This window comes from Triticum aestivum, chromosome 5B (genome assembly GCF_018294505.1).
Source record: "Triticum aestivum cultivar Chinese Spring chromosome 5B, IWGSC CS RefSeq v2.1, whole genome shotgun sequence".
Classification (NCBI taxonomy): domain Eukaryota; kingdom Viridiplantae; phylum Streptophyta; class Magnoliopsida; order Poales; family Poaceae; genus Triticum; species Triticum aestivum.
In genome coordinates this window covers 687,700,964-687,773,052 of record NC_057807.1, presented here as the reverse complement: position 1 = coordinate 687,773,052, position 72,089 = coordinate 687,700,964, and the positions used below count along the sequence as shown (strand labels likewise).

The 72,089-nt window shown below is 45.4% G+C and overlaps 1 protein-coding gene and 1 long non-coding RNA gene across 3 annotated transcripts; both read right to left on the bottom strand.

Moving 5' to 3' along the window:
• Nucleotides 1-35,642: 35,642 nt before the first annotated feature.
• On the bottom strand, nucleotides 35,643-45,239 carry LOC123114243 (LRR receptor-like serine/threonine-protein kinase ERECTA). The gene is made up of 2 exons (XM_044535643.1): nucleotides 44,559-45,239; nucleotides 35,643-36,389 (listed from the first exon to the last, which is right to left on the bottom strand). Exons 1-2 carry the CDS (start codon nucleotides 45,155-45,157, stop codon nucleotides 35,696-35,698), a joined length of 1,293 nt encoding a protein of 430 aa, XP_044391578.1. The 5' UTR covers nucleotides 45,158-45,239; the 3' UTR covers nucleotides 35,643-35,695.
• On the bottom strand, nucleotides 37,147-40,873 carry LOC123114244 (uncharacterized). Of its 2 annotated transcripts, XR_006456455.1 has the most exons (8): nucleotides 40,725-40,873; nucleotides 40,476-40,636; nucleotides 40,304-40,396; nucleotides 38,625-38,705; nucleotides 38,206-38,394; nucleotides 37,940-38,122; nucleotides 37,728-37,853; nucleotides 37,147-37,495 (listed from the first exon to the last, which is right to left on the bottom strand). It is a non-coding gene; the product is annotated as an uncharacterized lncRNA (long non-coding RNA). The 2 variants fall into 2 exon arrangements; XR_006456454.1 differs by having other exon boundaries at nucleotides 38,206-38,705.
• Nucleotides 45,240-72,089: the final 26,850 nt, after the last annotated feature.

Genomic DNA, 72,089 nt, shown 5'->3' with positions numbered 1-72,089 from the left:
GTTTCCCGTTGTTATTTAAATAATATGTCAAAGCGTATGTGTACAAGTTAATGCGACAAGCAAAAATAGTACTATTTGACATGTCCTATCCAAGGGCAGGCTGCATGTGGGTATGTAAAACAGGCATAATGATCGTTAACAAAGACCACCTAAGTATTCCCTTGTGTGCAAAGCCTCTTGCCCCCTTGGTTGTCCCTCCTATGACGAGTCCGATGATTAGGCTCTCTGAAGGGGCTGCCCGAAAGTAGGGTCCTGAAAAAGAAAGAAGGTTATAGAGGTATGCGGGTCTCGTGGCGGTTGAGCCGCATTGTGGACCGCATCATCATCGCGCCTCCGCCTATGCCCGTGGTATTTTGAGTCCGTAATTGTGTACGCGCGACACAAATGCGGCCTGAATGGGACTTGGATGGAGGCCAGATTGCTAGTTGAGCTCTTGGCGTGCCTGCCGATCCTGTTGCAGAGTACTCAGGACTCGCTTGATGGTGTTCGGGGTTGTCATCGCCGAATTGGCGGTCTGCCGAAGAAGGCTGCTTTGTACTTCTGCCGCAAGGGCCGCAGTGTGCTCTTCCGTACAGAGAGAGCGGTCTGTGTTTCCATTGACTGTTATGACCCCTCGAGGTCCTGGCATCTTCATCTTGAGGTATGCGTAGTGTGGTACCACACTGAATCGAGCAAATGCGGTTCGTCCAAGCAGTGCATGATAGCCACTACGTAAAGGGACGATATCAAAGATTAACTCCTCCCTTCGGAAGTTATCTGGAGATCCGAAGACCACTTCCAGTGTTATTGAGCCCGTACAATAGGCCTCTACGCCTGGAATTACACCTTTAAAGGTAGTTTTGGTGGGTTTGATCCTTGAGGGATCAATGCCCATTTTGCACACTGTGTCCTGGTAAAGCAGGTTCAGGCCATGATGGATACTGGTAGGGTGGTCCCTGCGATCGAAAGTGATCGGATAGGATGAACATGGGTTGAACTTTGGGACGACCGGGTCCATCGTGTAAACGTACCTTAGTGCACGCTTTCATTCCCACTTGGGGATGTGGGTGGTATAGATCATATTCACCGTTTTCACTCGGGGAGGAAATTTCTTCTGTCCCCCTGTGTTCGGCCGTTGGGGCTCCTCGTTGTCGTCGCTGTGCAGCCCCTTGTCCTTGTTCTCGGCATTCAACTTGCCGGCCTGTTTGAACACCCAGCAATCTCTGTTAGTATGGTTAGCTGGTTTATCATGGGTGTCGTGAATTTAGCACAAGCGGTCGAGTATGCGGTCCAGACTAGACAATCCCGGATTGTTTCTTTTGAACGGCTTTTTCCGCTAACCGGATTTGGAGCTACTGAATCCGGCATTGACTGTCGTGTCTTCGGTGTTGTCGCCATAGTTCCGACGCTTATGTATGTTGTGCCGAGGCTTGCCGTTACTATCGCGGACATCTGAGGTGCCAGAGTCTCTTGGCGTGGTGCTACTGCGAGCCAGCCAGCTGTCCTCGCCCGCGCAAAAGCGGGTCATGAGTGTCGTGAGGGCCGCCATGGATTTCTGTTTTTCTTAGCCGAGGTGTCGGGCAAGACACTCGTCACGGATATTATTCTTAAAGGCCGGCTACGGCATCCGTACAGTCGTTAATTTTGTTCTTTTTAGTTAGGAACCGAGTCCAGAATTTCCTGGCTGACTCTTCGGGCTGTTGGGTAATGTGACTTAAGTCATCAGCATGTGGTGGTCGCACGTAGGTCCCTTGGAAGTTGTCGAGGAACGCGTCATCCAAATTTTCCCAATTGTCGATGGAGTTCGCCGGCAGGCTATTCAGCCAGTGTCGGGCTGGTCCTTTAAGCTTAAGGGGAAGATACTTGATGGCATGTAGATCATCACCGCGGTCCATGTGAATGTGGAGAAGGAAATCTTCGATCCATACCGCGGGTTCTGTTGTGCCATCGTATGATTCGATGTTTACGGGTTTGAACCCTTCTGGGAATTCATGATCCAATACTTCATCAGTGAAGCAGAGGGGGTGTGCGGCGCCTCTATGCCGGGCTATGTCACGACGCAGTCCAACTAAGTCTGGTCGGTTATGTTCGGCCCGGTCGAACTTATTGTTAGTGTATCCGGCATGACGATCATCGTCATGTGATGTGACGCGCCCCCGCGATCCGTAGATCGATCTTGGTTGTCCTGCATTGTTTTCCAATATGTCGCAGGTCCTGTGTATTGCCCCGGGCCATAGTATATGGGCGTCGGGGTGCGGGTTGGTATTCGGGCTAATACACCCCTTTGTCTCGGCCACGAGGTGGCTGGTCAGCCTCGTCCTGTGCTAGTAGTGTAGGCTCTATGGCCTCCTCCTCGAGTTGAGGTAGCAACTTGTGCTTTGGGTAACCTTTGGTGGGGCGCTCGAGTCCGTTTTCCTCGGCTGCCAGGACCTCATTCCATCTGTCTGTGAGCAGATCTTGATCAACTTGGAGCTGCTGCTGCTTCTTCTTCAGGCTTCTTGCAGTGGCTATAAGCCGGCGCTTGAAGCGCTCCTGCTCTACGGGATCCTCAGGCACGCCGAATTCATCATCGCCTAGGCTCACCCCATCTTCGCAGAGAGGCATATAATTGTCATCCTCCAAGTCTCCGTCCATCGCCTGTTCATCTGGGCTAGCTTTCCCGTCCTCCTGTTCGGTCTGCTCGAAGGTAGGTTGATTGGGATTATATTAATCTTCGGCACCATCCGGATTGTTTTCGTCTCCTGTGCCGGTGTTGCTGTGGCGGGGCTTAGAGCGGCATCGGTGATGCCCATGCTTTGATTGCTTTCCTAAGGGGTTATCCTCTGTTGCCTCATCGCCATTGTTTTCTTTGGGTGTGTCCACCATATATATGTATACTATGAGGAGGTGGCTGTCCAGCGCCCTGTGGGCGGTGGTTCCCGTTCTTCTCCTGCATCGTCGTCCATATCGTTGATGTCTTCGGAGTCGAAGTCGAGCACGTCGGTTAAATCATCGACAGTGGCAATGAAGTGGGTGGTGGGTGGGTGACGAATTTCTTCGTCATCTGCTTCCCACTCGAGCCGGACATAGTTCGGCCAAGAGTCTCCTGACAAAGAGAGAGACCTTAATGAATTCAGCAAATCGCCCAAGGGCGAGTGCTGAAAGATATCCGTGGTGGTGAACTCCATTATCGGAGCCCAATCAAATTCGATAGGCCCGGATGCACGCGATCTGGAACCTGAGGCCGGAGACACGTCCTGGGGTCCGGTGACACAGATTTCCTTAGAGGTGGAGTCTGTGTTCGGCTCTACCGCCGATGAGTATGCGGCCTCCGTGGCGGGGTCCATCCACCCGTCCTCGGACGACGCGATCTGCCTTGGATTTAGGTCCAGAGCCGCTGCAGGTGCGTTATCCCGAATACCGTCCGACAACCGGTCTAAGTCGTTCCCGTCGTGACCGTCCGGCGCTCCTGGAGTAGGCCCGAATCCGTCAAAGATCAAGTCTCCGCGGATGTCGGTCGTGTAATTCAAGTTTCCGAACCTGACCTGATGGCCAGGGGCATAGCTGTCGATCTGCTCCAGATGGCCAAGTGAATTGGCCCGTAGTTCGAAGCCGCTGAACACGAAGATTTGTCCGGGAAGAAAAATCTCACCCTAGACCGCGTCCTTGTTGATGATTGAAGGAGCCATCGAGCCTTACAGCGACGACACAGAGGAACTCTCAATGAAAGCACCAATGTCAGTGTCAAAACCGGCGGATCTCGGGTAGGGGGTCCCAAACTATGCGTCTAAGGACAATGGTAACAGGAGGCTGGGGACACGATGTTTACCCAAGTTTGGGCCCTCTCGATGGAGGTAATACAAGAGTTGACCTACCACGAGATCGTAGAGGCTAAACCCTAGAAGCTAGCCTATGATTATGATTGTTCTTGTCCTACAGACTAAAACACTCCGGTTTATATAGACACCGGAGGAGGCTAGGGTTACACAAAGTCGGTTACAGAGAATGAGATCTAACATCTGAATCGCCAAGCTTGCCTTCCACGCAAAGGAGAGTCCCATCCGGACACGGGACAAAGTCTTCAATCTTGTATCTTCATAGTCCAACAGTCCGGCCAAAGTATATAGTCCGGCTGTCCGAATACCCCCTAATCTAGGACTCCCTCAATGACGAAACCCCCAGTCCAGCCGAGGTGACGTGCTATGTCAGTACGCCGAGGAGATAACACTGCCCGACCCGAATCATTTACGTGTGCACAGAAAATAGTGCAAACCGGAGATAATAGTAGTAATAATAAATAAATAATTAATTAATAATTTATGCAAAGTGAGTAATAAAAGAAATATGGCTCGTGTGTGGAACAGTCGATGAGGTAGGGCTCTCTCAGCGATGCCGAAGTCCCCAAAGCGACCGAGCATGTCGGTATGGCAATTCGACAAACAAGGTAATCACGCGAGCTGATTTAAGCCGATTGGGACGACGGCGTCGGCTTGTCAAAGTGACCAAGTGACGCAGTCGAAGTCGATTACATGTACAAGTAAAATAGTGCAGGCCGACAATAATAATATAAAAATCCTCGCGTAATTAATTTACGCAAGATAATTTATTTAAAAATATGTGTCATAGCGCCGAAGTCAATGTCGATGCCAGACAACAACGTGATGTGGTAAAGGCGTGGCAAAGCCTGAATTCAAAGGTCAGTCCGAGTTCCGGATGCGGCGTTCGCCAAACTATGTACGGAAACTGACCGAACCACCACGCGACCGTTGTTAATGTGGCTGCCATTTGATAGGCCTGTGTACAGATGATGGAACGAAGCAGAATAATAATTTCTTGAGAAAAATAAAACCCAAATAAGCAAAAATTGCTAGGATTAATAGCACCTGGTTTATTTGTTGTAGCAGTCCGAAGAAAAGTGACTCCCAAAATTGAGAATTGATCCGCACACCCATTGCCTAATGGCGGTGAAGTGACGGCATGGTGATGCTGGTAAGGGTTGGCTCACCGAGGCAAAGCCCCGGTCTAGATAACGTGACTAAGCTAGTCGGTTGACGACGCCGAAGTCTCCGAAGTAGGTTGAAGAAGGGATGGCGAAGCCCCCGGTCTAGCCGAGGTGACGGAGCAGGTCGGTAAGGAGACATTGCAGCTGCCGTGTCAGCCGAGGTATTGAAGCAGTTCAGCGTGATGGACATCGGCTTGAAGAACCAACAATGCCGCCACATGACGGTGCAGGTCATAACTTATGACGCGGTAAATGCCAGCTCGATGAAGTGACCGTGCGGCGATGCCGGTGTGCCCGCTCCGTATGATCCGTGGGGCGGCGATGTTGGTGGTGATCTATCCTTCACGGTGCCGAACACTTGTCCGGCTTGCTGAGATGATGATCCGAAGAAGTTGAGATCGGCTCAACAAAGGGACGACTTGTTTAACGCAGGTCGGCAGCCGTGGAGTAACGTTGTCAGGCTGGTTTGACACCGGTGCATTGAAGACCATATTGGGAAAGACTTTAAAATTTGTGGGATGTGTTTGGGAACAAAACACAATACCCCATACAGAACTTCCTTCAAAAAGGATGTCCGAAATCCCGTTCATAAAAAAGATGAACTAGGCTCGGATTTGTTCTCGCGAAGAAAAAACATGAGAAAATTGGTCCACTCATCGGAACGTTCCTGGAGTTTCAACCGTCAGATCGAGCTGAAAGTTTGAGGGGTGGTAGATATGAGAATTCCGCAGCGGAGGAACGGTTGGATCTTCCAAAGGACCTCCGAGCGAGCTTGGATCTGGAGACCACGCCCTAAAATCGTCCAGATTCTTGTCCAAATTTGACAAGGCTCTGGTATATCGTAGATTGCCGGAGATTCCTCCATCGGAACTCGCGAAATTTTGCATGGTTGTTATAGACATAATTCCACACAATTCCATCGAAGGAATCATCAAAGCGATGCTCGAGGAGGTGGTGGCAGGGGATACAAGTTTGTTCTCCGGGAAAATAGCTCGGTCGCCTGAGGGCAGTGTTGACGTTGAGCCCCCGAGCTCCAAGGATAATTCCTCCATGATCATGATCGAGATCGGAGTTGATGTTAATGAAGGCACTCGTTCGAACATGACTATCGGAGGTAGGGCACAGTCCTCGGTCAAGCCGAGTTGACCAGTCGAGCTGATGACAAAGATGCTGACGTCGCAGTTAATCTGCAGACGAGCCATCGATCCTTTACCGATCACACAATGGAACTCTCAATGAAAGCACCAATGTCGGTGTCAAAACCGGTGGATCTCAGGTAGGGGGTCCCGAACTGTGCGTCTAATGTCGATGGTAACAGTAAACAGGGGACACGATGTTTACCCAGGTTCGGGTCCTCTCTATGGAGGTAATACCCTACTTCCTGCTTGATTGATCTTGATGAATATGAGTATTACAAGAGTTGATCTACCACAAGATTGTAATGGCTAAACCCTAGAAGTCTAGCTTGTATGATTTTCATAATGATCTATCGACTAGCCTAGCCTTGGCTTATATAATGCACCAGAGGCCTAGGATAACAAGAGTCCTAGCCGAATACGTTGGTGGATAGGAGTCCTTGTCTTGATCACCAAGTCTTGTGGAATAATCCTTGTATGCGACATGGGCTGCCTGAAGTGGCCCATGAGTGAACCGCCATGGGGGTTGTCGTGGAATTATCATGTCAGATGTCCTAGTGAAAGGACTTAGTCGTGGAGCCATCGCGACGGGTTAGCTTAATGGGGTTAAACCGGACAAAGGACACGGGGAGTTTATCCTGGTTCGGCCCCTTGCGGTGAAGGTAAAAGCCTACGATCCAGTTGGGGTGTTTTTGATGTGGTCTCGGTTACCAGGGAGCAAACACGCTATGCCTGGCTTTATAGTTGTTGTTTCTTGTCCCTGAACCGCCGCCTGGTCGTCCCTTTATATACACAGGTTGACGCTCGGCCGGTTTACATAATCCCGAGGCCGGCTCATACAAGTGTCCAGCTCGGTTTCTCCTTTCCTTGACTTACAACAGAAGTTACACATCTATGGTGGTTTACCATTATGGGCCCTAATCCGCCATCGGGCTCTGGGACTCTAAGTCTTCATGGTTAAAGCGCCATAGCCTTCATCTTCATGGGCTCTTGTACAGGAATCCTTGTGAGTTAATCCGGCCCTTTCCTGGGCGGTTTAACTCAGTAGTCATATCCCCAACATTAGGCCCCAGATTGATTTGAACTTGTTCATGTCAATCTTCCACTTAAAGAAACTCTGATTTGAACATCTCCATGTTGTCCTTGTAAACTGTCGTGACGTCATCTTCGGGAATCACATTAAACCGATGTGACGTCATCTGCGTAAAAAACTCATAAAGATTTCTTTTTATTAATTGATCTCCGAAGATCGAGGCAACAGTTGTGCCCCATTCATTTTCGGGCTCCTCGATTCATGCGCTTGCCTTACTTATCCATTCGCCTTATAAATAGGCCCAGGGGTCCTTTCCTTTTTCCCCCTTGCCTCTTCTTCTTCCTCGCGACTCCGAAGAGCTCAAGCATCACCGGCGCCGTCGACTTTTGCATCTGCACCAACAAGGCCACTGCATCAACCTGTTCTTGACCAGAAACACTGCGACGCTCTTCCGCTGCCCCGCAGCCCCAGTAAGTTCTCCTGTTCCCAACTTATCAGATCTGTATTAGGATTTTGGTGTTCGTCCGTGTTCATCAGTGTTCATCCTCGTTCGTCTCTTTGCCCTTATTGTATCATCGAATCTATATAAACTTGATATCCTCCTTTTGCGGCCGAAGCTGTAGCTTTAGTTTGCTTCACCATAGTATCTCTTCGTTCCTGGATAAATCCCATCTAGATCTTCGCTGTTCTGATGTCTCCATTCTAGGGTTCAGAAATTTTTGTTTACTGAACCGCAGTAGATCCAAAATTATAACACCATCCTGTGAAACATGTTTCTACAGTACTTAGTGAAATGTTCGGATCTACTTCCTCCACTATAGGCGGTTTAACCTTTAGAAAATGACAATCCGCCAGGCACCATTAGCCCTCACTTAAACCGCCAACTTAACCTAAACATAAGAATTCGGTTTGACGTGCACATATGCTCTGACTAAATCCTCCGGTTTGACCCCAGTTTATACATATCAATATTGAACCGTGAACCGGCATTTTGAACTTCTTTTACAGTTGTCATCAACAATGGCCAAGCAGTTCTCTACTTGCAATTGGGTCCGTTCCCGGGTCACTAAAGAACAACTGACTGAGTACGTTGTGACTGGCAATTTAGCAAAAGAGGAAATTATTCATTGGAGTGTCCCAGGTACTGAATGTCCTCCTGAACCTCAAGACAGAGAGGTGATTGTGTCTGTACATCATCTGGACCAGGGGTTTAGCCCTCCTGGATCAAAAAATTTCTGTGATGTACTTGCCAGCCTTCAACTCCACCCTCAAGACATTGGACCAAACTCTATGTCCAACCTTTGCAACTTTCAACTGTTTTGTGAGGTTTATCTGCAAGAGGAACCAACCGTTGAGCTATTTAGAGGTTTCTTTCACTTGAACCGCGATACTGAATTCATCGATGGCCCCAATACTGAACTTGGCGGGGTGTCAATACAGAAGAGGAAAGAAGTTAGTTTTCCTCATGCCAAACATCATAGCCACCCCAAGGATTGGAACCAAACCTGGTTTTACTGCCGGAACATTGCCCCTGAAGATGAAAACCCTCTGCCGGGTTATTGTGCTCACCGGCTTAGTAATGAACATCCACTGCCTCAATGTCTGACTGCTAAGGAGCGAATGAAATATGCCACACAGATCTCTAAGGTCCGGGCTTTTATGGCAAACGGTTTGACCGGTATCGATCTTGTCCGTTGCTGGGTCTCATGGAGTATCTTGCCTTTAAGTCGTCGTTCCGGTTTAATGTGCGAGTATACAGGAGATGTGAAAGATGCTCAACATTATATTGACATTCAATTGACTGATGACGTGATTACTGAATTTGTCAAGCGGATGCTGGATGAACTGGTAGCTGAATGCAGCAAAACTGGGCTGCGTCCATTATGTGCTCTCCATAAACCGCCAGCTGTAAGAATTGCATTTTTCCTATTTTACTCCGCCCTTTTTGACACTTTCTGACAGCCCTTCTGTTTACCTTTGCAGAGCAATGATCCATTTTGGAAGAGGAAAACGCTGGTCAAACCGGCCAAAGCTCAAGACAAACCGGTGAGAGCGCCTCAGGCTAAGTCCAAGGTTACCAAGAAGTCTGCTAAGAAGAGAACCGCCGAATCCTCTGATCCGGCCGAAGATGTTGATGACTCAGACACGGAGGTAGAAATTGATTCACTTGGTTCACTTTTCATGCACCTTATTGACAATAATCATTATCGGGATGATGTGGAGGCAAGTCGTGCTGACCATGTAGAGGTAATTTCCCTTTCCTCTGATTCAGATCATGTGCCGGTACAGAAACTCCATCGCGCAGTCCGGAAAGTAAAACATTCACATCCTCTTGCTCATTTGGATCCGCACTTTTCTTTGAAGACACATCAACATGAGGCTCGTCGCACAACTCGTCACAGTGGTCAACAGGTTACATCCTCTGGTTTACCGGATACTCCGATTCGCAAACGCCGACCAGAGGTCTCTTGTACTTCCAATACATCTTATCCCAAGGCGGGTTGCTTTCGATATCCTCTTAATTCGTCTGATTCAAATTATCAGGGAGCTTCCAATTCATCCTCTGGCGATTCATTGACCACACAGATGCCTCCACTCAAGACCGTCCCTGGGTAAGTGCAGTATACTTACTTTATATGTTGCTCCGGTTTACTGTACTAATGCCTGTACTTTACTCTTCTCAGTGCTAAAGGCAGGCTTAGCAAGAAAGCCAAATTCACTGTTCCAATTGATGATAATCATACCCTTGAATCGGAGAAGACCCTTGAACCTCATGACCTGGATACCGATGTTGTTCAGGAAGATCCAGTACCTCCGGTTCAAGATACTTTTGTTGAACCGGATGAGAGTAATGTTATGAACCATCCTACTGATCCGCCAAGTCCAGCCAAGGATGAAGACCATCCGCCAAGTCCAACCAGGAATACTGATATTCCGCCAAGCACAACCAAAGATGGTGATGACGACGTTGTCATTACTGGTACTGGTCATACTATTCCTGGTAACCCGGTTGCTCTAGCGAAGCATACTGCCAAGGAAGAAGTTGCTGCTATGGGCAAAGGCAAGTGGAAGACTGATTTAGCCAGTTGTGCTAACCTCACTGCTCAGGAACTCCACTCTGGATTTCTAAACCGCCTATACACAAGTTGTGACTATGAAGCCGGTTTAGTCAACTTGATGAAGGAGCGCTATGAGGTAATTATTGCTCGAACCATTTCATAAAACTATTCTTTTGCTTCATGTCTACTCCAGTGTAGCCCCCAAGGGCCGGTTTATCTTCTTGAAGAAGAACCGGTACTTCAATATGAAAAACTTCAACTGTGTAGCCCCCAAGGGCTGGTTTATCTTCTTGAAGATGAACCGGTACTTTATGTTGCAAGGCTTATCCTTGTTGAGTTCCTTCATATCCAGTTTATATGATCAAATAAGCATTAGCCCCTAAGTGCCAAGATGAATACTTGTATTGAGCCTTGGGACTTTAAAATATCAGCTTGAGAGAAACAATCCGCATTAGCCCCCAAGTGCCAAGTGTATAACTTGTTATGTGCTTGGGACTATGAAAAAAGTATTACCATCTTAATATCTGCCTTTTGCAGGCTGACTTAACCAGCAAGGATGCCCAAATTGCCGACCTCCAGGAAAACATTAAGTCCCAGCAAGCTGCAACCTCAAAAGCAACACATGATTTGAAGGACGCTTTGATGTCCATGGAACAATTGAAGGATGGCTTCAAGAACGAGCGGGCAGGCTGGGAGACTGAAAAGGCCGCTTTGCTGAAATGGGCTGAAGATGCTGAAGCAGCACTTAAACCGGTAGCAGAAGAGCTGAGTGGCTTTAAGCGGCAAATCGATGCGATGACTTCTGCTATCTTTGGTAAGTACTCTTCTTCAGCTTTTTAGGAAACATCTTTGATCATGCCGGTTTAACAGTAATTTCTTAAACCATTGCAGGTAGTCGTATTGCTCATCATGGCTCAGATATGCGAAAAAAGTTGAAGGCTGCCTACACATTGATAGAGCAGTTGTATACTGGCGCTCAACGGGTCATCCGCGCAGCCTCATACAATAAACCACCACCGACCTTAATCATGGATACATTGGCCAGATTATCTATGACTCCTGCTCAGCTGGAAGAATTGAAGAGATCTACTGCAAGGGCTGGCGCTTTATCTGCACTCAGTCGGGCCAAAGGTTGGATAGCTGATCTTGATCCGGAGAACATTGGAAATGGCTATCCAAGCCAAATAGCATACGGGTCACACTTTGACAATGATGCCCTTAAAGCTTTGATGAAGGAGATGCGCCCGCTTGCGAGCAGATTGGCCAAAGTAACTGACTTGTCTGTCCATCGGTCCAACTATGATGCAGATAACAAACGGATTGATGCATCTGTGAATGAAGTGCAGAATCTTATCCCACCAATCCGTAAGCATACTTATGCCCCTGACATTGAACCGTCAGATCTTATAAGTGATGAAGCCGTCTTCCGAGCTTTGTCTGGAATTGACTGGGCAAACATTGACTTCCAGCCAGTGGATGGGGAGGAGGAGGGTGAACCGGCGCTAGATGATCTGTCAACTTCACGTTAACCTGGTGATGAATCGTAGACCATCGGCCGGTTTAATTTCCATAGATTGAATTCTGTGAAATAAATACTTTATTCTCTTGGGCATCCGAGTGCCTTGTAATAGGCTAGTTGAAATACTTTGATCCACCGCCATCGTGTAGTGTTGCATGATACTATTTGATCCATCAGGATTATTGTTGTACTTGCTTATATGCCTTAGTATTTTTATGCAATCTTATTCCTGCACAAGATAGAATGGAAATATTGTCCTGGTGGTTTACCGCCGGACGAATAATAATATCCAATATAAAGCTTGGTTTATAACCAATGCTATAGGAATATGAAAATATGAATTAAATCATACATGTGATGTTTGAATCACATAGTTGGTTTACCAACTTGATTGTAATAAGGGTGATAACCCAAGACTTGCGTTTAACAACTCACACCATGCTGTACTGGTGCATAAGAAACCATGCCGGGTTATGATAAACACCGGATGATCAACCTGGTGACGTATAGTCAATGCCAGACCAGGTTAATAAACTCTGGTTTACAATTGGATGTGGTCTGTCAACTTGTAGTTGAAAACCAAACCGGGTTAACAAACACCGGGTTAATTTAATGACTAATAGTCATGCCGGGTCAATAGACGCCGGTTCAACACAACACTTTATCAAAAGAGAAAAATCTTGATAAAGGCAAACAAACCGTGTAGTCGAGGCTTTTCAAGGGCTGCCGGGCCCAAATTCGAGGCTTTTCATGGGCTGCCAGGTCACTGAGTTAAACCATTTTGCAAAGCCTTTCAAGATGGGCCTCCAACTAACCAATCGTCGTTTTAACTTTGACAAGTTCAGGGTCTGTATAAGATTGACTTGTCAAACGTTCGGCGGGTCGTGCCAGGATTACCTGGATAGGAGTGGCTTACTTGATAAGGCATGTTAACCCGGGGTTTTAGGTGAATACACCAGGCTTCCAAGCCGTGCTTGATAGCATATTACAAGGGTCCTTTCAAACTCTTTGCTGCATTGCATAAAGAGCCCCCAAGTAACTTTGTGAGTTGTGCTCTATGGGTGCCTATGTTTGAGCTATGCATAGCAACAAGACTCTCTTTGGCCCCTTGGGTGTGAAGCTCCAAAGCTATGTTAGGGCGTGATAGCCGGATTGACAGATAGAACTCCACTTTGTCAGCTGAAGCCCCCATGTCATCAAGAGATATTGGAAAAACAGCAGAGGCCCTGCTTATAGCAAGGATGTCGATTTATTATATTGATCATAATATATACATTGTCAAAATATGTATATAAGAGGAGCCTATGGCTCAAGTGTAGTAAGGCCAAAGGAGAGCTATGTTCCACGGCCGCCAGGTCTCCTCCTCAGCTTTGCGTGAGTCTGCGTGCTCTCGAACATCAATGAGGTAGTATGACCCATTATGAAGATTCTTGCTGACCACAAAGGGTCCTTCCCAAGGTGGGGATAGCTTGTGCATATTGGTGTGATCCTGGATGAGCCGAAGCATTAAGTCGCCTTCTTGAAAGGTTCTTGTTTTAACACGGCGGCTGTGATAACGCCACAGGTCTTGCTGATAAACCGCCGAGCGAGCCAATGCCATGTCCCGTTTTTCATCTAACAGGTCCAATGCTTCTTGACGTGCCTGCTCGTTGTCCTCTTCAAGATAATTGGCAACCCGGGGCGAGTCATGACGAATATCACTTGGGAGGACCGCCTCTACCCCGTAAACAATGAAGAAAGGTGTATAACCCGTAGACCGGTTGGGGTGGTGTTTATGCTCCATAACACAGAAGGCAATTCTTCAACCCAACAACCCGCCGTCCTCTTCAAAGGAACCATAAGCCGGGGCTTGATACCCTTCAAGATTTCCTGATTAGCTCTCTCAGGTTGACCATTAGACTGAGGGTGGGCCACTGATGACACATCAAGCTGGATGTGCTCTCTTTGACAGAAGTCCTCCATTTCACCTTTGGAAATGTTCGTGCCATTATCTGTGATGATGTTGTGTGGAAAGCCAAAGCGGAAGATCACCTTCTTTATGAATTGAACCACCGTGCCTGCATCACACTTGCTTACTGGCTCCGCTTCAACCCATTTAGTGAATTTGTCAACCGCCACCAACAGGTGGGTCTTTTTATCTTTGGATCGCTTAAAAGGTCCTACCATATCAAGCCCCCAAGTAGCAAACGGCCAAGTGATTGGAATCATCCTTAGCTCTTGAGCCGGAACATGAGCGCTGCGTGAGAATTTCTGACAAGCGTCGCACTGTTTCACCAAATCCTGAGCATCAGCATGAGCCGTCAGCTAGTAGAAGCCATGCCGAAAGGCTTCAGCAACCAAGGACTTTGAACCAGCGTGGTGACCACAATCTCCTTCGTGGATCTCACGCAAAATTTCTTGGCCCTCTTCAGGAGAAACACAGTGCTGGAACACACCTGAGACACTGAAGTGATGTAACTCGCCATTGTGAATAACCATGGACTTAGATCGCTGAACTATCTGTCTGGCCAAAACTTCATCTTCTGGTAACTCGCCCCGGTTCATATGCGCCAAATATGGAACCGTCCAATCCGGAATAACATGTAAAGCGACCACCAACTGTGCCTCCGGATCAGGAATAGCCAAATCCTCCTCTGTAGGCAACTTAACTGACGGGTTATGCAGGATATCCAGAAAGGTATTGGGTGGCACCGGTTTGCGGTGAGACCTCAGCCGGCTTAAAGCATATGCTGCTTCATTTTTGCGTCGGTCAATGTGCTCAACCTGATAACCCTTGAAGTGACCAGCCACAATATCCACCTCTTGTCTGTAAGCCGCCATGAGCGGATCCTTAGAGTCCCAAGTACCAGAAACTTGCTGAGCCACCAGATCAAAGTCTCCAAAGCATCGTACCCGTCTTAAGTTCATTTCCTTAGCCACGTGAAGACCGTGGAGCAAGGCTTCATACTCAGCTGCATTGTTAGTACAAGGAAACATTAAGCGGAGAACATAATGAATTTTATCACCTTGAGGGGAAGTAAGGACAACTCCATCCCCCGAGCCCTCCAATTGCCTGGACCCATCGAAGTGGATAGTCTAGTATGTGTTATCCAGTTTGTCTTTCGGTGCCTGCAACTCTGTCCAATCATTGATGAAATCGACAAGTGCTTGAGACTTGATAGCTGTCCGAGGCATGTACTTCAGCCCGTGCGGTCCAAGCTCAATAGCCCACTTTGCAACCCGGCCAGTTGCCTCCCTGTTCTGAATTATATCGCCCAAAGGAGCAGAACTGACCACTCTGATGGGATGGCCCTGAAAGTACTGCTTAAGCTTCCGGCTTGCCATAAAAACCCCATACACCAGCTTCTGCCAATGCGGATATCTTTGCTTTGACTCGATGAGCACTTCGCTGATATAGTAAACAGGCCTTTGAACCGGATATTCCATCCCCGCCTCCTTGCGCTCGACCACAATAGCCACGCTGATAGCCTGGACATTAGCAGCCACATACAATAACAGTGGTTCATTGTCGACCGGAGCGGCAAGGACCGGCGGCTCAACCAACTGCCTCTTCAAATCCTCAAATGCCGCATCAGTAGCGTTACTCCAGACAAAAGTGTCTTTCTTTCTCAACATCTGATATAGAGGGATCGCCTTCTCTCCCAAACGGCTGATAAACCGGCTCAGAGCTGCAATCCGACCTGCTAGACGTTGAACATCATTGATACATGCCGGTTTAGCCAAAGACGTAATAGCCTTGATTTTTTCTGGATTAGCCTCAATGCCCCTGTTAGACACCAAGAAACCTAGGAGCTTGCCTGCCGGAACACCGAAAACGCATTTGGCCGGATTGAGCATCATCTTGTAAACCCGAAGATTGTGAAAGGTCTCCTTCAAGTCGTCAATCAATGTCTCCTTTTTTCTGAATTTTACCACAATATCGTCCACATAAGCATGAACATTGCGCCCAATCTGTGTATGAAGACAATTCTGCACACAATGCTGATAAGTTGCCTGGGCACTCTTGATCCCAAAGGGCATAGATACATAAAAGAAGGCTCCAAAGGGAGTGATAAAAGTTGTTTTCTCCTGGTCCTTAACTGCCATCTTGATCTAATGATAACCAGAATAAGCATCCAAGAAACTCAAACGCTCACAACCCGCCGTAGCATCAATGATCTGATCAATACGAGGGAGGGCAAAAGGATCGGCCGGACAAGCTTTATTCAAGTCCGTGTAATCCACACACATGCTCCAAGTGCCATTCTTCTTAAGCACTAGTACCGGATTGGCCAGCCACTCAGGATGAAAAACCTCAACGATAAAACCAGCAGCGAACAACCAGGCTACCTCTTCGCCAATGGCCTTGCGCCTTTCTTCGTTGAAGCGATGAAGAAACTGTTTGATCGGTTTAAACTTGGGATCAATATTGAGATTGTGCTCAGCGAGTTCTCTCGGTACACCTGTCATGTCGGAAGGCTTCCACGCAAAGATGTCCCGGTTCTCGCGGATGAACTTGATGAGCGCGCTTTCCTATTTCAGATCCAAATTAGTGTTGATACTAAACTGTTTAGATGAATCACCAGTAACAAAGTCAACAATTTAGTCTCATCATCCGGTTTAAACTTCAGGGTTGGGTCATGCTCTGTGGTGGGCTTCTTCAGAGGAGTCATATCTGCCAGATCAACATTGTCCTTGTAGAACTTTAACTCTTCTGCCGCACAAACCGACCCAGCATAAGCCGCATCACCCTCTTCACAATCCAAAGCGTTCTTACGTCTCCCATGTATTGTGATGGTCCCCTTATGACCCAACATCTTGAGCTGTAGATAAAATAACAGGTCCTTGCCATGAACCTTGCATAAGTTGGTCATCCAAACAGGGCATGATATGGGCTCTGGATCTTTACTACCTCAAAGGTTAAGGTTTCTGATCTAGAATCATGATCATCTCCAAATACCACCTCCAGATTTATCTTACCAACTGGGTATGCCGATTTACCTGGTACCACTCCGTGGAAAATAGTGTTCGACGGTTTAAGATTTTTATCCGTCAATCCCATGCGCCAGAAGGTTTCATAATATAAAATATTGATACTGCTCCCTCCATCCATCAGCACCTTGGTGAACTTATATCCTCCAACCTGAGGCGCCACCACCAAAGCCAAATGACCCGGATTGTCAACCGGGGTGGATGATCCTCTCTGCTCCATACAATGGGTTATTCGGACCAACGTAAGTAACATGCTACTGCCGGTTCAACAATGTTTACTACTCTCTTGTGAAGCTTCTGATCACGCTTGCACAAACTAGAGGTGAAAACATGATACTGCCCACTATTCAATTGCTTCGGGTGACTCAGATAACCCGACTGCTGCTGATTTCCCTGATTATTCTACTGATTATAACCACCCTGCTATTCTGATTGCCCTGATTGCCTTGATTCCCTGGAATTCGGAGTTTGAACGCTACCACCGTAACCCGGCCCATGAGATCCAGGACCTGAACCGCCAGATGGACCCTGATCACACCGGAAAAGGTCAGAATTTTGAACTCTCGCATAATGAAATAGTCCTTCCAGAGGTGCGTGGCTAGAACCTCCTTTGTCCCGTGCTTCGGGCAAGGCTGATTCAACATACGTTCCAGATTCATACCGCCGCCGCGCTGGGGCGATTTACCCTTAAGACATTGATTATTACCCTGCACATTGGTGTTAGCCACAAAATCTGAATTATCTGCTTTTCGTTTACCGTTGTTACCGTTGCCCGCCGAGTTGGGTTGCTGTCCTTTGGTGTTGCGGCTCTTCTTTCCCTTCCTCGGCTTTTCCTCGTCATACTCGGGATCCTTGGTATTATCAGAGTTATCATATTTAACCAAAGCCCCCATGAGTGTTCCCATATCATTGCAGTGACGCTTCATCCGCCCCAACTTGAACTTCAAAGGTTTGAACTTGGAATTGCCTTCTAGCACTATAATTGCTGAATCTGCATTAATCCGATCAGATGAATGTAAGATCTCAGAAACCCGGCGTACCCAATGGGTAGTCGATTCACCCTCTGCTTGAACACAAGCAGCCAGATCAACAATTGACATTGGTTGCTTGCAAGTATCTTTGAAGTTGTTGATAAACCGTCTCTTCAACTCCTCCCATGACCCAATTGAATTGGGTGGTAAACTCTTTAGCCAAGTGCGAGTTGTTCCTTCTAGCATCATAGTGAAGTACTTAGCACACACCGCTCCATCCACATCCAGCATCTCCATGGCCATCTCATAGCTTTCTACACATGACTCAAGATGTAAATCAGAAGTGTAATTGGGTACTTTCCGAGGGCCCTTGAAGTCCTTGGGTAACCGCGCATTGTGCAGGGCCGGTGTGAGACACGACACCCCCAAAGTGGTAAAGGCAACCGCTGGCTCTACTGTAGTGGTCGGACGAACCGGCGTAAGCTGGCGCTCCATGTCCTGTGCATTCAACCCGGTGCCGCGGCGCGCTCGTCCTTGGTCCACTAAATCCTGCGCTTCCTTCCCCCTGCCAGGTTAGGCCTCCGTGGCGGATGATGATTCCGTCCACTGCTTGACACAGCTGGCTCTTCAACACGCCGGCTGTAACTCCGACTTGGACGAGGGTTAGTGTGTATCATGTCCCGACTGTACGAATAAGCCTGTTGCTGAACCATTGCTGTCTGGAGTAAATCCCTAGCCCGACATGTCTCAACCGCTATGGGGGAGTGCTACGTCTTGAGCTAGCGTTGGTTTTCCCCGAAGAGGAGAAGGTGATGCAGCAAGTGTAGCGTAAGTATTTCTCTCAGTTTTTGAGAACCAAGGTATCAATCCAGTAGGAGGCTCCTCAAAAGTCCCACGCACCTACAGAAACAAATTGAGAACTCACAACCAACGCAATAAAGGGGTTGTCAATCCCTTCACGGCCACTTGCGAAAGTGAGATCTAATAAAGATAGTATGATAAGATAAATATATTTTTGGTATTTTGTAATATAGATGCAAGAAAGTAAAGATGCAAAATAAAAGTAGATTGAAAGCAAATATGATAAGAGATAGACCCGGGGGCCATAGGTTTCACTAGAGGCTTCTCTCGAGAGCATAAGTATTACGGTGGGTGAACAAATTACTGTCAAGCAATTGATAGAAAAGCGAATAATTATGACGTTATCTAGGCATGATCATGTATATAGGCATCACATCCAAAACAAGTAGATCGACTCCTGCCTGCATCTACTACTATTACTCCACACATCGACCGCTATCCAGCATGCATCTAGAGTATTAAGTTCGTAAGAACGGAGTAAGGCATTAAGCAAGATTATATGATGTAGAGGGATAAACTCATGCAATATGATATAAACCCCATCTTGCTATCCTCGATGGCAACAATAAAATACGTGTCTTGCAACCCTTTCTGTCACTGGGTAAGAACACCGCAAGATTGAACCCAAAGCTAAGCACTTCTCCCATGGCAAGAAAGATAAATCTAGTAGGCCAAACCAAATCGATAATTTGAAGAGACTTGCAAAGATAACTCAATCATACATAAAAGAATTCAGAGAAGATTCAATTAATAACCATAGATGAATCTGATCATAAACTCACAATTCATCGGATCTTGACAAACACACCGCAAAAAGAGATTACATCGAATAGATCTCCACAAGAGAGGGGAAGAACATTATATTGAGATCGAAAAAGAGAGAAGAATCCATCTAGCTAATAAATATGGACCCGTAGGTCTGTGGTAAACTACTCACAACTCATAGGAGGGGCAAGGATGTTGATGTAGAGGCCCTCCATAGTCGATTCCCCCTCCAGCAGAGTGCCGGCGAAGGCTCCAAGATGGGATCTCGCGGATACAGAAGTTTGCGGTGGTGGAAATTGTGTTTCGTGGTGCCTCTGGATGTTTTCGGGGTCCATAGGTATATATAGGAGGAAGAAGTACGTCCGTGGACGCCCGAGGGGCCCACGAGACAAGGGGCGCGCCCTCCTATCTCGTGGGGCCCTCGGAGCTTTCTTGACTTGCACTCCAGGCTCTCCGGATCAGATTTGTTCCAGAAATAACGCTCCCGAAGGTTTCACTCCATTTGGACTCCGTTTCATATTCCTTTTATTCGAAATATTGAAATAGGCAAAAAAACAACAATATGGGCTGGGCCTCCGATTGGTAGGTTAGTCCCAAAAATGATATAAATATGTAGAATAAAGCCCATAAGCATCCAAAACAGGTAATATAATAGCATGGAACAATCAAAATTATAGATACGTTGGAGACGTATCAAGCATCTCCAAGCTTAATTCCTGCTCGTCCTCGAGTAGGTAAATGATAAAAAGAGAATTTTTGATGTGGAATGCTACCTAGCATAATTCATAATGTAATTTTCTTTCATTGTGGCATGAATTTTCAGATCGAAATAATACAAAATAAAAGTTCATATTGACATAAGAAATAGTAATACTTCAAACATACCAAGCAAGTAATCATGTCTTCTCAAAATAGTATGGCCAAAAGAAAGTTATCCTTACAAAATCATATAGTCTGGCTATGCTCTATCTTCATCACACAAAGTATTTAATCATGCACAACCCCGATGACGAGCCAAACAATTGTTTCATACTTTAATAATCTCAAACTTTTTCAACTTTCACGCAATACATGAGCGTGAGCCATGGACATAACACTATATGTGGAATAGAACGGTGGTTGTGGAGAAGACAAAAAAGGAGAAGATAGTCTCACATCAACTAGGCATATCAACGGGCTATGGAGATGACCATTAATAGATATCAATGTGAGTGAGTAGGGATTGCCATGCAACGGATGCACTAGAGCTATAAATATATGAAAGCTCAACAAAAGAAAACCAGTGGGTGTGCATCCAACTTGCTCGCTCACGAAGACCTAGTGCATTTTGAGGAAGCCCATCATTAGAATATACAAGCCAAGTTCTATAATGAAAAATTCCCACTAGTAAATGAAAGTGACAACATATGAGAATCTCTATCATGAAGATCATGGTGCTATTTTGAAGCACAAGTGTGGAAAAAGAGATAGTAGCATTGTCCTTTCTCTCTTTTTCTCTCATTCTTTTTTTTCTTTCATTTTTTTCTTTGGCCTTTTTTTGGCCTTTCTTTTTTTTGTAAAGTCCGAAGTCTCATCCCGACTTGTGGGGGAATCATAGTCTTCATTATCCTTTCCTCACCGGGACAATGCTCTAATAATGAAGATCATCACACTTTTATGGATTTACAATTCAAAGCTAGAACAAGATATGACTCTATGTGAATGCCTCCCGCGGTATACCGGGATATGCAATGAATCAAGAGCGACATGTATGAAAAATATGATGGTGGCTTTGCCACAAATACGATGTCAACTACATGATCATGCAAAGAGCAATATGACAAAAGTAATGTGTGTCATATGAACGGAACGGTGGAAAGTTGCATGGCAATATATTTCGGAATGGCTATGGAAATGCCATAATAGGTAGGTATGGTGGCTGTTTTGAGGAAGGTATATGGTGGGTGTATGGTACCGGCGAAAGTTGCACGATACAAGAGAGGCTAGCAATAATGGATGGTGAAAGGAGTCACTACCAGGGAAAACCCTAGTAGTAGCACGGGTTTTGAGGCTAGCAGCAGCGCGGGTGGACGCGCTACTAATAAGGCGCTACAGCTAACTTATAGTAGTAGCGCGGCCCTTACCCGCGCTACTACTGTTTACGATATCAGCAACGCTTTTTAAGAATGCGCTACTATTACCTAGCTGTAGCGATTTCGCCATCCCTCGCTACTGCTATATCTTTCATCATTTTCCCATTACCCCTTTCCCTTTCAGTTTCCCTTTCAGATACTAGATACTAGGTACTGCTAGTAGATATCAAATTCATAAACCATTACTAGATAGTACTCCCTTCGTTCCAAATTACTCGTCGTAGTTTTAGTTCAAACCACGACGAGTAATTTGGAACGAAGGGAGTACTAGATAACAATTTCATGCATAGTCAACATGCATCCTCAAGCAGTACAAGGTCATATCAACGGCCATCATCATATGTAGTTCTACATGATATCGACGACGATCATCATATGTAGTTCTAGATGATATAGCCACACACACATATATAGTTCTAGATGATATAGCCACACACACACATATGTAGTTCTACATGATATCGAAGACAATCATCATCCTTAAGCCTGGGCGGTTGGTGTTCCTGATAGTAATTAGGATGGCCTGTCCAACACGAAGATTCTTGCCATCGAGGAATTTCTTCCACCCAACCGAGTTTAAGTGTGTGCGACCGTCCGTATCCACGCGGTCAGTACAGGTTGTGACGGAGCCCCTTGCAGTAAGGCGTAGTCCAGCCGAGCCTTCTTCATCAGGCTCGATACCATAACTCACAGATATGCTCTTTGCCAATTTCTGAATAAGAAAAACATATCAATTAATAAATTGCCTCGCAAATAAGTACATATGGATTATCTACACTATTAATAGTTTCGTTAGATTCTACACTAATAAGCAGGTGATCGAACTCTACACTAAAACATATCATCGACTAGATTCCACACATCATACCATATCATTGGACTGTACACTAAGTAATTCATTGGATAATTTGCATTTGTAAGTATAACATACCATATCATGTCGATCAACCATGGTATTTGTCAAGCGAGTCACGAATGGCACCCCGACAAAGTCAGCACGTGGCGGAATTATGTCCCATAGGTTGGACACCTCCTCCTCACTCAGCCTTGTTCTTTGAGCTATGATGGCTTCATGAAGTGGGTCCTCATCATCTTCATCGAGTGGGTCCTCATTATCTTCATCATCTTCATCATCTCCGCCATCTTCATCATCTTCCACCAGGTTGAGATAAATGACAGCTAGCTTGGGTCTTTCTGCTCGGAAGGAGACGTTGATCAGTTGCAAGGCTGTTGGCGCATCTTGACTTGCACAGTCGACATAGTGGTGGTGGTGGTGGCGCCATTTTTCCTAAAGCAATATGAGCAAAGGATTAACGATCAACTAAATCAAAATGTTCTAAGTCAACTAAATCAACTAGCCTACTAAATCAACTAAATCAAAATGTTCTAAATCAACTAAATCAACTAGCCTACTAAATCAACTAAATCAAAATGTTCTAAATCAACTAATTAAATGAACTAGCCTACTAAATCAACTAAATCAAAATGTTCTAAGTCAACCAAATCAACTAAATGAACTAGCCTATTAAATCAACTAAATCAAAATGTTCTAAGTCAACTAAATCAACTAGCCTACTAAATCAACTAAATCATATCAACTAAATCAAAATGTTGCATATGAACTAGCCTAGCTACTAAATCAAAATGTAGCAGGCAGGAGGGAGAAGGAGGGGCGACTCGAAGAGGGAGAAGAGAGTAGGATGGAGGAGGAAGGCGGAGCGAGGAGGGGCCGGCCGGCGCGGCCAGTGGAGGGAGGACGAAGGAGGAAGGCGGAGCGAGGAGGGGCCGGCCAGCGGCGAGTGGAGAGGGAGGACGGAGGAGGAGGCCGGTACCGAGTCCAGCAAGGAGGAGGAGGTGACGGCGGCGCAGACGGAGAAGGGGCGACGGGGGTGGACCGGCGCGGGGGATTGAGAGGGGATCCAGTGAGCTAGTGTGTGACTGTGTGAGTGGATCGGATAGAGGAGACGGGGCTAAATTTTTGTAGTAAATTTAGCAGTAGTGCTTATTGCAGAAATGCGCTGCTACTATGCTACGTAGCAGTAGCGCCTGTCGTTATAACGCGTTGCTGCTATAACTAGCCTCGTGGCGGCCTCGTGGGAATTATAGCAGTAGCGCGTCTTTGAGCGGGCGTGCTACTGCTATATTGGTTTCAGCAGCGAGTTATTCCTGAGCATGCTACTGCTAATTAGCAGCAGCGCCTTATTTTAAAGCGTGCTTCTGATAAGATTCTGTGTATAGGCTTTTCCCTAGTAGTGAGTGTGTATAATCCATGGACTCAACATTAATCAAAAGAACTCATATACTTGTTGTAAAAATTTAGAAGTCATCAAACATCAAAGCACTACATGCATGCTTCTAGGGGGATAGATTGGTAGGAAAAGACCATCGCTCATCCCCGACTGCCACTCATAAGGAAGACAATCAATAAAATTGTGCTCCAACTTCATCACAAAGCGGTTCACCATACGTGCATGCTACGGAAATCACAAACTTCAACACAAGCATTCTCTAAATCCATAATCACCCAACTAGCATGACTTTAATATTACTACCTCCATATCTCAAAACAATTATTAAGCATCAAATTGATCATAACATCCAATTCACTTTCTATGATAGTTTTTATTATACCCAACTTGGATGCTCATCATTTTAGGACCAAATTAAAACCATAGAAAATATCATGCTATTCTAAGAGACTCTCAAAATAATATAAGTGAAGCATGAGAGACTAGCAATTTCTATAAAATTAATCCACCACCATGCTCTAAAAGATATAAGTGAAGCACTAGAGCAAAAACTATTAAGCTCAAAAGATATAAGTGAAGCACATAGAGTATTCTTGCAAATCTTCTATATCTAAATAGAAGCACCCCACTACCTGATTTTCTTGGATTCTCGTGCAGCCACGTCACCTGAATTATTATTAGCCATTCGATCAAGCTTGAACGCAATCAGCTGTCGTGCGCTAACTCTGGCTGCCTTCCCCGACTTCCATCGCTTGGGCTTTACAAACCCACGTACTAACTGTGGGTTGCCCGAGCTGCATGTGGGTTGTGTTTGCGCACATGGGGCCCGATCTGTGTTTTGATTTTCGGTTTGAGCTTTTTTTCGCCCTAGGCCGAGATGGCCGAATTTCGGCCATTTTCTAAAATTTTGGCTGAAATTTGACCAAATTTTGACTACAATTTGACTTAAATTTAACCAAAATTTGCCAAATTTGAGCAATTTTGGCCTAATATACTTTTCGCCCCAGGCCGAGATGGCCGAAATTCGGCCGAAGTCCACTTTTTTCGGCCGAAAATCAAAACACAGGGCCCGATTCAATGTTAGTATGTTATGCATGTGGGCTGTATAGCCCATGGGGGTCAACCACGGCACTAGGTCATCTTCTCCGCTATGATTTGCTCAAAAAATAAAACTTCTCCGCTATGAATCATCGTCGCCGTTATCTCTTCTGTTGTCGCGGGCTCGTGGCCGAATCTCTCCCTGGCGCAAATGCACATGAAACCGAAACATTGATCGCGCCTCATTACTTCGCCCTCCGTTACCCAAAGAAGAGGCTAGATTAAACGGCACGGCCACGGCCTTCGCGTCTATCAACCTGTCTCTACTACCATCTTCTCGCACCATTGATGCTCTTCCTTTGTCCTGATGCCACTATGAGAGTGGGTCGCGACGCGATTCCGTTGCCGAGCACCCACGTCGTCATGGAAGACATGTCGTTGTGCACCCCATTTGCTCTGCTTCAAATCTCCTGCCGCACGCCAGCCGGTTTTCCTCGCCTCGCCTGCCTCGCCTCCGGTGTCTCTTTGATTGTGGGAACACAAGATGGACTGTTGTTCCGTTGCGGGATACCCAGAATCCCGGATCGTCGAAGAAGGGCACAACCGCTGAGGCTTCGGAACGTCTTTGCTATGCCCCTGCGGTTGCCGTCGGTGACGAGGAATCCGACTCAATCAGCAAACTTGGCTTCCAATGGTACTCCACGGTTGGGGCTAGCGCATCAGCTCTATGTGGTAGGTCGTTCAGATTTTGCCTTTCCGGTCACTTCCCAGTCCCTACTCTGTAATCTGCAACATTTGCTCATCCACTCCACACACGTCCGACACTCTCTGGTCTAGGCTTATAAGCTCCATGTGCTCCCATATGGACTTCGTGAAGATGCTCTTTTACTTGGACATAAGGTATCGGATATCATTTTAGATTGTTAATGCAATTTTGATTTTCTTTTTTCCATTCGTCCCACACAAGTGCTTGATTGATAATATATGTCTCTGAATTTCATATGCCTTTTCAGCAGTGGATATCTCTTTCGCTTGGACATAAAGCAACATATATCATTCTAGATTATACAGTGTGATTTTGATTTATACCCTGTTCATGCCTTGGCAAAATTAATTATTGTGGTTAATTGTATTGATTCAAAGTTTGTAACCAAAGTTTTTTTATAGGTAAAAGAAAACTTTCACATTGACAAGCTGATTTTTCATACGGATGCTAGGGATCAGTAGAAATTGTAACACCGAGCCACATATCGTAAGTTTTGTTTATGTGGATTCTCAGTGATATTTCCTTTGTATATGAGACTTATGTACGGGATTCTTTTTGCACCCGCGGCAATCCGCGGGGCACCTAGAAAATGTTTCTTTATATTTTATCTCTAATTCTATGAATATGTATTTACACCTGTCCCGCAGCAACGCACGGGGCATCATCTAGTTCTAAACAAATAGGCTTATCCAAAAAGGTGTGTTACAGCAAGTATGATTGTGGTAAACTAACAAGCAAGGACCAATATAATACACGACTCTCCAAGCAAAACACATGTCATGTAGCGAATAAAACTATAGCTCCAAGTAAAGTTACCAATGAACGAAGACGAAAGACGGGATGCCTTCCTGGGGCATCCCAAGCTTAGGCTTTTGGCTATTCTTGAATATATTGGGGTGCCATAAGTATCCCCAAGCTTAGGCTCTTTCCACTCTTTATTCCATAGTCCATAAAAGCTTTACCCAAAACTTCAAAACTTCACAACACAAAACACCACAGGAAATCTTATAAGCTCCGTTAGTAAAAGAAAACAAAACCACCACATAAGGTACTGTAATGAACTCATTCTTTATTTATTTTGATGTTAAACCTACTGTACTCCAACTTCCTTATGGCTTATAAACTAATTTATTAGCCATAGATGCATTGAAATAAGCAAACAACACATGAAAAGCAGAATCTGTCAAAAACAGAACAATCTGTAGCAATCTGTAACTAATGCTTCAGAAATCTAAAAATCGTACCAAAATAGGACATACTGTACAATTTGTTTATTGATCATCAGCAAAAAGAATCAATGCAAAAGCACTTTTCTGTGATTTATTGAATTTTTTCTCGTGAGCGCAAAGTTTCTCTTTTTCGGCAGAATCAAATCAACCATCATCATAGTTTATCCTATAGGTTCTACTTGGCACAAACACTAAACAAAAGATACAAACACATCTAAACAGAAAGTAGAAACAGAATTTAACACTAAACAGGAACAAAAACAAAGAACATAAAGAAAATTGGGTTGCCTCCCAACTAGCGCTATGGTTTAACGCCCCTAGCTAGGCATAAAAGCAAGGATAGATCTAACGAGTGCCATCTTTGGCACTTGATTCATAAGTAGCGCGCATGATAGATTCATAAGGTAATTTGACTTTCTTTCTTGGAAAGTGCTCCATGCCTTTCTTTAAGGGAAATTGGAATCTAATGTTCCCTTCCTTCATACCAATAATCGCACCAATCGTTCTAAGGAAAGGTCTACCAAGAATAATAGGGCAAGAAAGATTGCAATCTATATCAAGAACGATAAAATCTACGGGCACCAAATTTCTATTTGCAACAATAAGAACATCATTGATCCTTCCCATAGGTTTTTTAATGGTGGAATCCGCAAGATGCAAATTTAACGAGCAATCATCAAGATCATGGAAATCTAGAATATCACATAAAGTTTTCGGAATTGTGGAAACACTAGCACTCAAATCACACAAAGCAAAACACTCAAAATCTTTAATTCTAATCTTTATAGTAGGTTCCCACTCATCATTAAGGTTTTTAGGTATAGAAACTTCCAAATTATGTTTTTCATCATAAGATTGCATCAAGGCATCAACAATATGTTTGGTAAAAGCTTTGTTTTGACTATAAGCATGAGGAGAATTAACAACGGATTGCAACAAGGAAATACAACCTTTTAAAGAGCAATTATCATAATCAAATTCCTTGAAATCCAAGATAGTAGGTTCAACATTATTAGAAGTTGAGGATTCTCCAATCTCTCTTTTACCAAATTTAGAATTAAGATCTAAAGACTCCGAATTTTTGGGACGCCTTCTAGGCAAAGTTGATTCATCATCAGTCCCATAATCACAGATATGATAGGAGACGCATCAATAACTTTAAGATCCTCATCATTATTTTCATCTAGACTAGAAGAACATGCTTTTATAAAGCTTTCTTTCTTAGCACGCAATCTAGCGGTTCTTTCCTTGCACTCGTCAATGGAAATTCTCATTACTTTGAGAGACTCATTGATATCATGCTTAGGAGAAGAAGATCGAAGTTTAAGAGAATTAACATCAAGCGAAAGTCTATCAACGTTCCTAGCCAAATCAACTTTGAGCAATTTTTCTTCAAGCAAAGCATTAAAATTCTTTTGAGAAATCATAAATTCTTTCACACTATTATCAAAATCAGAGGACATCTTATTAAAATTACCATAAGAATTATTGTAGGAATTTCCATAATTATTAGAGGTATTACTAGGGAACGGTCTAGCATTAAAATTTCCTCTATAAGCATTGTTTCCAAAATTATTCCTACCAACAAAATTCACATCCATAGATTCATTATTATTCTCAATCAAAGAAGACAAAGGCATATCATTGGGATCAAGAGGAGTATTTTTAGTAGCAAACATCTTCATAAGTTCATCCATCTTTCCACTCAAAACATTGATTTCTTCTATAGTATGCACTTTTTTACTAGAAGATCTTTCGGTGTCCATTGAGAATAATTAGCCATAATATTGTCAAGCAATTTTGTAGCATCTCCTAACGTAATTTCCATAAACATGCCCCCCGCGGCCGAATCTAAGAGATTTCTAGAAGCAAAGTTCAAACCGGCATAAAAATTTTGTATGATCATCCATAAATTCAAATCATGAGTAGGGCAATTGCGAAGCATCAATTTCATTCTTTCCCAAAATTGGGCAACATGCTCATGATCAAGTTGTTTAAAATTCATAATATCATTCCTAAGAGTGATGATCTTAGTGGGAGGAAAATACTTAGAGATAAAAGCATCTTTGCACTTGTTCCAAGAATCAATACTATTTTTAGGCAAAGACGAAAACCAAACTTTAGCACGATCTCTAAGTGAAAACAGAAATAACTTCAATTTGACAATATTTTTATCCGTATCTTTCTTCTTTTGCATATCACACAAATCAATAAAATTATTTAGATGAGTAGCGGCATCTTCACTAGGAAGGCCGGCGAATTGATCTTTCATAACAAGATTCAGCAAGGCAGTATTGATTTCACAAGACTCAACATCATTAAGAGGAGCAATCGGAGTATTAAGGAAATAATTATTATTGGTATTCGAGTAATCACACAACTTGGTATTATCTTGTGCCATGGCAACAAGTAATCCAACACACAAGCAAATAGAAAACGGCAAACGGAAAAGAGAGGAGGAGATTGGGAAAGAGAGGGAGAATAAAACGGCAAGGGTGAAGTGGGGGGAGAGGAAAACGAGAGGCAAATGGCAAATAATGTAAATGCGAGGGAGATGAGTTTGTGATGGGTACTTGGTATGTCTTGACTTGAGCGAAGACCTCCCCGGCAACGGCGCCAGAAATCCTTCTTGCTACGTCTTGAGCTAGCGTTAGTTTTCCCCGAAGAGGAGAGGGTGATGCAGCAAGTGTAGCGTAAGTATTTCCCTCAGTTTTATGAACCAAGGTATCAATCCAGTAGGAGGCTCCTCAAAAGTCCCACGCACCTACACAAACAAACTGAGAACTCGCAACCAACGCAATAAAGGGGTTGTCAATCCCTTCACGGCCACTTGCGGAAGTGAGATCTAATAAAGATAGTATGATAAGATAAATATATTTTTGGTATTTTGTAATATAAATGCAAGAAAGTAAAGATGCAAAATTAAAGTAGATTGAAAGCAAATATGATAAGAGATAGACCCGGGGGCCATAGGTTTCACTAGAGGCTTATCTCGAGAGCATAAGTATTACGGTGGGTGAACAAATTACTGTCAAACAATTGATAGAAAAGCGAATAATTATGACGTTATCTAGGCATGATCATGTATATAGGCATCACATCCAAAACAAGTAGATCGACTCCTGCCTGCATCTACTACTATTACTCCACACATCGACCGCTATCCAGCATGCATCTAGAGTATTAAGTTCATAAGAACGGAGTAACGCATTAAGCAAGATGATATGATGTAGAGGGATAAACTCATGCAATATGATATAAACCCCATCTTGTTATCCTCGATGGCAACAATACAATACGTGTCTTGCAACCCTTTCTATCACTGGGTAAGAACACCGCAAGATTGAACCCAAAACTAAGCACTTCTCCCATGGCAAGAAAGATCAATCTAGTAGGCCAAACCAAACCGATAATTCGAGGAGATTTACAAAGATAACTCAATCATACATAAAAGAATTCAGAGAAGATTCAGTTAATAACCATAGATGAATCTGATCATAAACTCACAATTCATCGGATCTTGACAAACACACCGCAAAAAGAGATTACATCGAATAGATCTTCACAAGAGAGGGGGAGAACATTGTATTGAGATCCAAAAAGAGAGAAGAAGCCATCTAGCTAATAACTATGGACCCGTAGGTCTATGGAAACTACTCACAACTCCTAGGAGGGGCAAGGATGTTGGTGTAGAGGCCCTTCGTTGTTGATTCCCCCTCCGGCAGAGTGCCGGCGAAGGCTCCAAGATGGGATCTCGCGGATACAGAAGGTTACGGTGGTGGAAATTGTGTTTCGTGGTGCCCCTGGATGTTTTCGGGGTCCGTAGGTATATATAGGAGGAAGAAGTACATCAGTGGACGCCCGAGGGGCCCACGAGACAGGTGGCACGCCCTATAGGGGGTCGCGCCCTCCTATCTCGTGGGGCCCTCGGAGCTTTCTTGACTTGCACTCCAGTCTCTCCGGATCTGATTTGTTCCAAAAATAACACTCCCGAAGGTTTCATTTCGTTTGGACTCCGTTTGATATTTCTTTTCTTCAAAATACTGAAATAGGCAAAAAAAACAACAATATCGGCTGGGCCTCCGGTTAGTAGGTTAGTCCCAAAAATGATATAAATATGTAGAATAAAGCCCATAAGCTTCCAAAACAGGTAATATTATAGCATGGAACAATCAAAAATTATAGATACGTTGGAGACGTATCAGGGAGTCACCTTCCATTGGAATAGCAGCCAATCTTGACGCTGCAGCAATCATGTTGTCCAAAGGGGTGGCAAAATGACCCGGTGGAGCTGGTGCGTATTGCGGAGGATCATGATTCTGCTGAGGCGGACCCATCATGCCCAGCTGATCTAGCGCTCCTGTACTTGGTGCTTCAATCGGGTTCACCACGGGCGGGTTGCTAGTGCCCACTCCTGGCGTGTTAAAAAGATTTCTTCCTTCGTAAACCGACGGCAGACGAGATTGGTGCCTTCTCATCATCACTTCGTTTGAAGCGTTCTGATGCAACATAAGCCGGTAAGCCTCTGCATGAACTCGCTGTGCCTTAGCATTTAAAGCGATTCGTTCCTCGACCATCCTGGTCTCCTCAGCAGCCATGTCCTCCTTAATTAGCCTGAGCTATCTGCTCTCGCAACTTTCTGACTTCCGTATTATGCTCCTCCCGATTTTCCGTACTAACTTCAGCAGTCAATAATGTTGCCAAAGCGTCCAATAATCCAGACAAGACTTGAACCGACGGGCGCCCAGGGCCACCTGCCCCAGCTGTTGATCCGGAGATTATCGCCGCTGCTGTTGAAGATTGTCGGACGAGTTGCGTGCCAGCCATGAAGATTGCAACCCGGTTTGGCGGTTCAAAGGGGTCCGGAATATTGCTGCCATCGGAATACCCCCCAAACAGGCCATCCTGAACTTGATACAAAGACTCAGTCTCACCGGTAGATGACTCACCATCGGAGTAAACGGCCGTCTCACCATCGGACACCGGTTCAGATTCGATCCTATGGATACATCCTACGAACGCATGCTTCATGGCGGGCTGACCCCGGGTAGGGCTCGCACGCTGAGCCATCTCGACGTGGTCGGTGCAGATGTCCGACTCAGGGCCCGGTTCGCCGATCTTGCCGATGAAGACGTGAATTCCTCCGAAGGGGACCCGGTATCCGTACTCGACTGAGCCGGCGTCGGGGCCCCAGCTTGTGTCATTGATGTAGAGCTTGCCGCGACGACTCTTAGTCATCCGGACCACTGCGTATCCCTTGAGCCCTTCGAACTTGCCCTCTAAGAACTTGAAACCATCGTGCGATCGCCCCACGGTGGGCGCTAACTGTCGTGGAATTATCACGTCAGATGTCCTAGTGAAAGGACTTAGTCGTGGAGCCATCGCAACGGGTTAGCTTAGAAGGGTTAAACCGGACAAAGGACACAGGGAGTTTGTCCTGGTTCGGCCCCTTGCGGTGAAGGTAAAAGCCTACGATCCAGTTGGGGTGTTTTTGATGTGGTCTCGATTACCAGGGGGCAAACACGATATGTCTGGCTTTCGAGTTGTTGTTTCTTGTCCCTGAACCGCCGCCGGGTCGTCCCTTTATATACACAGGTTGACGCCCGGCCGGTTTACAAGATCCCGAGTTCGGCTCATACAAGTGTCCGACTCGGTTTCTCCTTTCCCTGACTTACAACACAAGTTACACATCTATGGCGGTTTACCATTATGGGCCCTAATCCGCCATCGGGCTCTGGGCCTCTATGTCTTCATGGTTAAAGCGCCATAGCCTTCATCTTCATGGGCTCTTGCACAGGACTCCTTGTGAGTTAATCCGGCCCCTTCCTGGGCGGTTTAACTCAGTAATCATATCCCCAACAGGGGTCCTCGGCCAGATCCACCTGGTCGCGAGACGATGTGATGAGTACCCCTAGTCCAGGACACCGTCAGCAACTTTGTTCTTTCATCTCTCATTTCTAGATTAGCTCTTGCAATGCTCTATAAGTATAGTGATTTTTGGGTTTTAGTTTGGGAGTAATTATATGTGGTAGTTTATTTGATTTATATGCAATTTGAGCTCAAATTAACTTCTTAATTTGCATATGTAGGTGTGGTTTACTTAGTGCCATCCCGTCCCCGTCCTAACCACCGTCCATCGCCCGTACCGTCCTGTCGTCATCACCACCTTGGTGAGCCTCTTATTCTTATCCTTTTTATAAAAAAAATCATGTCTATGAGATTTAGATAGTTACTTGTATAATTTTCTTACACGTACTTTGTTTATTATACATAGTGGCATGGATTTGATATCCGTCAGCCCTTGTCCGGTTTATGATTTGGATGTGGTATATTCTCTTTGATAACTATTTGTTGCATTTCATGTTTATGACAATTCTTCCCATCAAGTTGACATAGATATTTTTATTTAGGAGGTATGTGAAGCGGAAATTGCAACCGACCCTCTTGTTGAGAAGTTAAATTTAGTTGAAAAAGAAAATGAGTATTTGAAAAAAAATTGAAAAGAATTGAAGAAGAGAAGATGAAACTGGAGTTGTTTGTTGCTGATGTCGTCGATGATCACAAGATCAAGATGGATGCAATGCGCTTGAAGATTAGAATGATTAGAAAATATGCAGTTAATAATGAGGCTTTGTATCATTTGTTATTGCATTTTGGTGTCACAGCGTACATATGTACGCTGAGTCTCGTGGCTTCGCATGCTCCGCACATCAGACGCACTGCTTATACGATAAAGGGTCCCCTACTTTATATTATAAAGCAAATACCCGATACATCGAGCTCGCTTGGCCGCAGCACAAATAAGCCAAAAGAAAGACGCACCGCTGATCGCCTTGCACAACGGAGCTCCTCCGCCCGCCCCGATTTGGCCTGCGCCCGCGTCGTGGCCGCCACATCGATTCACCATTGTAGTCGCCATGGCCAGTCAGTTGTGCCCCTACATTATGGCCTAGCGGCCGCCGGAGCTCCACAGCGGTCGCCCCACCGCCACGGCCGAGCAGAGAGTCGGCGGCATTTAATTTAGGCGACAACGGCTACGTCTCCGAGTTCCGGATGCATAACCGCCGTATGCATGTCGAGGGAGCACTTCCAGTAGCCGTTGTCCACCCCCTCCCGACAGCCGCAAGCCACTGATGGCTCGCCGGACGGATTTCTCCTCCTCGCACACTAGGTGTTCGATGAAATATCAACAAAGGTAAAAAAAACCATCTGCGCTTTTTGTATGCATGGTTGATTGATAGTTTCGTATTGTAGATGAGTTCTTGCAACTCCAACTATTACGATGATTCCAGCCTATTTTTGTACAATCTGTAGTTTTCGATGCAAGTTTGTATTTTTATTTCATGCAAGTTTCCAGGTTTTTCAGACCAAATACCTTTTTCAAGCTGGAAAATTACTTACCGACAAAAACAGCGTGAAATGACTGTAGCTAGCCCAAAAACAGCTTACTTTCTTACAGAGCACGTCTCAAACGCGTAGGGCTGCTAATGCAAGTGCTGCATGCATGTATTGATGTATATCCGGCAGGGGGCTCATGCAAGTGAAGGAAAGGAATAAAAACAACGAGAATTGCCCTCATGGGAGAAATTTTACCGTAGGAGAAAAAAAATCCATACATGGATGCATGTCACAGACAAAGAGATAATGCACGAGGAGGAGGAGCATGCATGTACGTGGAACAAGAGGATGAAAATAAGGAGGAGGAAGAAGAAAAAGGACAAAACAAAACCAACAATTCACTGCAGCCAGTCAAAGCCATGCATCGCCACACCTATGACTACATGTGTGCGCGTGTGCGCGTGTGCGCGTGCGTGCGCGTGCGTGCGTGCGTGTGAGAGAGAGAGAGACAGAGAGAGACCTTCCCAAGCCTCAAAAAGTGCCTGCAACTACCGGGCTCCAGGGCTCCTGGTATTTGAAATTTTTGAAAAACACAGTTTCGTTGCTTAAAGAATCTTATATCAAATACGTGAATAGATACACACATTCCTAAGGCCTGGTAAAAAGCTGAAAAAGAAATACTTTTTATTTTGGGAAATACAAAAAAGATAAATTTCTGACAGAAAATGGCACACCTTTTCTCCTATATAGTGTCAGAAATTATCTTTTTCTGTAGCCCAAAACAAAACGAGATTTCTACAGGAACTTGCGAAAAATTTGTATTCGGAATGTGTATATGTATCCCTGCAAAAAAATTGTATTCGGAAGCTGAATTTTTTTTTCTGTATTCGGAATGTGTATATGTATCCCTGCGAAAAATTCACATTTTTTTTGAAATTTCAAAAATACAAATTTTAAAATGTTTAAATATAGAGAGCAGTGGAGCTCGGGTGCTGCAATCCATCTCTCCCAAAACCTGTCCAAGTCAGGTCAAGTGCAGCTCATGCAAGTGGGTACATGCTAACGTCCAACCCATCTGTATATGAACAATGCACTGCCACAGCCTCGTCGTAACCTAGCAACAACAGCTTCCTACCCAACTTCGGTCTGTACCCACTTCCCCACCTCACAATTTGTATCTATCGGCAAAGAATAAGCTGTTGTTGACAATTAGCACTAATGGTGTTGAATAGCGGCCAATTCGAAACTATCAAGTAAGGGATCATTCAACAGGAGTCACACATCTAATAACAATAACCAGAAGCTGTAACAAAGACATTCATCAAAAAACGACGAGTGCATCATTTGATATAATTCTCATTGTAGGCTGGAAGTTAACACTAATATTGCAAGCACGGAAATACATACAACTTCCTCCGTTTCTAAATATAAGCCCTTTTAGAAATTTCCGCATGGACTATATACGGATGTATATAGTTGCGGAAATTTAAATATGCTAAAAACAGTAAAAGATACAAAAGGTCTTTATGGTGCCCTCCCAGCTTGGAACAAGATATGGGGGTCCATGTACCTAGGTTTTCGGTTCTGGGTGAAGAACTTCTTCTCACGAGTCTCTGATGTGCTCCGGGATCTCGTTCTCGAGGATGGAATCAATCCACTGACAGATCATTAATCGTCAGTTACGATTTTGTTGCTCCCGGATACGACATGATTGCTCCCAGATACCGTATTGTTGCTCCCAGATACGGCATTGTTGCTACCGGATACGGTATGGTGGCTGCCGGATACATTATTGGTGCACCCAGATACTTTATTGTAGCTGTTAGTTACAATATGGTTGCTCCTAGATACGACATGGTGATCACCAGTTAGAACATTGTTGTCCCCACATACAAGGGTGTTGAAGCTCCCGGACACAGTGTTGCTGTCTCCGGACATGACAATGTTGTCGTTTTCAGACATGGTGTTGTTGCGCCCAGATCTCACTGTGTTGTTGGTCCCAGTTATGGTATTTGGTTGTTCATCGAGTGCTCTTCTTTCGTAATTTACGAAAGAGGGCATGTTAGTGAAAACCATACCCAATGAACGACCCGTGGCGGCGAGGCCAGTGAGCCGTAACAAACTCTTGGGTACCTCGCCAACAAATGAATTATTTGAGAGATTCAAGTACCAAAGGTTGTCAAACTCACCAATCCACGACGGGATGGTGCCGACCAATATATTGTTGGCAAGGTTGAGCGACTTGAGCTCACCACAGCCGGCGAGGCTAGTCGGGAGCCACCCAGTCAGGGAGTTTGTGGAAAAGTCAAGGGAAGCAAGAAGTGGCATGTCGGAGAAGCTAACACGAGCAATCGGACCGGACATGCACTACAGGGAAAAACTTATAAGCCGTGTACCTAATACACTTGGCTTATATCGATTTAAACTCGGTTTATATATAAGCCGAGTAAAACTCCCGGCTTATAGCACTCGGTTTACAGTCAATCGGCTTATACCATATAAGCCGAGAGCCGGACCGAAAAAGCCCGGCTTATGTATAAACCGAGTATTTTCACAGGGCTCTCGGTTTAATAAAGTAACATAACGGTAGCCTGATGTTAACGGCCACGTGTCACCGTCTATATAAGTCGAGTACCGTCGTCAGGGCACGGTTTAAACATAAACCGAGTGCACCTCAGTACGTACGGTTTATATATAAGGCGGGTGCAACCGCGGACGCACGGTTTATATATAAGCCGGGTGCGACCACGAACACACGGTTTATATATAAGCCGGGTGCAACCGCAAACCGCACGGTTACTATATAAGCCGAGTTCCGCAGACAACAACACAGTTTTTATATACATATATAAGCCGGGCGCCGGTTAACTGAGGTACACGGTTTATATAGCCTGCTCATGTGTCCAGATGGTCTATAAACCGGGTGCCAGGTGTTGGGATACACGGCTTATGTGTTGGCCGCAGCCATATGGCTTATAAGCCGGGTGCCAGGTGCTGGCTACACGGCTTATAGGCCATATAACATATATACAGGTGCTTCAGGGAGCAGCAACAACATATATACACTAGTACATCTATCCAGCAGCACATATATCACTTCAGGGAGCAGCAACAACATATATACAGTAATACATCTATCCAGCAGCACATATATCCAACAAATATATGTATCCAGCAGTACATGACCATGACCAACAAGCATATATCAAGTAATACATATATCCAGCCGTACATGAGTGCAGAGTCCACATATGCATACGTATGCAACAAAAGATCACAAACGAAAGGACCGTAAGTTTCAGGTCCACACAGTGCATACATATCCAACGAAGGTTCACAACAACATACATACATATGCAACGAGAGGTTCACAAATTAAAGGATCATGAGTTCCAAGTTCACACCAAGCATGAACCAATGAGCTCCACCGCAGCATATATGCCCACCGTCAACGCCCACAATGCAAACCTATAAGTCCATTATCACACGCATGAGTTTCTAAACATAAGTTGAAAAGATGGATAAGGAAAAAGAGTTAACAAGCATCAACATATGAGGCTCAAATAGAAGCTAGGAAGTATGTACAATATAAGCATCGACATTTGTGGACTCTACCATCAACAATGCACAAGTTTTAAGTTGAGAAGCACAAGCAACGAGAAGACGCAAGCATCAACAATGGACAAACATGGAAGACTACCTCAAGTGATCAGTGTTGCGGGGAGGTCGAAGCAACATGAACCGTAGTGGGTGTCACTGGACTTGCTTGTCCAGGTGAAGATCCACCTACCACACAGTTATTGGAGCCTTGTCCCGACTGAGAAAACTTGAAGCACAAGAGGATGAGATGGTAAGATTCATGATCTTCAAGCATGAAGGTAAGATGCATGACTGAAAAGTTCAGAGACTTACAAAGTTGAAATTAGGAAGAGTCGGAAGAGGAGGAAGAACGGGCAAAGTGGAACCCTGCATATTATTTCTGAGTTGAGCAAATGTCTCCTGCAGGATTGCCTGTTGTTTAACCATGAATTCTTGCTGTTGAAATAGGGCCTGCTGCATTTTCATGGCTTCCTCCTCTCGAAGCCTGGCATTGGCCTACAATATGCCATCACAACAAGTTCACCATCGTTGCAATACAAAGAAGAAATCACAAGGAAGGTCGATGAAGCAAAAGATACCTCGAGTTGATGGAGCATGTGCAGCCCAGGCTGTGGGCGATGCTCTATAGCAGGACCTGAGCTCGACGTGGTAGCACGGACGTGAGAGAGTTTTGGGATGTCCTTCTTACGGATGGCACCGTCGCCAACATATAACCGACCACCCTTCTTGCCATCTCCCGACTGGAGGGAAATTGTAGTGTCAATGTCCTGTGAGGCCGGATTAGAGTCAGGCCCGTTGTGCTCCTTGAACTTCCCACTGTATGCATCAATCCTCAAGCCAGCGCCTGGGTTGACCCACCCCCCTTCCGGTTTCTTTTGACTTGCGGGAGAGACATAATCCCGTGAAGGTATTGAGCTTCTCTTGGCCCTCACCTCTCTCCCTATTCTGCAATAGAAGCAATAATATCCATAAATCCTACGAGGCGAATGATTCTTACCCTCGAAGCATGTTCGGTGCCGGTCTTCCGTCCAGCAAGAAGCTCCGCGACAACGGTCTCGACGTCAAACTAATGCATGTCCTGCAATAAAGTGAAAATTGGGATCAAACATAATCCACATGCAAAACTTGCAAACTGGGACTAAACATAATTCACATGCAGAATAGGTGCTCTGCCCACTCCTTTTGTATTTACAGTGGCAATACTTGTATTTCCATAACAATAACAAATATGTGCTCTGGCCACTCCTTTCTAATATACCGTTTATTAGCTACTTAGCTTTTCCCTTTTTTCTCAAAAGAAAATACAAAAGCCTAATCTCAAACGCATATAGAAAATTATAAAATCATGCATAGAGGAAATATTCATGTCATTGAACTTCTGTACAGGCTTTGAAGGTTGCCCATTTGTGCATCCCTTTAGTTCTATACTGCTCCAAGAATCTTACATATCCAGGCAGGGACCAATGAATCAAATGTGATGTGATAGATAAATCTTGGTTGCTGGTAGCCACAAATTAAAGGCCTAGCTAGCTGCAAAAAAAGCTTTCCCTTGTGGATTGGTCTTTGGGTTGAGTGGCTGCAGCAACACGAATCAAATTTAGAAGTGGTGTTGGAACTCGTTTTTCGTTTGTACAAGGCTACTTGCTCATTTCTTATCCTGAAATCCCAATGGTCCTTTGATAGTTTCTCTCAAAGGTTAAAACTTGGCTTAGTTGATAGATGTGTTAAAACTTGTGTATTATGCAGCATTATAAAACTAAGAGAAGAACAGCCGCGACTACTGGCATTCTTGCAAGTCAGGATGTAAGTGGCGTTGGGTCCCACTAGTCCCACATGTGCCACCCAGCAAAAAAAGATCAAATGGAGTTGGTGGACGTCCAGCAAAAATAAATGGCACAAATGGACAGCCCAGAAAAGCCGGTGAGACCAGATCTGCCGTCCCAGTTGCGCCTGACGTCAAAGCCGACGTCGTCGCCGCCGGAGCTGATTCAGATGAGGCCTTCGGCAACGACTTCACGGTACCTCTGCTCTGCTCCTCTAGCGCTCATCGCCTCTCCCCCTCTGCTGCGATGCAGCCTATGGGACTTGGAAGATGGGACCGGTGGATGTCGTACGTCGTCGGAGTAGTAGACGGTGAGGACTGATGCAAATTCGGGTTGCAGTAACTTGAGAACTAAATGATATGGAGCAAGGTTCAGACTTCGGACACCTCATTGCATGCCATTCCCTTCTAGGTAGATGAAAGGTTCAGACTTCAAACACCTCATTGATGCAGATTGGTCACTCTCCATTACATCTTGATAGCCATAATCATGTCCATTGGGTTCAGCTTTGATAATCTAAGTTGTAGATAAATGTTGAATCTAGAGATTTAGAGTTGCCAATTTCCTGTACTATGTTTGCTCTGTACCGAATAATCGGAGGTGTTACTAATTAGGCCCGCACTAATGGCACTATATTGTAAGTAGTATATTCGTGTCAGTTTGCTCTGTGAATACGTGGTACTATGTGGACACTACATACGCCACAAAAAAGTTAACTGGACTATGACATAATCCCACATAAGTGGTGGTCAGAGCGGGCAAGTCCCACAATGCCCAGCGAGCTGTCCATTGACATCCTGACCTGCAAGACTGTATGAAATTGAGAAGTTAAAAAAAGGGGATGAGTGCGTACTGCGTCCGTTGCCGCGCGCGGTGATGTACGCTGCAGCCGGTGATGTACGCTGCCGCCGGTGACCGGTGCCGCTGATGCCTAGCTAGCTGCGACCTGCGAATGAGGGTTGTGTTGGGTTCAGTCATAGAGAGAGAGAGACAGTCAGAGGGACGGCGAGGGTTGTCTTGGGAACCTGCTGCTGTGCACCGCGGCAGCACGGTGCGGCTGCTTTAGATCCAGGAGCCGTGGACCATGCTGACGGGAGAGTGGGGGAGGAGGCGGCGGGGGCTGCGCTGCGCTGCGCTGCCGGCTGGCGAGGCGGAGATGAGGAGCAGCCGGACCTGTCAGCCGGACCTGGAGCAGCCAACAGAGCAGCGGTGAACCAAGACCTGTCAGAGAGAGAGAGAGAGAGAGAGAGAGAGAGAGAGAGAGAGAGAGAGACCTGTGCGTCGGCGGAGGGAGTGCGGGCGGCGGAGATGGCCGGAGAGCCTCAACCCTAGCGAACGGGGACGGGCTGCGGCGCCGATGGGAGGGCCAGCTCAGGGCTCCCCATGCTTGGTGAGGGGGCTGGGGGGGGGGGGGGGGGGGGGGGGGGGGATCTGTGCGCCGGCGCCGGGGGTGGGGGCGAGGCGGATGGTGGGTGGAGGGTGAGCGGCGACGCGGGGGAGAGACAGGGGAGGCGCGGGGAAAGACAGGGGAGGCGCTGGGAGAGACAGTGGGGAGAGGGTCGATAATTGGGCCAAAATAAGCTATGCGCGCGTCTATTTTGGCCAAGTCCCGCGCTCACTATAAGCCTGGTGCAGCACGATAAACCTAGTGTCAAAGAAAAATACACGGTTTATAAAAAAAATTATTTTAATAAAAAAAGTTTATTAGTTTTACTTTTAATAATTTATGTGTTTTTATTTTATTGTATCTTTATGATACTTATTATATTTTTATTTTGATATTTTTATTGTATTGTTATTTTTTTATTTTCATTATATTTTTATTTTTATAATACTTTTTATTGTATTTTTATTTAATTGTTCTCATAAATGATACCGTCTCCCCTTATTTCATTATTTTCATTCTTTAAAATATCGTGCCAATATTCTGGTAAAAGATTGGGCGTGTTTGGAGCAGGCCTCACCTGCGGCTGCTTGTAAACTATAACATCTCCGATGTAGTCTCTGAGTACCGAGAGGGAACGAGTCGGGTTTGTGAAGGAAGTGCGGGCCCGGTTACTCAGTTTGCCTCGAAACTTCTCGTGCTATCAAAGGAGGCCATCGAATGACACGTGTCAGGCCCCCACATTTTTCGGACCCGCCTGGAATATTTGAGACATTTATTGCACAGCTAGGGTTTTGATGCCGGAAATTGCAGATCTACAAGGCGACACATGAAATCATGCCCAGAAGCGACATGTAAACTCCTATGTAATGTCTTTGCAACATGCGTAGGCCTTTTGTAGACGAGGGAGGGGCAGGCTCAGCCACCGGGGAGGGCAAAATTACCTCGGGGCCATGCCTCATCCAACCGTTTAAATCCTTGGAAAATCGTATGATGCCGGAAATCCTCGAGAGCTAGCACGGTGTCATAACATGGCCCTTGTAGGGTGTGGTAAAAGTTCGGGAGCATTTCGAGTAGGGCTCACCTGCGACCGCTTGTAAACTACACCATCTCTGATGTAGTCTCTGGGTACAGAGAGGGAACAAGTCGGGTTTGTGAAGGAAGTGTGGGCCATGTTGCTCTGTTGCCCTCGAAACTTCTCATGCTATCAAAGGAGGCCATCGAATTACACGTGTTAGGCCCCCGCATTTTTCGTACCCGCCTGGAATATGTGAGACATTTATTGCACAGCTAGGGTTTCGGGGCCGGAAATTGCAGATCTGCAAGCTGGCACATGAAATCATGCCCAGAAGCGGCATGTAAAGTCCTATGTCATGTCTTTGCGACATGCATAGGCCTCTTGCAGACGAGGGAGGGGCTGGCCTAGCCACCGGGGGGGGGGGGAAGTTACCTCGTTGCCATGCCTGATCGAACCGTTTAAATCCTCGAAAACTCGTACGATGCCGGAAATCCTCGGGAGCTGGCACGGTGTCATAACATGGCCCCTGTAGGGTGTGGTAAAAGTTTGGGCGTGTTTCGAGTAGGGATCACCTCCGACTGCTCGTAAACTACACCATCTCCGCTGTAGTCTCTAGGTACCGAGAGGGAACGAGTCTGATTTGTGAAGGAAATGTGGGCCATGTTGCTCCATTGGCATCGAAACTTATCGTTCTCTCAAAGAAGGCGATCGAATGACATGTGTCAGGCCCCCGCATTTTTCGGACACGCCTAGAATATTTGAGACATTTATTCCACTGCTAGGGTTTCGGCGCCGGAAATTGCAGATCTACAAGGCGGCACATGAAATCATGCCCAGAAGCAACATGTAAACTCCTGTATGATGTCTTTGCAACATGCGTAGGCCTTTTGTAAACGAGGGAGGGGCAGGCTCAGCCACCGGGGAGGGCAAAATTTCCTCGGGGCCATGCCTCATCCAACCGTTTAAATCCTTGGAAAATCGTATGATGCCGGAAATCCTCGAGAGCTGGCACGGTGTCATAACATGGCCCCTGTAGGGTGTGGTAAAAGTTTGGGAGCGTTTCGAGTAGGGCTCACCTGCGACCGCTTGTAAACTACACCATCTCCGATGTAGTCTCTGGGTACAGAGAGGGAACGAGTCGGGTTTGTGAAGGAAGTGTGGGCCATGTTGCTCTGTTGGCCTCGAAACTTCTCATGCTATCAAAGGAGGCCATCGAATGACACGTGTCAGGCCCCCGCATTTTTCGGACCCGCCTGGAATATTTGAGACATTTATTGCACAACTAGGGTTTCGGGGCCGGAAATTGCATATCTGCAAGGTGGCACATGAAATCATGCCCAGAAGCGGCATGTAAAGTCCTATGTGATGTCTTTGCGACATGCATAGGCCTCTTGCAGACGAGGGAGGGGCTGGCCCAGCCACCGGGGGGGGGGGGAGTTACCTCGTCGCCATGCCTGATCCAACCGTTTAAATCATCGAAAACTCGTACGATGCCGGAAATCCTCGGGAGCTGGCACGGTGTCATAACATGGCCCCTGTAGGGTGTGGTAAAAGTTTGGGCGTGTTTCGAGTAGGGATCACCTCCGACTGCTCGTAAACTACACCGTCTCTGCTGTAGTCTCTAGGTACCGAGAGGGAACGAGTGCGATTTGTGAAGGAAGTGTGGGCCATGTTTCTCCATTGGCATCGAAACTTACCGTGCTCTCAAAGGAGGCGATCGAATGACATGTGTCAGGCCCCCGCAATTTTCGGACCCGCCTAGAATATTTGAGACATTTATTCCACTGCTATAGTTTCGATGCCGGAAATTGCAGATCTGCAAGGCGGCACATGAAATCATGCCCAGAAGCGGCATGTAAAGTCCTATGTGATGTCTTTGCGACATCCGTAGGCCTTTTGCAGACGAGGGAGGGGCGGGCCCGGCCACTAGGGGGGGGCAAAATTACCTCGGCTCCATGCCTTACTTCACGTTACCGAGTGCCCGTGTATTGGCTCTAAATGAAGAGCAACGCACTCGGCGTAGAGTGAAGTTTCAGTAGTTGCTTTTGCATGTCATCATAATATGGTTACGCTAGGGGTCGAAAGTCATATAAATATTAAAGTGGCGTTAAATTTAGAGTTTTTCAAATAAGACCCATGAAAACTACTAGGGAAGAATAATAATACTAATTAAGTAGTAAATATAAATGCAATGAAAACCATCTTAAATCAATTTTGCATAAATGTTATGGGTTGAAAAAAAATCCGCAAATATGTAAGCATAGTGCTTTCATCGGGCTCACGGCTTATATATCCTGTAAGCCGAGTGCTTGGGCGGGGCGCACGGCTTATATGTCCTGTAAGCCGAGTGCTTGCTGGGGCACACGGCTTATATGTCCTGTTAGCCGAGTGCCTGCGTCGGACACACGGCTTACATGATGCTCCGTGACGGCGCCGTCAGCCACGTCCGTTGCGGACACGTGGCAATCTGTCTTTGCCGAGCGTGTGCTGTAAGCCGGGTGCTTTTTCGAGTAGATACCGTGTGCTTCGTATAAGCCGAGAGTTTTTTTGCAGCACTCGGCTTATAGGTGACCATAAGCCGAGTTCTTCCTGTTTGCCGGGTGTTTTGTTCCCTAGACTCGGCTTCGAGGTGCATAAGCCGGGTGCCCGAAAAATAGCGCACGGCTTATAGGCTAACACACGGGAAAACCGAATTTTCCTGTAGTGATGGAGTTGTTTCGGAGGTTGAGCTCACGGAGAGAAGATAGTGATGATAGAGACGGTGGCAAGAAGCCAGAGAAGCCATTGGAATGCATGGCCAAATGCTCTAGCGACGTGAGGTCGCCGAACACATCCGGGAGGGGGCCGAAGAAGCGGTTGGCAGACAAATCCAACAAGGTAAGATGTGTGAGCTCACCGAGGCGTGAGCTCAGCTCGCCGGCGAGCTCGTTGGATGCGAGGGAGAGCTTCCTTAGCCTGACGAGGCCGAAGAGCTCGTCTGGGAAGACGCCCACAAAATAGTTCGAGCCGAGGAAGAGTTCCTCAAGCCACACGAGGCTCGCCAGGGAGGCTCCTGGGATGTGCCCCGCCAGGCCGCGCCAGGGGAGCCGCAGCACCGTGACGCGGCCGCTGGTGCTGTCGCAGCCCACACCTTCCCAGCCGCAGCACGAGGCGCCGGACCATGCGGCGCGGAGGAGGGCTCCCCCACCGCCGAGCTCCCCGGCGAAGCCCCGCAGAGCGTGGAGGTCATCAGGGTGGCATGGCGTCGCGTTCGACGCTGGCCAGAGGAACGCCATGAAGAGGAGCAGCAGCCAGCACTTCGCCATGGACGATAGATTCAGCGGTGGTCTGCTATATTTGCACGAACGCAGCTACTCGGTAAGAAACCTTGTTTGGAATGCAAGTGATTCGCAAGTGTTGTTGGCGAAAACTGCTGGGCGGTGCGTCTCATCTTATAGCGTGTGCGCGCGCGCGTTGTAAGCATGCGTACGTGTTGCAAGTGATTCAGTACTACTACTACAGTACTATTAGTCCGTGGCCACCAGGCCCACGACTGACTCCCAGTTCAATCTTGGTTTTTGTTGTTGTGTGCCGACGCAAACCCGTGGGCGCAAAGGACTCAGAGCTGGCGATCGACTGCTCCCTCTCGACTCTAGTTGTCGTGGACAGATTCGGCCCTAGTCCATGAATGCTTGTGGATGTTTTCCCCTGGAACCTAGGGCAATGCTACTGTATACTCGTGGGTGGCATGGGCGCAGGTGCTAGTAGCAACTCAAGCGCTGTTGACATGGACAGCTCGGCCATAGTCCATCAATGCTTGTCGTGGGCATGATGCCGGAGAGGTAATTGAGTAGTGAGAGAGAGAGAGAGAGCGAGGAGATTTCCTTATGCAAACACAGATAAGGTTCCTGTCACATATGCCTAGTCTCAGTGAAATACAGTGATCCCGTGGGGCCACGGTTCCATGGCACAGAAAAAGAGATGGAACACAAAGAATACTGGGTAGTTCTACTGTGCAGACGTCAAAAGATACAATGCACTGTGGCGATCGTGTCATCTCATGTACACCCATCTTGGATTCTTGGTCTTGGTCAGGGTAGTTTTTGCGTTGTTGATCATGTTTGAATACTCTAACTCAGTTAGAGGTTAGAGATAGATTCTAACCCTAAACTAACTCTGAGCTAACTTTAATCAAAGAGATATTTGTATGACAGGGTTAGATTGACAATAAATACTCTTTCTCAATAATTTGGCTACTTTGGACCATATTTTTCTGCCGGATTTGGTGTGGCCGAGGCAGGCGGGGACGCGCCCGGCAAGGAACCATGCTGGCCTCTTGCGCAGCCCGCCGGCCGAATCCGCCGTCCCTGAGCAAGGAGCTGCGCTGGCCGAGGCCGACGGGGACGGGCCACGCAAGGAGCCGCGACTGCTTACCGGAGGGTGGATGGGACCCGGGAGACGAGGGGATTGGAACGGGTGGATAGGACGGGCTGCTTACATGCGACGGACGGGAGCGCGGATACGGCGAGGCGCCTTCACGGGCAGTGCGAGAGGGAGGGAGAGGACGAGAAGCTTTAAGGAAGTGGGGAGGGATCTGCTGCGGAGAGAGCAAGAAAAAAAATATGTTTTTAGTGGTCCCCAAGAGAACTAACCCAAATAAGCACCTCTTGGGTGGGTTAATTTTTTTGGGAGGGTTAGATGCATACACTAGTAGAAAACAGGGCATTTGTTCCGGTTCGTAAGGGCCTTTAGTCCCAGTTCTTGAACCGGGACTAAAGGGTCGTTACCAATGCGTCCCCCCTTAGTCCCGGTTCTAACACGAACCGGGACAGATGGGCCTCCACGTGGCCGGTGTGCCGAGCCCAGGCAGGAGGGCCTTTGGTCCCGGTTGGTGGCACCAACCGGGACCAAAAGGCATCCACACGTCAGCATTTCAGTGGCTGTGGTTTTTTTTGAAAGTGGGGGGGGGGGGGGGGGGTTGGGGGTTTTGGGGGGTTAATTTAGGTGTTTCATATATTGTGTTAGCTAGCTAATTAATAGAGAGAAGTGTCCTCTCTTATGTCTGTGCTTGATCGACGCTACATACTGTACATAGAGAGGCCCTCGACACGCTAGCTAGTAAGAAAATGAAGGAAACCATTAAGTACAGAAGTTCGTCATGCATACCGGGAGAAGTGACCAATCGACCTCTCCTTCTCCGAGAGATTGGTCGAACAACAAGTTTTCGTATTATCTATCTGACGCTACTGGCTACATATACAAATAATGTGTAAGATCTCTTACAATCCCCTAGCAATTGAAATCAACTTCCACATGGTATTCTTCGGCTTTATTGATGACGTGGTCAAGAAAGAATCCCACCAATTCCTCTTGAATTGCTTTCATGTGATCTTGTTCTAGGAGTTCATCCCGCATCTGCCACGTCTAATTTGAAAAAGGGGGTTCATACATATATGAATGAAACTCAACAGAAATGATGGTGTAATAAAATGAAATTGTGAATATTATTGCTTACGCACTTCATATTTTCTTTTAGAGTAGCCCCGCTTATTTTTCGAAGTCGCGTTGTAGATGAACTCGCACACGTAGTATCCACAGAAATCATTCCCTTGTTCCTGCCACAAGCACTTTACGAGAAATAGAGGTCAATCAAACTGATAATGAAGCATTATAAATAGCATTGATGAAAGTACATCTATAGAATCAACGGGAGATGCGCGCAACTAGCTAGCTAGTAGTACTTACTTTCGGGTATGTATATCGCAGCTCCTTCGGCAGTCCAGGAACTTCTGCGGTGAACTGTTTCCAAACCCTGCAAGACAAAAAATAATTATTATTACTTGAGATATCAGGAAATGAACAAAAAGTTGCCGATATGGTATGATAATGATCGATTGAACTTGTTTAGCAAATTAGTCATGTCCGCATAGGTTTCGGGATCTTTTCGTCTTGAGTCTAAGACGTTTACTACTCCCTGCTCAAGCTTAATAGCCAGAAGAACATAGTGGAATCTGCGCACGCATGCATAACTCATCAATTACATTACTATAACCTCGTTCGAGTAATAAGGGAAACCCAATATGCACACGACAGTAACACTCATTGGAAGTTGTAAGGAAAGAGTATTAAATCTTTGTTTTGATTTTTGATCAACGATTGTAGCAAGTTGGCATCGGCCTCTTCGGCGTGCTTTGTAACCTGAATTTCATCTATGATATTTGTGTTAATGAACCCAATATCATACAGTTCTTGTTTTTTGCACTCGACGATCTTCAATCTACATAATATAGTGAGGATAATTAATTATAAATACATGCAATGAAAGAGCCGAGCTATATACAGAGACTTAATGATAGAAATATTACTTACAGACAATAGCAAAAGACCGTTAATTTATCGAGGGCCTTTCGATTGAAGAACTCGAAGAACTCCGCAAATGGAACAGTCAACAGATCAGTTCCAACGAGGTCGTGCTCCTCTTTAATATGCAGATACAAAGCATTCGTTCCCCCAGACTCTCTGCAGGTTTTCATGTACCAATTATGGAATCTTCGCATCATCGTTGTTAGAGATTTTTCATCTTTGACGAGAGGCTTCCCGTACTCGTATCTGTGTTCATCCACCTTCAAGAAATCAGGAAGTTGATCGTCAGGCAGGTAATCTGCAAGATTTCCATAACCGGCCACCGTCCCTGGAGCATTAGCAATGATGTCGCCGCTAGACACATTGAGCGGGGGGGGGGGGCACGATTGCTTTGCTTGTTTGCCGAGCTGGGAAAAACTCGTTCTTTTAACCTTTTATCACTGACAGTACTTCCCGACTGCTCCGCTTCGAGATATGTCTGTTCAGTAATGCGCTCATAGTTGGTTCTCGGCGGAGACTTTGGTGCTTTCCTCAGGGCATCGATAGTGCGCTTTGCTTTCACCGGATCTACCTTCTCCTCCGGAGGTGGATGTCTCTTTGCTTTCAACCCTTCAAAGAAGACGTCCACTTCGGCCTGCACGATCTTCGTGTTTTCCTCCTTGGTCCTCTCGTATGGTAACTTCTCTAGAGGCTTGAGAGAAGGACCGTATCTGTATTGCCTCCCGCCTCTGCTGGCTGTACTACTAAACGCCAAAGCAGACAGAGTGGCTGCAGCGTCTGTCTTCTTTCGTGCTTTCTTACGAGGCGGAGGAGAAGGACTACGATGCGCCGGAGCAGTCGGGGCGGCGGCGGGTCTCTTCCGACCTTGCTGGCGAGGCGGAGAAGGAGGAGGCTGCTGGCTGCTCGGGCGCGCCGGCGCAGGCGAAGAAGGAGGCGGAGTGCCGCCACGCGCCGGAGAAGGAGGAGGTTGCTGGCTGCTCGAGTGCGCCGGCGCAGGCGGAGAAGGAGGCGGAGTGCCGTCACGCGCCGGAGAAGGAGGCCGAGTGCGCTGATCCTCACTCGCCGGAGGAGGAGGCGGTGGAGGAGGCGGCGTGCCCTGACTCGCCGGAGGAGGAGGAGGCGTCCAGTTCGGAAGCTTGATGAACTTCTTCCGCCATAGGCATGGAGTCTTCAGAGCAGAACCCAGCCGAGTCTCCCCTTCACCGGTAGGGTGGTCAAGCTGGAGGTCCTCAAATCCCTCCGTTATTTCGTCCACCGTCACCCTAACATATCCTTCTAGAATCGGACGACAATGAAAAGTTGCGCCGGGTTCAGAAGGTCGAACTTGGCCGACAGCCGCCTTGACTTTTAAGTTTTGCCATTGCGTCATAAGGTGACAATTTTGAGCCTCCGTGATAAAATCCACGGGGTAGCTAGCAGGAGCCATCAAGACATGCTCCGACTGAAGCAGCTCAGTGGAAGACACGCTGCTTCTCCGGTGAGATGGCAGGGTAGCTTCGGGGGAAGCTTCGGCAGGTCGTTTGCTGCGATCTGCTTCTCGTTCTTCTAGCCCTTGTACCCTTTCGCGCAGCGCCTGCAGTTGGCTCTGCTCCAGTTTCTTCCTCCTCTCGTGGGTTTTGTAACCCCCTGCGTTCGGAAAACCAACCTTCCACAGAATGGAGCCTGGCGTGCCTCGTGTCCGTCCAGGGTGCTCAGGATTCCCGAGGGCCATTATGAGCTCGTCCTTCTCCCTGTCTGGAACGAATGTCCCTTGCTGCGCTACATCGATATAGTGCCGAAGCCTGTTGACTGGTGTTTTCAGTTGCTCGTCCGTCCAACGGCACTTCCCTGATACAGGGTCCAAGGTTCCGCCAGCCCCGAAGAACCAAGTCCGGCAACGGTCTAGCCATTTCATTGTCTCTGGTTCGATCCCTTTATCAAGCAGATCATTCTCAGCCTTGGACCACTTAGGCCGGGATTTGAGGTAGCCACCTGACCCCGTGCGATGGTGAAACTTCTTCTTCGCAACATTTTGCTTGTTTGTCACCGACATCTTCTTACTCTTTTCCCATGTCGTGTGGGCCACAAATGCGGGCCAGTGATCTCTGATCTTCTCCTATTTGCCGATGAATTCTGGTGTCTCTTCTTTGTCGACAAACTTTTTTAGCTCTTTCCTACACCTCCTGAATAGGCCTGCCATCTTCTTAAGAGCACAAGACTTGATTAATTGCTCTTTAACTGGCTTCTCTGGATCCTCCTCTGGCAGTAGGGTGAAATTTGCCTTCAGCTCAGTCCAAAGATCATCTTTCTGCATATCATTGACATAATACACCTGAGGGTCTTCCTCCTTAGGCATATACCATTGGTGGATGCTGATTGGGATCTTGTCCCTAACAAGAACCCCGCACTGAGCAGCAAATGCGTTGTTTGTCCAGATGGGTTCAATCGGTTCGTCGTCGCGCGCGATTGCTGTGATCTCAAACCTTTCATCCGAGCTCAACTTTTTCTTCGGGCCTCGTCTCCTTACCGAAGTTGTGCTCGATCCGGAGGGCTAGAAAAAAGAAGAAAAACGAGAGTTAACTAATATGTGTACATATACCAAAACAATGAATGCATCAATTAGCTAGTCAGCACAGGCTTAACTAATATATATACCTGGCCAGACTCGATTCGGTCATTGGAGCCTTCATCACGGTCTCCTTCTTGCACCGTCATTAGGTCACCGGAGCCGTCCTCATGGTATCCTTCTTGAACCGGCATTGGGTCAAAGGAGCCATCATAATTGCCTACTTCTTCACCCTGTCCTTCCAGACCATCGGTGTCGTTCAGAAACGATAAGACGGCATCACATTCATGTGCGACCCGATAAAACATAAGAAAACGAAGAAGAAATAAAACATAAGAAAATGAAGAAGAAATAAAAAGAGGAGAAGAAGAAAGGAACAGAGGAGAAGATCGAAGAAAAAAAAAGAAAAAAAGAGGATAAGAAGAAAGGAATAGAGGAGAAGAAGAAAGGAATATTCTTCTTCTCCTCTTCCTTTTCTTCTTTTTTCTTCTTCTTATTTATTTCTCCTCTTCTTCCTCTCCTTATTTCCTTTTTCCTCTCATTCTTTTTCTTCTTCTTCCTTCTTAAAAACACATGAAGTAGTATTGCTTGTTTTTTTAAAATAATGTTCAAATAGAAATTTGAGAAAAAAAAGTAAAGGTTTTGCCTAATTCATTGTTCATATGAATATTATCGGGGAGGGGGTATATCGACCCCCCCCCCCACGTGTTGAAGTTATCAGGAGGGGGTATATCGACCCCGGCCCCATCGTGTTGAAGTTATCGGGAGGGGGTATATCGACCCCCCCACGTGTTGAAGTTATCGGGAGGGGTATATCGAATCCCCCTCGTGTTGAAGTTATCGGGAGGGGGTATATCGACCCCCCCCCCACGTGTTGAAGTTATCGGGAGTTTATATCGACACGACATACTACACGAAAATAATATTATCGGGGAGGGGGTATATCGACCCCCCCCACATCCTTCTTAATATCACTTAGAAACTTTTGCAACGATAGGGAGGGGGTGCTCCCGTGGTCTAAACTCCGTCTATGCACGATAGAAAATTCTAAAAAAATACATCTATGATCCCTCGACGTCCCTGCCTCTCTCATAAACAAAAACCAATCTGTGAATAAAAAAACATCATGTTCTATGAACAAAAAACATCATATTTCATCCACATCCGTGCATACATCATATATGTGATCATCTATGAAAAAAACATCATATTCTATAAAAAATCGTCACATATATATATGAACAAAAACAATTATGATAACAAGCATATATATCATCATATATATAAAAACAAGCATATATATGAAAAAAAACAAGCATATATATGAAAAAAATGCTAGGGAGGGCGCCGGCCGGACCAAGGTGAGGAGGACCGCGGGTCGGCGGCGAGGATGGCAACAGGGCAGTGGGTGCGCGCTCGGGGTAGGGGGCGACGTCGATGAAGGGTGAGGCAGGGCGACGGTGACGACGTACGGGGGCGGGACGGGGCGGTGCGCTTCGGGGCAGGGGTGCGGGCGACGGTGATGGCGGGCCGGGGCAGCGCGCGTCGGGGCAGGGGCGCGGGCGACGGCGACGGGGGCGGGCCGGGGCGGCGCGCGTCGGGACAGGGGCACGGGCGACGGCGATGACGGGGGCGGGCCGGGGCGGCGCGCGTCGGGGCAGGGGCGCGGGCGACGGTGAGGGCACGGGTGACGGCGACGACTGGCACGGGCGACGGCGACGGTGGGGGCGGCGTGCGGCGTCGGGGCAGCCTGGCAGCGTCGGCGTCGTCGGGGCGGCAACTGCGAGATGAGAGTGAAAATTTCCCAAGTGTGAATTTATATAGCAAAGCCTTTAGTCCCGGTTCATGTCACCAACCGGGACTAATACACCCTTTAGTCCCGGTTGGTGCCACCAACCGGGACCAAATGCCTCTTTTCAGCAGCCCAAAGGGCGGGAAGCGGCGACCTTTGGTCCCGGTTGGTGCCACCAACCGGGACTAAAGGGGGGGGGCATTGGTCCCGGTTGGTGCCACGAATCGAGACCAAAGGGTGGCATTGGTCCCGGTTCGTGGCACCAACCGGGACAAATGGCCTTGCACAGCGGCGTGGTGGTGGGAGTTGATAGCGCCCCACACCTGTTTATAAGCTTCGCTGCCTCTTCCCACTCGAACTCCTCTGAACTGCAGGCCTATGGGCCTAATCTGACACTGCTTTGCCTATGGGCCTGCTGGGCCTTCCGCGGGCCTGAATCCTGGCCCATGGTAGGGTTTCTAGTCGTATTCAGGCCGTGGGGGACCAGTAGGAGGCACTTTTTTGGTTTTTTTTCTTTACTTATTGTTGCTATTTTTATTTTTATTTTCCAGTTTTTTTGTTTTGTTTTCTGCATTATTTATTTTCTTTTGTTTTTTGCTTTATTTTTTATTCCTTTTTGCTTATAGTTTTAGGAAAATTATAAACTTTCTGTTAGTGCCATTAGTTTTCAAATTTGAAAACACTTTTTTTGTTCTTTTGTTTTCTTTCTTGCTTTATTTATTTTATTTTGTTTCTACTTACAACAAAATACTTATTGTTGCTATTTTTAATTTTTTTTTCTGTTTTTTGTTTTGTTTTCTGCATTATTTATTTTCTTTATTTTTGCTTTATTTTTTAATTCTTTTTTGCTTTTAGTTTTAGAAAAATTATAAACTTTCTGTTAGTGCCATTAGTTTTCAAATTTGAAAACACTTTTTTTGTTTTTTGTTTTCTTTGTTGCTTTATTTATTTTATTTTGTTTCTACTTACAACAAAATACTTATTGTTGCTATTTTTATTTTGTTTCTAGTTTTTTTGTTTTGTTTTCTGCATTATTTATTTTCTTTTGTTTTTGCTTTATTTTTAATTCTTTTTGCTTTTAGGTCAGCAAAATTATAAACTTTCTGTTAGTGCCATTAATTTTCAAATTTGAATAGTTAAAATTTGAATTCTTTGAAATTTGTGTGAATCACAAGTTTGTGATTAACTTTACTAAAAAATGAACATAGATGCGCCTATAGAGAAAATTCAACCTAAATTCATAATAAATTTCTATGAATTTCAAAGAAATTCACTATGAATTTAGGTCAAATTTCCTGTATAGGGGCATCTATTTTCACTTGGAGAGGAGCTCAACAACGCAGAGAGGGACGGGCTTATAAACCGGTGTGAGCGCCCTTCGGTTGGCGAGGTGGGACTAAACTCTGAGCGCAACTAGGACCAACCCTTTAGTCCCGGTTTGTGGCACAAACCGGGACTAATGGTCATGGGCCAGGGGCGAGGCGCATTGGGCCCGGTTCGTGCGTGGAACCGGGACCAAAAGGTCCAGACGAACTGGGACCAATGGCCCACGTGGCTGCCCTCTTGAGAGTGTTCTTGGTGAGAACATAGTTGACAAGGAGCGAACCGGGATTAATGGTATTACGAGGGCCGAACCATAAGACATTAAAGCATTTCAAATGAACTCTGAAAAAGTTGAAAGTTGGCATGGTATCATAATTTCACCCACATAGCATGTGCATGTACAAAACGGACAATGGTATCATACTCGTCTGTTACAAAGTTGACATGGTATCATCATAATAGTTGCGGGAGAAAGTCTTCACTTTTTCTTCGCTTGTGTCATTTGCTTATTGCGCCGTAACCATGGATAATCTTCATCGTTTATCAGGATGCTGGGGTCAGCCTTGACTTTGAAGGGAGGAATTTCATGAAACTTTTCATAATCTTCAGACATGTCTGTCTTGCCCTCCACTCCCACGATGTCCTTTTTTCCTGAAAGAACTATGTGGCGCTTTGGCTCAACGTATGATGTATTCGCTTTCTTATCTTTTCTTTTTCTCGGTCTGGTAGACATGTCCTTCACATAGATAACCTATGCCACATCATTGGCTAGGACGAAGTTCGTCAGTGTACCCAAGATTTTTCAGATCCACTATTGTCATTCCGTACTGTGGGTCTACCTATACCCCGCCTCCTGACAGATTGACCCATTTGCACTTAAACAAAGGGACCTTAAAATCATGTCCGTAGTCAAGTTCCCATATTTTCACTATGTAACCATAATATGTGTCCTTTCCCCTCTCGGTGGCTGCATTAAAGCGGACACCGCTGTTTTGGTTGGTGCTCTTTTGATCTTGGTCAATCGTGTAAAATGTATTCCCATTTATCTCGTATCCTTTTCAAATCGTAACAGTCGAAGATGGTCCCCTGGACAACAAGTCCAACTCATCACAAACAGTGTTGTCACCTCTGAGACGTGTTTCCAACCAACTGCTGAAAGTCCTGATGTGTTCACATGTAATCCAGTCGTCGCACTGCTCCGGGTGTTTGGAGCGCAGACTGTTCTTGTGTTCATCGACATAAGGGGTCACCAAGGTAGAGTTCTGTAGAGCTGTGCAGTGTGCTTGAGACCAAGAATATCCGTCCCTGCATATTATTGAGTCCCTTCCAAGCGTGCCTTTTCCAGTCAGTCTCCCCTCATACCGCGATTTAGGGAGACCTATCTTCTTAAGGCCAGGAATGAAGTCAACACAAAACCCGATGACATCCTCTGTTTGATGGCCCATGGAGATGCTTCCTTCTGGCCTAGCGCGGTTACGGACATATTTCTTTAGGACTCCCATGAACCTCTTAAAGGGGAACATATTGTGTAGAAATACGGGGCCCAGAATGACAATCTCGTCGACTAGATGAACTAGGACGTGCGTCATGATATTGAAGAAGGATGGTGGGAACACCAGCTCGAAACTGACAAGACATTGCGCCACATCACTCCTTAGCCTTGGTACGATTTCTGGATCGATCACCTTCTGAGAGATTGCATTGAGGAATGCACATAGCTTCACAATGGCTAATCGGACGTTTTCTGGTAGAAGCCCCCTCAATGCAACCGGAAGCAGTTGCGTCATAATCACGTGGCAGTCATGAGATTTTAGGTTCTGAAACTTTTTCTCTGCCATATTTATTATTCCCTTTATGTTCGACGAGAAGCCAGTCGGGACCTTCATACTATGCAGGCATTCAAAGAATATTCCCTTCTCTTCTTTGGTAAGAGCGTAGCTGGCAGGACCTTCATACTGCTTCGGAGGCATGCCGTCTTTTTTGTGCAAACGTTGCAGGTCCTCCCGTGCCTCAGGTGTATCTTTTGTCTTCCCATACACGCCCAAGAAGCCTAGCAGGTTCACGCAAAGGTTCTTCATCACGTGCATCACGTCGATCGAAGAGCGGACCTCTAGGTCTTTCCAGTAGGGTAGGTCCCAAAATATAGATTTCTTCTTCCACATGGGTGTGTGTTCCCCAGCGTCGCTCGGAACAGCTAGTCCACCGGGACCCTTTCCAAAGATTACGTGTAAATCATTGACCATAGCAAGTATGTGATCACCGGTACGCATGGCGGGCTTCTTCCGGTGATCTGCCTCACCTTTGAAATGCTTGCCTTTCTTTCGACATTGATGGTTGGTCGGAAGAAATCGACGATGGCCCAGGTACACATTCTTCCTGTAGCTTCCCAGGTATATACTTTCGGTGTCAAGTAAACAGCGTGTGCATGCGTGGTATCCCTTGTTTGTCTGTCCTGAAAGGTTACTGAGAGCGGGCCAATCGTTGATGGTCATGAATAGCAACGCCTTTAGGTCAAATTCCTCCTGTTTGTGCTCATCCCACGTACGTACACCGTTTCCATTCCACGGCTATAAAAGTTCTTCAACTAATGGCCTTAGGTACACATCAATGTAGTTGCCGGGTTGCTTAGGGCCTTGGATGAGAACTGGCATCATAATGAACTTCTGTTTCATGCACATCCAAGGAGGAAGGTTATACATAAATAGAGTCAGGGGCCAGGTGCTGTGATTGCTGCTCTACTCCCAAAGGATTAATGCCATCCACGCTTAAACCAAACCATACGTTCCTTGGGTCACTTGCAAACTAATCCCAGTACTTTCTCTCGATTTTTCACCACTGTGACCCGTCAGCGGGTGCTCTCAACTTCCCGTCTTTCTTACGGTCCTCACTGTGCCATCGCATCAACTTGGCATGCTCTCCGTTTCTGAACAGACGTTTTAACCGTGGTATTATAGGAGCATACCACATCACCTTCGCAGGAACCCTCTTCCTAGGGGGCTCGCCGTCAACATCACCAGGGTCATCTCGTCTGATCTTATACTGTAATGCACCGCATACCGGGCATGCGTTCAGATCCTTGTATGCACCGCGGTAGAGGATGCTGTCATTAGGGCATGCATGTATCTTCTGCACCTCCAATCCTAGAGGGCATACGACCTTCTTTGCTGCGTATGTACTGTCAGGCAATTCGTTATCCTTTGGAAGCTTCTTCTTCAATATTTTCAGTAGCTTCTCAAATCCTTTGTCTGGCACAGCATTCTCTGCCTTCCACTGCAGCAATTCCAGTACGGTACCGAGCTTTGTGTTGCCATCTTCGCAATTGGGGTACAACCCTCTTTTGTGATCCTCTAACATGCGATCGAACTTTAGCTTCTCCTTTTGACTTTCGCATTGTGTCCTTGCATCGACAATGACCCGGCGGAGATCATCATCATCGGGCACATCGTCTGGTTCCTCTTGATCTTCAGCAGCTTCGCCCGTTGCAGCATCATCGTGCACATCATCTGGTTCCTCTTGATGTTCAGTAGCATCACCGTATTCAGGGGGCACATAGTTGTCATCGTACTCTTCTTCTTCGCCGTCTTCCATCATAACCCCTATTTCTCCGTGCCTCGTCCAAACATTATAGTGTGGCATGAAACCCTTGTAAAGCAGGTGGGTGTGAAGGATTTTCCGGTCAGAGTAAGACTTCGTATTCCCACATATAGGGCATGGACAACACATAAAACCATTCTGCTTGTTTGCCTCAGCCACTTCGAGAAAATCATGCACGCCCTTAATGTACTCGGAGGTGTGTCTGTTACCGTACATCCATTGCAGGTTCATCTGCGTGCATTATATATAATTAAGTGTGTCAAAAATCATTACAGAACATCATGAATAGATAATTAAGTGACCAAATTAATAGAAGTTCATCATCACATTAAAACCAAAGTACATACATAGTTCTCATCTTCAAGCGAAAATCATTACAGAACAACATAAAGCTCTGCAGAGCATCTAAATTAATTAAACCATACATTGAAACTATGTAAAACATTTCAATGCGAAAACAAATGCGATCATAATCGCAACCAAGGTAACAACTGATCCAACGGCATAATGATACCAAGCCTCGGTATGAATGGCATATTTTCTAATCTTTCTAATCTTCAAGCGCATTGCATCCATCTTGATCTTGTGATCATCGACGACATCCGCAACATGCAACTCCAATATCATCTTCTCCTCCTCAATTTTTCTTATTTTTTCCTTCAAGAAATTGTTTTCTTCTTCAACTAAATTTAACCTCTCGATAATAGGGTCGGTTGGAATTTCCGGTTCAACAACCTCCTAGATAAATAAAATCTATGTCACGTTGGTCAGCATAATTTTCATAAACAATAAATGAACCAATAGTTATGAAAAGATAATATATACCACATCCGAATCATAGATAGGATGAGGGCCGACGGGGGCGGATACCAAAACCATCGCACTATATAAGATGCAATAGTAAAAGTAAGAAAATAATACAAGTATCTATCTAAACATACAAGTAAGAATATTTTTCCTTTCAGAAAGAAGATAAGAAGAAGAGGCTCACCATGGTGGTGCCGGCGATGAGATCGGCGCGTGTGATCGACGGCGGTGAAGACGGGGACGGGGCGTGACTGACCGCTAAACCTAGACAAATATTGAGAAAAATGGAGCTTGGAGGTCGAGCTTGGAGAGGAGAAAGCTTAAGTAGTGTGGCTCGGGCATTGCATGGAATACCTTGTGTGCATAGGAGGTGAGCTAGAGCACCACCAAGCCCTCTCCCCCCTCGGCAGCCAGAAAAAACAGAGCAGTGTGCTCTGCTCTTACGCGAGGGGGTATATATAGGCACCTCATTGGTCCCGGTTGGTGGCATGAACCGGGAATAAAGGGCAGCCTTTGGTCTCGGTTCGAGCCACCAACCGGGACCAATGATGGTGGGCCAGGAGCGAGGCCCATTGGTCCCAGTTTGTCCCACCAACCGGGACCAAAAGGTCCAGAAGAACCGGGACCAATGGCCCACGTGGCCCGGCTGGCCCCCGGGGCTCACGAACCGGGTCCAATGCCACCATGGGTCCCGGTTCTGGACTGAACCGGGACTAATGGGCTAACCCGGCCTGGACCTGTGCCCCCTTTTCTACTAGTGATATAACCCAAACTAACCGTCCTGTTTGGATATTTTTGGGTTAGTTGAGTCCAAACTAACCCAAACTAACTCTAACTAATGGATCCAAATAGGGTCGTTGTGTTTTAGATTTTGTTGAGTTCATCGCATGAAGATACCACACTTTGGGCAGGTGTAACAAAATCAACACCACTATTCGCTTCTTTTTTTTCATGTTAATATCATGTCTAGGGCAACTTGTTACAATACGGTCTAAACACTGTATGACGTATTGTATCCGACCGTGCGGCCTCACCTGTTAGGTGACACGGTGGCCAATTGGCATGTGCCGCTCCGCTGACTAGGATGAAGCGAGCTCGGTCAGTGTATATGCGTCGGTCGAACTGATTCGAACCGGACGAACTACCCTCGAACCCTAGTCCCCTCTCTTGCTCCCGCCCTCCTGTCTCCGATTCGCCACCGACCGCCGTGCAGTCCGCCACCGCCTCCACACCATGGTGCATGAGGGATGAGAGCAGCGACGACTACTCCAACATGTAGTACAACAACTCCTCTGACGGCACGCGGTACATGGTGAGTGGTAGAGCTAGGGTTAGGGTTAGGGTTTCTGCTTTGGTGGTTTGATTTTGGATTTCGGGGTTTTGGTTTATTTTTCTCCTATAGATCCCTGCTAGCAATGAAGACCAAGACTACCAATTTAAGATGGGCAGGAAGTTTCTAGTTTGTCCTCAGAGAGTACGATTCTATGCATTCTCTATTTTTTGTATTAAAATTGGTAGTAGCATGTTCTTTGTATTAAAATTAGTACTAGTTTGTGCTAGCAAGTAAGATTCTGCTCTTAGTAGTACTACTGGTCATTTTTTAGCCATTTAGTAGTACTGATGCTCAACATTTGAGTAGGTTGTGTAGGCATGTGCTCATGCACTCCTTGTATATTTAATTTGGCAAGAAGATGTTAATTTTATATTACAAAAAAGGGTTTCCTCCGCTTTATATTATAAAGTAACGATCACCGAAACCGACAACGATAACCACACAACACCACACCACACCATCAGACAACACACCCAAGGCTGGATACAGCAGGTACATGAACATCCACAACACCCCAACACTCCAAACATACAACAAATGAGCAACAAGGGCAGAGCTTGAAGTAATCGGAGAAGTCCACCATGACAGAGTGTCACGGAGAGACGAGGCTGAGCTCGGCGAATGTAGGCCTCCAAGACGGCGCCTTCAAGAAGGGGAACGACACCGGAGCACCGTCGCCGCCGGATCATTCAAAGGGGGAGAGTAGCCATGACGACACCTTCAGGAAGGAGACGACGCCCTGGGACGCCGTCCTCGTCGGCCCGACCGAAGCCGAGCAAGGAATCGCCCCTGGCACGCACGCTCCACCTTCGAAATGCCACCGCTCACCGAAGCACCGGCCGCCGGCCTCGACCTCTCCTGAGGTGCCGGCCTCGTCCACGCTGCAGCCGCCGGCCTCGTCCTCGCCGCAGCCACCGCACCGCACCACCAGGGGCAGGGACCAGGAGGCCTCTGCCTCCCTCCCGGGTGCACCCTACCACCACCGGCCGGCCAACGGCACCCGCCGAGCCACCAACGTCCACCAACAGGTCGCCACCGTCCGCCAACACCCCGAGCTGAGCAGCAAGCGAGAGAGGGTCGACCACCACCGTCATGGGCCACCCCCACCAGTCGGAAGGCGAGGCAGGGGCCACCGCCCGTGACCAGCACCGTCCCCGGCCCGTGCCGCCCGGAGGGCCAGATCTGGCGGAGCCGTATTTGGCCTGGAGTTTAGTTTGCAGTGAAGGTGCTCATTGTTTAATTGGGCAACTCGATGATTGTTTAGTGCAGATGCTCAAAGTTCAATGCTTTATAGCTGTTGTACTTTTTGTAAAGTTCATTTCTTAAATTATTTGCCCAGGAGATTAGTTTGCAATGCAGATGGTCTGATGTTATTTAGTTTACTTTGGGTTGTTGCACCCTCTGAGTCATCAATACTCGTATATCCCTTCTCTGCCACTTCTTCCACCACAGATTTGAGCTTCTTCTTACTAACATTTCTGCTCTTTTGTGTGCACGTATCAGGAGGTTGTACACTTGTACTTCACTACTGCTGCTGCACTGGCTCTCAAAAACAATACGTTGATCATCAACAACAAGCACAACAGGCTCATTGAGATCATACATAAGAGGTGGTTCATATACAATTGCGGCTAATTCTTCTTCTCTGTGAGATGCAGTGCTGTCAGGTGTCGTTGCCCTCACTAAAAAATTCAGAACTCTACTCTCCTCATACTGCTTCTTAAGTTGCTGCAGTTTGATGTTTGTGTCTACCAATTCTAAGACATGCTCTCTCTGCTCTCCTATGCATGGATTCTCCATGTGGTACAATTTATCTGAGAAAGTAAATCCTTGTGTTTGCAAGAATGCATACACATTCAGAAATGTGACATCTGAGTTAAATATCTTACTATCCAAATTATGCTGAGCATCAAAGTGAATCCTAACACCCCAAACATCATCATCTAAACTACAAGTGACAGTAAATTTGTACATTTTCAGTAAACACTAGCCCCCAAGTATGGCATAAAATGAAGACAGAAAGAAGAGAGGAGAGGGACTTACAACACGCCACCCACTCCGTGGGTCCATCGATGGCTCGTGGTCGGGTTGGCCGCCCAAATCTCAGCCAGCCGCACCTGCTGCTCCATGGACATCGGCGGCTCCATGCACTCGTCATTATCGTTAGAGTAATATGAAGAACTAGAGTAGCCACCGTCAATTCCTCCGTGTGCATCGCTCCCAAAGCCAAGAAGGTTTCCGTAGCCGCCCACACCGCCACCGCTACAATAACCACCGGCATCGCCACCCTGAGTCACCGCCGCCATCGCCTGAGAGCCGCGTGGGGAGAGGCGTTGGAGCAGCATAGGTCGTTGGATTAACCTGACTTGATGGTTCAGATTACTTGGATCTGCCCATTTGAGTCTTTTTATATTTGTATTGATATAGCTATACATATTTATTGCATACTAAACATGTTGAGAGCTCACCATGGAAGTAATCTAGGTTATTCTATTATCATGGATTTATGACATAAATTACTTGGATACGCCTCTTCGGGTATTTTTATATTGATACAGATTTTAGGAAATATTGTAGAAAAATGCCACTATGCTATTACTAATTACCAAATAATATGTGGGTCTTGTTGGGCATGAAATGCAGACATAGAAACTTAGTATTTTCTAGCAAAATCAAGTGAGACGAAGAAACAATATAAGGCCAAGACCATTGAGCAAAATGTTTAGTTTAGGACTTTGATCCATTATAAATGTTCACGAGAAGTACAAAGCATCCCAGCATAATTAAGAATTACATCAAGATCCTTGGAACATTGAACGACCAGTACCGCTGCAAGAACGAGTTGCCGATGCCAAGCAGTCGTCGAAATCTTGTTGTCTTGCATGCACACGAAGAAACCCTAACCTCACCGTCCAGAACATCCATATTTCTTATCACAAAATTTCAAATCAAAATTAGAAACATTGCTCGAGATACATAAATGATAAATTTAACATCAATATAAAATGGATCAAATCTAAAGCCCAGCTTATATACTATTTTGTGTTAAATTTGACATTTCTTTATCTCAAGAAATGATAACTTTGATTTCAAAATTTACAACATCAAATAGTGATGTTGTGTGGATGTGCTTAATTGTTTTCATATTTTTTTAACATTTTAAAATGTGCTATGGAGAACCGGTGCACCGGCAGCATCACAAGCACCGGTGCACTCAGATATTTCCTAAGTAGCAACTCGTACTGCTCAACTCCCATGCCTTTGACGTGGACAGCTCGGCCATAGTCCATCAATCCTTGTCGTGGACATGATGCTGGCTCAAGCTAGCTAATTGAGTAAGAGAGAGAGGGGAGATTTTCCTATGCAAGTTCTGGTCAGATATGCCTGTTCTCAGTGAAATACAGTGATCCCGTGCGGCCACAGTTCCATGGCACAGAAAAGGAGGGAACACAAAGAATACTGGGATGATTTTATTATGCAGACGTCAAAAGATAGAATGCACTATAGCGATAATTGCATCTAAATATATCATGTACACCAATCTAGATGACGTGGATAATCTCGGAAGAGAGGGCGGATTGTGACAGGCCTAGTGCAAGGACTACACCAAAGATTCTTACACCGACTACTTCTATCCGATTCTAGGAGATATTGTAGAAAAAATGCCGCATCACTATTATTGATTACCAAATAAAGCGTCTGGTTGGGCATGAAATAAAGACATAGAAACTCAGTATTTTTCTAGCAAAACCAAGTGAGAGGACGAAACAATAAAGACATAGGAACATGTTTAGTTTATTTATTTATTTTGCGAAAAGGACATGATTCATTATAAGCGTTCACCAAAAGTATGAAGCATTTCAACTGTAAATTTTGGGGAGAGGGATTGTGTGCATCGATATTTTCATTGATCGTGCACTAGGCACATATATAGGTACAAGGGGGCAACTGGTGTCTTGTCTCCCAAGATACAAGTAGATACAGGGGGAGAGAGACACTACAGGTGCAGCATACAAAACCCGAACCTACATACGTATATACATGTTCAACACACCCCACCCACTCCCCGCAGTCGAAGCGTTGCCAGTGACGCAAAGACTGGACCAAAAGCCCTTGAAAGTCAAGGTAGGTAGTCCCTTCGTCATGACATCTGCGAACTGCAAACTGCTGATTAGTGGGCACATGCAAAACTTGAACACGACCAAGTGCGACGTGCTCCCGGACGAATTGGATGTCGAGCTCAATATGCTTCGTTCGGCGATGATGAACAGGGTTGGCAGAGAGTTAGACCGCGGAGACGTTGTCATAGTAGACAATCGCGGCCTTGGGAACCTCACATAGCAACTCCTGAAGTAGCTATCGGAGCCAGGAGCACTCCGCGACGGCGTTAGCCATAGTCCTGTACTCAGCCTTGGCGCTCGACTGTGAAACAGTTGGTTGTCGTTTAGATGACCACGAGATCAGAGAGGGCCCGAGGTAGACAGAGTAGCCGGAGGTGGAGCGCTGTGTTTCGGGGCACCCAGCCCAGTCTACGTCGGAGTAGGCGACGAGGACGGTGTCAGAGGATGCTATCAGGGTGAGACCCATAGCCATGGTGCCACATATGTACCAGAGGATACGTTTCACCAGAGCCCAATGGGTGTCACAAGGGGCATGCATGTGAAGGCACACCTACTGAACAACATACTGAATATCCGGCCGCGTCAGCGTGAAATACTGAAGAGCACCGACGATGGATCGGTAGAAGGGAGTGTCGGACGCCGGAGAGCCCTCGACGGCGGACACCTTAGCCTTCGTATCGACAGGCGTGGAAGCACGCTTGCAATTAAGCATGCCCGTTCGCTCTGAAGCTTGTAGGCGTACTTGTGCTGATGCAGAAAGAAGCCAGTGGCACGGCGAACGACCTCAATGCCAAGGAAGTAGTGGAGAGCCCCCAAGTCCTTGAGGGAAAACTCGGTGCCAAGGCGAGCGGTGATCTGCTGAAGTAACGCTCGCGAGGACACAATCAGGATGATGTCGTTAATGTACAGAAGAAGGTACACGGTAGCGGCGCCCTCGTGATAAACAAACAAGGAGACATCAAACCATGTGGACCAGAACCCCTGTTGCTGAAGGAAGGCCGCAATACACTGGTACCAGGCCCGAGGTGCCCGCTTCAACCCGTAAAGAGAACGGGAGAGAAAGCACACGTGGCCCGGATAGGCGGTGTCGACGAAGTTAGTGGGCTGCTGACAAAACACCTGCTCATCGAGGTGACCATGCAAGAAGGCATTGGACACGTCGAGCTGGAGAATTGGCTGATACGTCTCCAACGTATCTATAATTTTTGATTGTTCCATGCTATTATATTACCTGTTTTGGATGTCTATGGGCTTTATTTTACACATTTATATCATTTTTGGGACTAACCTACTAACCGGAGGCCTAGTCCGTATTGCTGTTTTTTTGCCTATTTCAGTATTTCGAAGAAAAGGAATATCAAACAGAGTCCAAACGGAATGAAACCTTCGGGAGCGTGATTTTTGGAACAAACGTGATCCGGAGAACTTGGAGTGCAAGCCAAGAAGCAGCCGAGGCGGCCACGAGATAGGAGGGCGCGCCCACCCCTCCTGGGCGCGCCCCTGTTTCGTGGACCCCTCGGGCGGTCACCGACGTACGTCTTCCTCCTATATAAGCCTACATACCCCGAAACATCCAGAGAGCCACCGAAGAAATATTTCCGCCATCGTAACCTTCTGTATCCGCGAGATCCCATCTTGGAGCCGTCGCCGGTGTTCTGTCGGAGGGGGAATCCACCATGGAGGGCTTCTACATCAACACCATAGCCCCTCCAATGAGTTGTGAGTAGTTTACCACAGACCTTCGGGTCCATAGTTATTAGCTAGATGGCTTCTTCTCTCTTTTTGGATCTCAGTAAAATGTTCTCCCCCTCTCCTGTGGAGATCTATTCGATGTAATCTCTTTTTGTGGTGTGTTTGTCGAGATCCGATGAATTGTGGGTTTATGATCAAGTTTATCCATGAATAATGATTGAATCTTCTCTGAATTCTTTTATGTATGATTGAGTTATCTTTGCAAGTCTCTTCGAATTATCGGTTTGGTTTGGCCTACTAGATTGATCTTTCTTGCCATGGGAGAAGTCCTTAGCTTTGGGTTCAATCTTGCGGTGTTCTTACCCAGTGACAAAAAGGGTTACAAGACACGTATTGTATTGTTGCCATCGAGGATAAAAAGATGGGGTTTATATCATATTGCTTGAGTTTATCCCTCTACATCATGTCATCTTTCTTAATGCGTTACTCTGTTCTTATGAACTTAATACTCTAGATGCATGCTGGATAGCGGTCGATGTGTGGCGTAATAGTAGTAGATGCAGGCAGGAGTCAGTCTACTTGTCATGGAAGTGATGCCTATATACATGATCATGCCTAGATAACATCGTAATTATTTGCTTTTCTATCAATTGCTCGACAGTAATTTGTTCACCCACGGTAACACTTATGCTATCTTGAGAGAAGCCTCTAGTGAAACCTATGGCCCCCGGGTCTATTCTTTATCATATAAGCTTTCAATCTACTTTTATTTGCATCTTTACTTTCTGCATCTATATCACAAAATACCAAAAATATATTTATCTTATAATATTATCTCTATCAGATCTCACTTCCGCAAGTGGCCGTGAAGGGATTGACAACCCCTTTATCTCGTTGGTTGCGAGTTCTTTGTTCGTTTGTGTAGGTTCGTGGGACTTGTGAGGAGCCTCCTACTGGATTGATACCTTGTTCTCAAAAACTGAGGGAAATACTTACGCTACTGTGCTGCATCACCCTTTCATCTTCAAGGAAAACCAACACAAGCTCAAGACGTAGCAAGAAGGATTTCTGGTGCCGTTGCCGGGGAGGTCTTCGCTCAAGTCAAGACATACCAAGTACCCATCACAAACTCATCTCCCTCGCATTTACTTTATTTGCCTTTTGCCTCTTGTTTTCCTCTCCCCCACTTCACCCTTGCCGTTTTATTTGCCCTCTCTTTCCCAATCTCCTCTCTTTTCCGCTTGCCTTCTTCTGTTTGCTTGTGTGTTGGATTACTTGTTGCCATGGCGCAAGATAATACCAAATTGTGTGATTTCTCCAATACCAATAATAATGATTTTCTTAGTACTCCGATTGCTCCTCTTAATGATGATGAGTCTTGTGAAATCAATGCTGCTTTCCTGAATCTTGTTATGAAAGATCAATTCTCCGGCCTTCCTAGTGAAGATGCCGCTACTCATCTAAATAACTTTGTTGATTTGTGTGAGATGCAAAAGAAAAAAGATATGAATAATGATATTGTTAAATTGATGTTATTTTCGTTTTCACTTAGAGATCGTGCTAAAGTTTGGTTTTCGTCTTTGCCTAAAAATAGTATTGATTCTTGGAACAAGTGCAAAGATGCTTTTATCTCTAAATATTTTCCTCCCGCTAAGATCATCTCGCTTAGGAACGATATTATGAATTTTAAACAACTTGATCATGACCATGTTGCCCAATCTTGGGAAAGAATGAAATTTATGATTCGCAATTGCCCTACTCATGGTTTGAATTGATGGATGATCATAGAAAAATTTTATGCCGGTTTGAACTTTGCTTCTAGAAATCTTTTAGATTCGGCCGCTGGAGGCACGTTTATGGAAATCACTTTAGGAGATGCTACAAAACTTCTTGATAATATTATGGCTAATTATTCTCAGTGGCACACCGAACGATCTACTAGTAAAAAGTGCATGCTATAGAAGAAATTAATGTTTTGAGTGGAAAGATGGATGAGCTTATGATATTGTTTGCTACTAAGAGTTCTTCTATTTATCCCAATGATATTCCTTTATCTACCTTAATTGAGAATAATAATGAATCTATGGATGTAAATTTTGTTGGTAGGAATAATTTCAATGCTTATAGAGGAAACTTTAATCCTAGACCGTTCCCTAGCAATTCCTCTAATAATTACGGAAATTCCTACAATAATTCTTATGGTAATTTTAATAAGTTTCCCTATGATTTTGAAAATAGTGTGAAAGAATTTATGATCTCTCAAAAGAATTTTAATGCTTTACTTGAAGAAAAATTGCTCAAAGTTGATGATTTGGCTAGGAATGTTGATAGGCTTTCGCTTGCTGTTGATTCTTTGAAACTTAGATCTACTCCTCCTAAGCATGATATCAATGAGTCTCTCAAAGCTATGAGAAGTTCCATTGACGAGTGCAAAGAAAGAACCGCTAGATTGCGTGCTAAGAAAGATTGCTTCATAAAAGCGTGTTCTTCTAGTTTCCATGAAAATAATGATGAATATCTTAAAGTCATTGATGTGTCCCTTATTAGATCCTTGTTTTGCAATATGAATCTTGATAATAATGGGACTGAAAGTGAATCAACTTTTGTTAAAAAATGTTCCGATAATTTGGAGTTTTTAGACCTTGATGCTAAATTTGGTAAAAGTGCAATTGGAGAGGTCAAAACTTTAAATAGTACTGAACCCACTATCTCGGATTTCAAGGAATTTGATTATGATAATTGTTCTTTAGAAAGTTGTATTTCCTTGTTGCAATCCGTTGTTAATCTCCTCATGCATATAGTCAAAATAAAGCCTTTACCAAACATATTGTTGATGCCTTGATGCAATCTTTTGATGAAAAACTTAATTTGGAAGTTTCTATACCTAGAAAACTTAATGATGAGTGGGAACCTACTATAAAGATTAAAATTAAAGATTATGAGTGTTTTGCCTTGTGTTATTTGGGTGCTAGTGTTTCCACGATTCCGAAAACTTTATGTGATATTCTAGGTTTCCGTGATCTTGATGATTGCTCTTTAAATTTACACCTTGCGGATTCCACCATTAAAAAGCCAATGGGAAAATCAATGATGTTCTAATTGTTGCAAATAGAAATTTGGTGCTCGTTGATTTTATCGTTCTTGATATAGATTGCATTCTTTCTTGCCCTATTATTCTTGGTAGACCTTTTCTTAGAACGATTGGCGCGATTATTGATATGAAGGAAGGGAATATTAGATTCCAATTTCCATTAAAGAAAGGCACGGAGCACTTTCCAAGAAAGAAAGTCAAATTACCCTATGAATCCATTATGCGAGCAACCTATGAATCAAGTGCCAAAGATGGCACTACTTAGATCTATCTTCGCTTTTATGCTTAGCTAGGGGCGTTAAACGATAGCGCTAGTTGGGAGGCAACCCAATTTTCTTTGTGTTTCTTGTTTTTGTTCCTGTTTAGTAATAAATTTCGCTTCTACTTTCTGTTTAGATGTGTTTTCATGTTTTACTAGTGTTTGTGCCAAGTAGAACCTATAGGATAACCTATGATATGAGTTGGTTTGATTCTGCTGAAAAACAGAAACTTTGCACTCACGAGAAAAAATTCAATAAATCACATGAACGTGCTTTTGCATTGATTCTTTTTTCTGCTGATCAATAGAATTTTTTTTAGGACTTCCTATTTTATTAGGAGTTTTGAGGTTCCAGAAGTTTGCGTTAGTTACAGATTGCTACAGACTGTTCTGTTTTTGACAGATTCTGCCTTTCGTGTGTTGTTTGCTTATTTTGATGCATCTATGGCTAGTATGTAAGGGTATGAACCATAGAGAACTTGGAATACAGTAGGTTTAACACCAATATAAATAAAGAATGAGTTCATTACAGTACCTTATGTGGTGGTTTTGTTTTCTTTCACTAACGGAGCTTATGAGATTTCCTGTTGAGTTTTGTGTTGTGAAGTTTTCAAGTTTTGGGTAAAGATTTGATGGACTATGGATTAAAGGGTGGCAAAAGACTATGCTTGGGGATTCCCATGGCATCCCAAGATATTCAAGAATAGCCAAAAGCCTAATCTTGGGGATGCCCCCGGAAGGCATTCCCTCTTTCGTCTTTGTTCATTGGTAACTTTACTTGGAGCTATATTTTTATTCGCCACATGATATGTGTTTTGCTTGGAGTGTCGTGTATTATATTAGTCTTTGCATGTTAGTTTACCACAATCATCCTTGCTGTACACACCTTTTGGGAGAAGCCTACTTGATTGAAATTTTATTACAATATGCTATGTGCTTCACTTATATCTTTTGAGCTAGATAGTTTTTGCTCTAGTACTTCACTTATATCTTTTAGAGCACGGTGGTGGATTAATTTTGAAGAAATTGTTGATCTATCATGCTTCACTTATATTATTTTGAGAGTCTTTTAGAACAGCATGGTATTTTGTATAGTTATGAATTTGGTCCTAGAATGATGAGCATCCAAGTTGGGTATAATAAAAACTATCATAGAAAGTGCATTAAACACTAGGATCAATTTGATGCTTGATAATTGTTTTGAGATATAAAGGTAGTAATGCTAGAGTCATGCTAGAGTACAATTATGAAATTGAGAAATACTTGTGTTGAAGTTGGCAAGTCCCGTAGCATGCACGTATGGTAAAAGTTGTGTGACAAATTTGTTGCATGAGGTGTTCTTTTGATTGTCTTCCTTATGAGTGGCAGTCGGGGACGAGCAATGGTCTTTTCCTGCCAATCTATCCCTCTAGGGGCATGCATAGTAGTACTTTGCTTCAAGGGCTAAGTAGATTTTGCAATAAGTATATGAGTTCTTTATGACTAATGTGAGTCCATGGATATACGCACACTCATCCTTCCACTATGCTAGCCTCTATTTTACCGCACAATTTTTGCCGGTATCATGAACCCATTATTTACCTTCCTCAAAACAGCCACCATACCTACCTACTATGGCATTTCCATAGCCATTCCGAGATATATCGCCATGCAACTTTCCACCATTCCGTTTATTATGACACGTTCCATCATTGTCATATTGCTCTTTGCATGATCATGTAGTTGACATCGTATTTGTGGCAAAGCCACCTTCATAATTTTCATACATGTCACTCTTGATTCATTGCATATCCCGGTACACCGCCGGAGGCATTCATATAGAGTCATATCTTGTTCTAGCTTTGAGTTGTAATTCTTGAGTTGTAAATCAATGAAAGTGTGATGATCTTCATTATTAGAGCATTGTTCCAGTGAGGAAAGGATGATGAAGACTATAAGTCGGGATGAGATTTCGGACTTTATAAAAATAAAAGAGGCCAAAGAAGCCCACCAAAAAGAAAGAAAAAAAGAGAAAGAAAAAAAGAAAAAAAAGAAAAGGAAAGAAAATAAAGAAAATAAAGAAAAGGAATGAAAATAAAGAAAGTAAAAAAATAAAATGAGAGAAAAAGAGAGAAGGGACAATTGCTACTATCTCTTTTCCACACTTGTGCTTCAAAATAGCACCATGATCTTCATGATAGAGAGTCTCCTATGTTGTGACTTTCATATACTAGTGGGAATTTTTCATTATAGAACTTGGCTTGTATATTCCAATGATGGGCTTCCTCAAAATGCCTTAGGTCTTCGTGAGAAAGCAAGTTGGATGCACACCCACTTAGTTTCTTTTGTTGAGCTTTCATACATTTATATCTCTAGTGCATCCGTTGCATGGCAATCCCTACTCACTTACATTGACATCTATTAATGCGCATCTCCATAGCCCGTTGATATGCCTAGTTGATGTGAGACTATCTTCTCCCTTTTTGACCTTACAACCACCACCATAGACCACCATAGTGCTTTGTCCATGGCTTGCACTCATGTATTGAGTAAGAGTTGAAAAAAGCTGAAGCGCGTTAAAAAGTATGAACCAATTGCTCGGCTCGTCATCGGGGTTGTACATGATGGGAGTATTTTGTGCAATGAAAATGAAGCATGGCCTAACTATATGATTTTGTAGGGATAAGCTTTCTTTGGCTATGCTATTTTGATAGGACATGATTATTTGTTAGTATGCTTCAAAGTATTATCATTTTTATGTTTTATAAGCTTTTATCTTGAATCATTTGGATCTGAACATTCATTCCACAATAAAGAAAATTACATTGAGAATTATGCTAGGTAGCATTCCACATCAAAAATTCTATTTTTTATCATTTACCTACTCGAGGACGAGCGGGAATAAAGCTTGGGGATGCTTGATACGTCTCCTACGTATCTATAATTTTTGATTGTTCCATGATATTATATTACCTGTTTTGGATGTCTATGGGCTTTATTTTAGACATCTATCATTTTTGGGACTAACCTACTAACCGGAGGCCCAGCCCGTACTGCTGTTTTTTTGCCTATTTCAGTATTTCGAAGAAAAGGAATATCGAATGGAGTCCAAACGCAATGAAACCTTCGGGAGCGTGATTTTTGGAATGAACGTGATCCGGAGAACTTGGAGTGCAAGCCAAGAAGCAGCTGAGGCGGCCACGAGATAGGAGGGCGCGCCCACCCCTCCTGGGCGCGCCCCCTGTCTGGTGGACCCCTCGGGCGGCCACCGATGTACTTCTTCCTCCTATATAAGCCTACATACCCCGAAAACATCCAGGAAGCCACCGAAGAAATATTTCCTCCACCGTAACCTTCTA

What these genes read in the sequence shown, in the direction of transcription:
- LOC123114243 (XM_044535643.1), bottom strand. Translation starts at nt 45,157, where the DNA reads ATGGCGAAGTGCTGGCTGCTGCTCCTCTTCATGGCGTTCCTCTGGCCA. An exon ending in AACCTCCGAAACAACTCCAT is followed by an intron (nt 36,390 to 44,558) that starts CACTACAGGAAA and finishes CCTGTAGTGCAT; the next exon opens with GTCCGGTCCGATTGCTCGTG.